The sequence below is a fragment of the Lampetra fluviatilis genome, chromosome 21 (genome assembly GCF_964198595.1).
Source record: "Lampetra fluviatilis chromosome 21, kcLamFluv1.1, whole genome shotgun sequence".
NCBI classification, from domain to species: domain Eukaryota; kingdom Metazoa; phylum Chordata; class Hyperoartia; order Petromyzontiformes; family Petromyzontidae; genus Lampetra; species Lampetra fluviatilis.
In genome coordinates, this window is record NC_136295.1 from 12,971,258 (window position 1) to 13,025,635 (window position 54,378).

General features: G+C 52.2%; 3 protein-coding genes across 5 annotated transcripts in view; 1 reads left to right on the forward strand and 2 right to left on the reverse strand.

Annotated features, from left to right (window-relative positions):
- Positions 1-2,209, reverse strand: part of LOC144938258 (receptor activity-modifying protein 1-like) — an 11,686-nt gene extending 9,477 nt beyond the window's left edge. For both annotated transcript variants that reach the window (XM_078866114.1, XM_078866113.1), the window contains exon 1: positions 972-2,209. In XM_078866114.1, the coding sequence (XP_078722240.1) occupies positions 972-1,032 (61 nt within the window). In that variant the 5' untranslated portion in view covers positions 1,033-2,209. The remainder of the gene's footprint in view (positions 1-971) is intronic.
- A 5,317-nt stretch (positions 2,210-7,526) lies between these two features.
- On the forward strand, positions 7,527-19,082 carry ANKZF1 (ankyrin repeat and zinc finger peptidyl tRNA hydrolase 1). 2 transcript variants are annotated; one of them, XM_078866115.1, is made up of 16 exons: positions 7,527-7,576; positions 8,487-8,598; positions 9,670-9,943; positions 11,061-11,157; positions 11,340-11,566; positions 11,960-12,072; positions 12,635-12,788; positions 13,116-13,338; positions 14,132-14,248; positions 14,883-15,119; positions 15,414-15,644; positions 15,989-16,400; positions 16,820-16,931; positions 17,542-17,709; positions 18,021-18,100; positions 18,436-19,082. In XM_078866115.1, the coding sequence occupies exons 2-16, from the start codon at positions 8,594-8,596 to the stop codon at positions 18,557-18,559; spliced, it is 2,574 nt and encodes an 857-aa protein (XP_078722241.1). In that variant the 5' UTR covers positions 7,527-7,576; positions 8,487-8,593; the 3' UTR covers positions 18,560-19,082. The 2 variants fall into 2 exon arrangements, with proteins under 2 accessions (XP_078722241.1, XP_078722242.1); XM_078866116.1 differs by lacking the exon at positions 7,527-7,576 and adding an exon at positions 8,207-8,277.
- Positions 19,083-19,113: 31 nt separating this feature from the next.
- On the reverse strand, positions 19,114-41,889 carry LOC144938260 (beta-galactosidase-like). Its single transcript, XM_078866117.1, has 16 exons — positions 41,745-41,889; positions 40,039-40,202; positions 38,016-38,166; positions 37,384-37,444; positions 37,119-37,213; positions 36,496-36,676; positions 35,993-36,051; positions 35,056-35,177; positions 34,589-34,629; positions 34,212-34,324; positions 33,137-33,211; positions 32,230-32,319; positions 31,624-31,737; positions 30,554-30,685; positions 29,925-30,158; positions 19,114-19,664 (listed from the first exon to the last, which is right to left on the reverse strand). The coding sequence occupies exons 1-16, from the start codon at positions 41,859-41,861 to the stop codon at positions 19,410-19,412; spliced, it is 2,004 nt and encodes a 667-aa protein (XP_078722243.1). The 5' UTR covers positions 41,862-41,889; the 3' UTR covers positions 19,114-19,409.
- Between the last annotated feature and the right edge of the window lie 12,489 nt (positions 41,890-54,378).

Sequence of the window (54,378 nt, forward strand, 5' to 3'; positions counted from 1 at the left end):
ACAATTGGTTCATCCGATAGCAATCGGACGGCCGTGGCCGAGCGAGCGAGCGACGTTCTTGCAGAAGGTCGACTGCGTACGGAGCCGAACTCGGGGACACCCCGAGTCCCAGCTGCTGCGAGAGAACCCCCCAATCACGCCACGTCATCGTGGGCCCCCCCAAGATCAGTGCGCGCAGTGTCGAGTGGCTCGGCCTCGAGTTCCACACCGCAGCTGCTGCTGCTGCTGCCGCTGCTCCGAGTCTCAGGCTGAGCACTCGCTCGGCACACACGAGCCCCAGCGTCGTCAGCGAACCGAGTGATTCGCCTGCCGCAGAGTGTGAAACAACGTAATTAAGATCCTCCCGCGTGCGTCGCCTTAACAGGCTGCTGGGGGGCGAGTGCTGTTTGCGAGCCACCACGTACAAACACACAACGTGCATCGCGTGTGTGGCACGGCAGTCTTGCGTGTGCATATACCGCATGTCCACCACGTGCGTGACCAAGTAATCGTCACGTGGCACCATGAGCCGCGCTCTATCCACTGCTGGATCAAGAGACTCCGCCACGCTGCGCGCCATCCCTCTCGGTCACGCGAAGTTATTAATTTATACACAAGAAGGTCACCCACCCCCCACACAGCGTCCACGATAAACTTGACCCCAGACCCGCCAGCGTGACCTGGCCGAAATGATTGGGGGTGGGGTGGTGGGGGGCACGTCACGGTCAATGTGAAACGAAAGGTTAAAACCGAGAAACAGAATGAGGCACGGTGCCCTCTGTGGCTAAATTTGGCTAATTTGTGTTCCAACATTTTATGAGCTGATTCTAAAAACATCGGAGTTTCATTGAGTGGGGGGAGCCCTCAGCGGGGTGGGGAGGAGAGGGGGGGGGCTGATCATCGCCCTCCAGATCCCCCCCCCCCCCCGGGACTGCTGGGACCTGATGAACCCTGACCCGTGAGGGTGCCGCTGGCCGGGGCCCAGCTCCTACCTGGGGCGGCCAGGGCCAGCAGCGCGGCGCACAGCGCCAGGGGTGCACGCCGCGAGGACATGGCCCCTGGGACCTACGACAGGCCCGGCCCTCCTCCTGCTGCTGCTGCTGGTCCTGCTGCTTGCCGGTCCTGCTGGTGCTGCTGGAGCTGTTGGTGGTGCTGCTGGTGAAGCTGTTGGTGGTGCTGCTTGCCGGTCCTGCTGGTGCTGCTGGTGAAGCTGTTGGTGGTGCTGCTGCAGGTGGTGCTGCTGCTGGTGGTGCTGGTGGTAGTGCTGCTGGTGTTGGTGGTGCTGCTTCTGGTTCTGCAGCTGGTGCTGCTGGTGCTGCTGGTGCTGCTGATGCTCTTCCTGCTGCCGGTTCCCTGACGTCGCTCCGGTCTGCCCTGCTGCTGCACCTGTACCTACTGTATGTTTGTTAAACTTCTTTCGCACGGTACGTAGCCAACCGTGCTAATCGGAGGTGCGGGGGGAGCACAACGGCGTTGCGTTACCTGCTGCTGCTGATGATGATGACTATGGTGATGGCCTTCGTCCTGTTGCTGGTGCATGCACTGCAGGAGCTCCTCTAGCTCCTGCTGCTGATGATGATGATGAGACCTGATGATGCTCCTCCTATCGCGTCTCCTTTTGTCTCCCTTCCTTCCGTTGCTCTTCCTGACGTCCCAGCTTCTGCTGCTCCTCTACCCCTGCTGCTCCCTGCTGCCCTTACCCCTGCTGCTGCTGCTGCTGCTTTTCCACTCTCTCCTCGCCTGATCCCCCCTCCTACTCCTCCTCCTCCTCGACAATGCTGATTCTGCTGTGGGTGGTGGTGATGATGACGACGACGATGATGGCAGTGTCGTCCTCTCACTCGGAGAGCGCGCGGCACAACTCCGACCAAGAATATTCTCGTAGTCTCGAACCGGACTCGCGCACAGTCACCGACAGACACACGCACAGACAAAGCTCCCCCGTGCAGCCCGCACACGATGTTGGAGCAAGTACTGTTAGCGAGCACCTTTGACCAGAGCCTACCCCGTCCGGCCGGTTCTGACGGCTAAGGCTGAGTCGACCGGGGTGCGTCAAGCCAGAGAGCGCTTGAGATCATCGCCAGCGGTGAGACCATCACCAGCGGTGAGACCATCACCAGCGGTGTTCATTCACTCCGAGACTCGGTACGCGAGCCGCCAAGTTCGTCAGCGCAGCGCGATAACCACGACACTGCCGCTCCCCGCACAGACGACTCAGACTCGCACTCACTCGCACTGGCAGCGGGTGAGCTCTGCTCGGGGTAATTATAGCGCTGAGCTGGCGGGGGGGGGGCGCCACGTGCCCTCTCTCTCACACACGCACAGACACGCACGCGCACACACGCGGACACGCACGCCCGCGCACCTCCCACGGGACCTCCCTTGGCACACACGGTCTATCCTTAGAGACCACACACGCGTACCACGGTGAGATTCACAGACCATAGCAGAACAAAACCGTGTTGCCCTTGTCTATTGTTGTTGTCTTTTGTTGTTGTTGTTTTGTCTAGTGATGCCAAGAAACAATTTCAGCCGAGGAAGCGCATTCGACGCCTCCAGTGGTGTGATGGTGGTGATGGTGATTAGTGGCGGTGGTGGGTGGCGTTAGTGAAGATGTCAGTGTTGGTGATGATTGTCGTGGTAATGATGACTGTGATGATGTTGTTGATGGTGGTGATGATGCTAATGATGATGTCGGTGATGGTGTCAGAGTATTTATGGAAATATGTTGATAATAATGGTGGTAGCGAGGGTCATAACAATGATGATGATGGTGTCTATGGTACATACGTTGATAACGATGATGCTGGTGTTGATGATGGTGGTGATGATGCTGATGGTGATGATGATGGTGATGATGATGGTGATGATGATGATGGTGTGGATGCGATGCAGGACTGGAGAGACTGTTGTGCATTTTGCGCGGTACAAAATGCAGTGAGGCTGTGTGAGGCTGTATGAGGCTGTGTGTGGCTGTGTGTGGCTGTATGAGGCTGTGTGTGGCTGTGTGAGGCTGTATGAGGCTGTGTGTGGCTGTGTGAGGCTGTATGAGGCTGTGTGTGGCTGTATGAGGCTGTGTGTGGCTGTGTGAGGCTGTATGTGGCTGTGTGTGGCTGTGTGAGGCTGTGTGTGGCTGTGTGAGGCTGTGTGAGGCTGTTTGAGGCTGTATGAGGCTGTATGAGGCTGTATGAGGCTGTATGAGGCTGTGTGAGGCTGTGTGTGGCTGTGTGTGGCTGTGTGAGGCTGTGTGTGGCTGTGTGAGGCTGTGTGAGGCTGTGTGTGGCTGTATGAGGCTGTGTGAGGCTGTGTGTGCGTGGGGAGTGGTGGTGTTGTGGTTAGTGCGCTGTGCTACGCTACGAATCCAGCGACCCGAGTTTGATTCCCGCGCAAAGGCCAACACCCAGTGATGATTATCTGAACCGGTCCTGGCCCTACCCTAGGTCGACTCAGCCTCAAATGAGTATCTGGTGCTGTGTGTAGTAAACATTGCCACTCAGGAGACAAAGGCGGCCGGGCGTGGTGCTGGCCACCCACCCCCTCGTGTGCCGTTCCGGCCTTCATAGGTGCTCGCTAACAGCACATTCTCCTCCAGTCTGTTAAGGCTACACGTGGTTAGCGCAGTGCAGTGCGCTAACCGCAGCGCCACCGCTCCCACCACATCCACGAGGCACGCAGCCACAACTCCCTCTCAAACACTGCAGCACCTCCACTCCCACCGCGTCTTAACTCCAAACGCCTCTCAACCACGCAACCGCTGCCTCGACTTGAGCGCACGCAGCGCCGTTCATGACGATCGGTTAATTGGTGATCGGTGATGCTGATCAGCGGTGACGACGGAATAGATTGTGGAGGTGATGCTGCTCATGACGATGGTGATAATGGTGACGATTGGCGGTGGTGGTAATGATGTTGAGAATGACGATCGGTGAAAAAAATTACGAGGATGACGTTAATGATGGTGATGAATGATGACGATGAACTCTGACTTCGCTGCTGCTGCTGCTGCTCCTACTGCTGCAATGTAAAATCAGTGCTGCTGCACAACAGTGAAAGTTGAAGAACCACCAAGATAGACCTGAACTCCCTACCAACCTTCCACAACAACTGCCTGAGGAAACCCTGTCGCATCTTCTGGCCAAACAAGATTTCAAACCGGGACCTGTACGTACATCGAGATCAATTCAAGATGCGTAACCCGGAACATGAGAGAGAGAAGACTTGGGGTGGCTGGGACACGTGCTGAGAATGGAACCCGAGTCCGTAGCGAAAGCTGCCCTCGGGTGGACACCGCAAGGGAAGAGACCACGGGGCAGGCCGTAGCGCTCCTGGCGACGGCACCGTTCAAAACCAACTCGAGACCACGGGGGCTGTCTTGGGGTGAAGCGGAGAAGGCTGCTCAAGACCGTCCGGCATGGCGTGGGCTTGTTGCGGCCTTGTGCTCCACATGACGCGAAGAGGAATCAGTGATTCATCTTCTTGGTTCTTTCGGTAAAGTCACGTAGAAGGGAAATAATAAAATAATAAAAATAAAATACAATTCTCACGACGTTTCGGCCACAACGCAAGCAGCCGTCCTCAGGTGAAGAACAGGTCTGTCGGAAAGACAGCGTCTGAATGAACACCACCAAGCTTGGCAGCGTATATTTAAGCTGGGTTAGAGGGAGTCAGTAAGTCAGCACTACTGATGATGATGATATGAGAGTCTGTGTAATGAGTGGCTCTCTCTTCGCTGTGTGCGGTGTCCGCTGTCTTCCCCGGGATCTCAGTCTTGACTGAGATCGGCTGCCTGAAGTCGCGCACCGATCCTTTGGGATCCACACGCTCAACCATCGACAATGCGACTTCACAATTTTGACGATGATGATGAAGTTTGGAAAGCCGAATGGAGTTCACAATAAGAAGTCACGAACAACAAACACCTCCTCCTCCTCGGTAGAGATCCGATAACGCAGAAGATCGATGGCTTTGATCTTCATCCCTGAACCTCCTGGGGCCACAACCGCTGAACCGCATCCACCGCACAGAGACCGCGGCAGAACAGATGCGGACACTCGCTGACGCTGAAATGAAACTCCGGCAGTGTATGGAGACTGCGGTCACCACCCAGAATAGAACCGCGCAACTCACAGCGACTCCATGATGCCCGATTCACAAACACGAAGGAGGTGGCATCGTCATCGTCATCATCACGGTGGCGCTGATTCACCACCCCCTGCTCACTCATCACGCAGTCGTCTGGCTCACCACCCACGATATAAAAGCACAGTTGCAGCTCTCCATCAACACGGGCACATCCACGCGAAGTGGCGGATCGCGATTAATATCAATGCGACTCCTGCTGCTGCTGCTGATGATGATGATGCGACTGATGCTACTGCTGTATTCCCTCCTGCTGCGCGTGAATCGCCTCTGACCTCTTGTGAAGTGAACGCGCAGCACCGCAGGCCGAGTCACGGGGTGGGTGTCTTTGGACAGATCTCATCCCGAATGCGGCACCTCCAAGAAATGAAAACTCATTTCTTTAGAGCTGCTTTTTGTGCTTTAGTTTGTTGACCTTCCCCCGGGACCTCCGATTAGCACGGTTGGCTACGTACGGTGCGAAAGTAGTTCAACATACAACATACATACAACATACATACAACATACATACAACATACATACAACATACATACAACATACATGTTGCCGGTCGCTTGGCGTCTTGGCCCTGTGGGCCACTGCGCTCAGCAAGCCGTGGATTCACTACAGAGTCACCGAGAATGCGCCCGATCTCGCCAGAGCTCAGAAGCTCAGCAGGTGTTGAGCCTGGATATTGATTGAATGGGTGACCACAAGTCATCACCAAACAAAGACAAAGATGCCCCGTATATCCTTGACATACTGTTGGGGCAAGGGCTGTTAGCGAGCACCTATGAAGGCCGGAACGGTACACGAGGTGGTGGGTGGCCAGCAGCACGCCCGGCCGCCTTTGTCTCCCCAGTGGCGATGTTTACACACCGCGCCAGGTACTCATTTGAGGCTGAGTCGACCTAACACACACACGCGCAGGCGCCGTGGGCTGCTGTTCGGGGTCTCATTTGTGGGCTTCAGAGGGCAGTGCCGCACGAGTCCATTGTTGTGACTGCCCTTCTCTGCTCCAGCGACTTTGCGTTCCGCCTTCACCCACCCGCGCTGACCAGCGTGGTGAAGTATGGTCAAATACCCCCCCCCCAACCACGATCCGTGCCGCGTGGGGAGCCTCTCATCCAGCAGTGGGTTGACGAGCGGCTTGCACGTGGGACGAGTGAAAGGATGAAGGCGCAGCCCTTCGACTCGCTCGCTCACCCCACCTCTGCAAGATACCCCCCTCCCTTCCCCACACCCTACCCCACCCCTGTCACGTACCCACGCATCGTGCAGCTGGGTGGATAGAGGCGGCGGGGGGGGGATTTAATGAACTCTCTCTGTGCATGTAAATTATTATTTTAAAAATAATAATCATCCCTCCTACCGTCGCTCGCTTTACAGGGCTCGTCATCCATCATCCTGGAGTCGAGCGGGGACGTTCTCTGCCCACCCCCAATGAGCACAGAGCAGCCGTGACGCGGTCGTTGCCAGCACGTGGCAGTGAGTGTCGAGGTGGAAGTTGAATTGCAAGCTGGCAGCTCGGCCCAGTCGAGGAGCCTCGGGGCTTCTTGATGGGATCTGACCGCGCGACGAAGCAGGCGAATGGAACCCACACGCGACTTGCGGAGAGACGCACCGACTTGCACGCGTGCATAGAGACCCCCTATACATGCATAGAGATCGATACACGCGCATACAGACCCCGTTAACGTATGGAAGATAAACACTCACGTAGAGACCCGTAGACTTACAGAGAGACCCAGACGCTTGCACGGAGATCCATAGACCAACACAGATACCCGCATGTAACGGAGAGTCCCTGTGGTGGAGGTGGTCTCTACAGTGGAGATGCCACTCTCGTGGCATTAGGGCCCTCTGGTGGTGCCTTGTGGTAGAGTTGGTCCCAGGGGTAGAGGTGGTCCCTGTGGTGGAGGTGGTCCCATTGGTTCTGGAAGTCCCTCTAGTGGAGATAGTCCCCCTGTGGTGGAGGTGGTCCCTGCGGTGGAGGTGATCCCTGTGGTGGAGATGGTCCCAGGGGTAGAAGTGGTCCATGTGGCGGAGGTGGACCCTTTAGTGAAGTTAGTCCCATTGGTTGTGGTAGTCCCTCTAGTGGAGATAGTCCCCCTGTGGTGGAGGTGGGCCCTGTGGTGGAGGTGGTCCCTGTGGTGGAGGTGGTCCCTGTGGTGGAGGTGGGCCCTGTGGTGGAGGTCGTCCCTGTGGTGGAGGCGGGTGCCAGGGGTTTGTATTTCGCGCAATGGCAACGCCGCCCCCTGCTGGACGAGCGGGGCGCCGTGTTGCCGATCACCACAATTCGCCACCGTCCCGGGTCCAGCCTTCGCCGACGATGACGTCATTTTTCGGGTAACGCCCCTCCGACGGTGACGTCACTTTCCTCTGGGGCGACATGACGTCACGCGGCGTGGGCGTGGCGCCGCAGTGATCCCGGAAGTGGGTGGCGAGGGCTCCGCGTGGTTTGCGTCTCGCGCTCCACGTGAGTTTCCTCGGCGGAGAAGTCGAAACGCCGCCACCGTGGGCGGCGTTCACCCGGCAAAACACGCGTCGTTCGCCCGACGTTCGCCCGACGTTGGCATGCGGTTGGAACCGTTGAACCAACGTTGAGGTTGCGGTTGGAGCCGCTGGACAAAACGTTTGGCCTAACATCCCATATTAACTGGGCAGTCGAATCACCGCCACTTTTAATTCGCTCCTCATGTCGCGTCCAACTCAGACCTCCCCCCCCTCCTCGCGCATCTCGCAGAGATGTGGGGAGTCCTTGACTCTAAACCTCTGGGGATTCTCCGCGGCGTTGCTTTACGCAGCCCGGCAGCTGGTGGCGAGGCACTCGATGCTGCTGATGGAAGGTTCCAGCCGGCCTCACGATAGTGCGCGAAGCCAAATCCCCTCTGGGTTCACAATTCGCTACTTTTTTGATGGATGGTGGTGGTGGTGTAAGTTGTGTTTGTTGGAGCTAGGGGCTCTTGGAACGTGTCCACAACATCTCTTGTTTAAACAGCGTGGTTGGCGCACGACGACATCACCCTGCGTCCCCACGGCGAACATGAGTGGCGAGTGACGATCTGAACCCGGCTCCCCCCCCCCGCCGCCTTCACACACCCCTACCGACCGGCGTGCCTGGCAGTCGGCAGTTTGTGTCGACAAAGCGGCAGTGAAGTCGAGCGAGTTGTGAACCCGGTAAACGCTGATCCCACGTGCCTCGTCGTCACGTCGCCTTCTCTGTGCTCGATGCGCTACTCCGCCAAGGATCTTGCCACGCGAGGCGTTTGCCTGCGCGTCCGTCCGTGGCTGCGCCTGCGCCGTGAGGCGAGGCCGAACATCTTCACGAATCTCCCCGCTGCTGCTGCTGCTGACAAACATCTCTCTCGCCTACCCCCCCTACCCAGGTCTCCCCGCAGAGACAGAGAGAGAGAGACATAGCGAGAGACACAGCGAGCCGGGTCCAGGAGAAGACGGGAGCAGGGGTCGAACCTTCATCATCATCCCCACGACCATGAGGTGAGAAGCGGACAGCCGCACCCTTGGGGGAGTCGTGGAGGTTGGAGAAGGTGGTAGGAGGAGGTGGTAGAATGGAAGAGGTGGTATTGTTAGGTTCCGCTACGATGGAGTAACGTCGTGGGTAGGCCCAACGTGATTCAATTCCGGGCAAAAACTGCCCCAAGCGATTCCCTTGCTCAAATGAGCATTGAGGCGGTGCTAATTTCCCGTTTACAGCCCTGAGCCATTGGTGGAAATTCCACGTTGATATGGCCAGAGCTAGCACCGGAATAACAGCATGACTTTCCCAACAACGAAAACTCCGTACGGTACGTTATAGTTCCGTGAGTTTGGGGTTAGGGTTGTGATTCCGAGTTTCTGGGAATAACTTTGATTGAACGTGAAGCACACTTTTGAATATTTGCACCTTCATGGGGCGTTGCCCTCAAATGTTGATGGTATGGCGATGTTATGGTTTTTGTAATAGTGCTATGGTGAGGGCTATGGTGATATTAGGATTATGATGATGTTAGGGTTATGGCGATGTTAGGGTTACGGCAGTGTGAGGGTTATGGCAATGTTCGGGTTATGGACGATGTTAGAGTTATGGTGATATTAGGGTTTTGGCGATAATAGGGTCATGGCAATGTTCGTGCTATGGTGATATTAGGGTTATGGTGATAATAGGGTTATGGTGATTGTAGGGTTATGGTGATTGTAGGGTTATGGTGATATTAGGGTTTTGGTGATGTAAGCGTTTTGGTGATATTAGGGTTATGGCAATGTTCGGGTTATGGACGATGTTAGGGTTATGGTGATATTAGGGTTATGGTGAGGACTGTGGTGATGTTCGGGTTACAGTAATGTTAGAGGCCGGATATTGGTGATGATGTCACCTGAAGCACACCGACTGCCCTTGGACAGATCGTATCAGAACGTTTATAGCAGAGCCAGGGAGTGATGCAACGTCGCCGTCACCGGCGTGGTCGCAGTCACCGGCGTGGTCGCAGTCACCGGCGTGGTCGCAGTCACCCGTCTCGCCACTGAACACCACCGTCTCTCCGCCTCTCGCCCCCACCCCCCTCCGCACAGCGGCAGGAGCGCCGTACTTCACCGCGTATCGGTGTTTGCGCTGCAGGACGCCGGCAGCGCCGACCTCGTGGCCGGCCTCGCGCTCGCCCGGCCGGGGACCGGGCGAGGCGCCGCCAGGCCGGGCGACGCAGAGCCGGAAGCGTCGCCGGCCCCGACGGTGCCGGCGGAGGAGGCGGCACGGGAGCGAGCGGGTGCCGGCACCGGCGGGGAGGAGGGAGGCGAGCGAGGCGGATGCTCGGCCTGCCGGTGCCAGTTTGAGAGTCGCGAGGAGCAGGTGAGCGCGCGCGCGCGACGCTTCTCGTACGGACGCGGCCACACCGTGGTCGCCCATTGCGGACGTGTTAAGTACCCGGGTCGGAAATTGAAATTTTTGACGGATATCTCGTCGTGACAATTTGTCGTCGTGGAACCGTCGGCAAATCTCGGTCGATGAAGGAATTGGTGACGGGCAAAAACCGCTGTGGCCGATCTCCGCAACGTTTCGCGACGGCTTCTCCGGCCGCGCCGCATGGCGCCTGCGGTGCGGCGCGCCATCTTCCTCTCTCAGACTCACTTCAGTGGCGTTCTCCTGCAACTCTTCTTTGTCGTCGATTTATTTGTTTTCGTCCATCATATTCTCTAGACGCTGAATTCCAGCGCTTCTCTCCCTCGGACGGTTTCTCCATTTTCAGCGTCCAAGGCTCAAATCCAAGCAGTCCCATTGGCTACATGGGGCCCTTGAGGAACAGTAGTCGAGTCTTCATTGAGCCCTCCGTCAGCCAAGCGGTTGGTACCGCCGCTCTATAGGGTGCCTTGGCCATCCCAGTTGTGGTTTCTCAACTGCGAGCGTTTGTACTCCACCCTGGTCTCGTAGGCGGTGCAGCACGGCACCAGGCACGCGGCCGTGGCACGGCGCGTTGCGCAGAGATCGGCAACCGAGTTCTGGAACGGCAGCGAGCGTTATAAATGGACGTCTAACCAAGCAGACGTGGCTTAACATCGTCGGCCCATAAATTCTACAGCTCGCCGACTCTCAGGGCCCTTACTCTCAGTCACAGCTCGGCTCCTAAATCGGCTCGGCTCCTAAATTGGCTCGGCTCCTAAATCGGCTCGGCTCTTGAGCCGCTCGGCTGCTTCTAAAAGACGCGTGAGTGAGCGGCTCAGCCGTGGCTCGGCTCAGGCTCGGCTCATGGAAAATCCTGAGCCATGGCTGGGATCATTGCTGAGAGCCGGCTCAAGTTAAAAAGCCGTGGCTTTGAGCCGTGGCTCACGTGACCCAGGGCAGAGCCTGCGCCGAACCGTGGCTAAGAGTACGGGCCTAACACGTGACCGGAAAGTCTCGTCGCCATCATCATCGTGATTGCATCATCATCGCTGTCATCATCATGCATCTCCTCCTCCGCCCGCCCCAGGTGGAGCACTACAAGCTCGACTGGCACCGCTTCAACCTCAAGCAGCGTCTCGCCGGCGCCGCCACCGTCAGCGCCGAGGAGTTTGAGGAGCGGACGGGTGAGGAGTGGGCGGCCGCCTCCCGTGACGTCATCAGCCACACCGCCCCCTACCGGCGGAGTAACGGCCACTGCACTGCGTGGCAGGCGTGGTAAACACAATAAGTGTGGGGATGGCGATGATGATGAATGGGGATGGCTTGTGGTGGCCTTCATCCAGCAGTGGATCGCGTGTGGCCGCAGGTGACATCTCAAGCATCTCCGGCTCGGAATCTGACTCCGACTCGGAGCCGTGGGACAGCGAGCCCGACCCCTCCCAACCTCGCGACCTTCAACCCCGGGGGACGCAGCACGACGGGAAGACGGAGGAGGAGGAGGGCGGCCCGGCACGGCAGTCGCTCCGCGTGCTCTTCACGAACCGAGCGCAGCAGACGCTGTCGCTGCACCGCTGCGTGCTGCACAGAAAGCAGGTGCCCGGGTCACACGGCTCCATGTGCAGTGAGACCATCGGGAATCGGCCTGATGCCAGAATCGGGAAATTGTTAAACCCCCCCCTCCCCCCGCCTTGCCCACGGTTCCACACAAAGTGAGGGTCCGTGACTCTGGGTCACGATTCGGTTCTAGAACGGATCATCTTTGGTCGCTGTGGTGGGTATAGTATTTGTAGTCGGTGGAGCGGTGGGCACAGCGGTTCGCTCACTGCACTATGAACCGTGGGTACGGTTCACATCAGATTACACTGATGTCTGCACTGGGCCCGGGCCGGGTGAGGCCTTCATCCAGCGGTGGATAAGATGTTGGCCGATGACGATTGACGATGAGACGGGGTGCGTGGCCGTGAGCGTGCGTGCGTGCGTTCACAGGAGACGGCGCAGGACGTCGATGCCGTGGGCCGCGTGCTGGCGCTGGACGCTCGCACCAAGTGGGCCGTGCTCCTGGCAGGAGGAGGCCACTTCGCCGGCGCCGTCTTCCAGGGGTGCGTGGGAGACGACCACCGATTCCGCCGAATCGAAGTTTGTGTGTCTCTCCCTGTGGTCGTGTGGATTTTTCTCCTGGTCCTCCAGTTTTTCCCTCCACATTTATAAACATGCATTTAGAGTATTTGGCTGTTATACATTTCCACGTGATAAGCCACTTCGTTAAGCTATCATTTGTGGCCAAGTCGCTTCTGAAAAAGAGCTACATAGTACATGTTTTATCGTTTAGTTTCTCCCCACTGACGGCCGAATAGAACTCGGAAACACTGCGCGTCAACTTGCCCCTTAGCGGTGTCCACCAATAATCCGTGTGTCGACCCGCTATAAAGAAGCCCTTGTGTTGTTCCAAAATACTGCCCTCCAGCACCCGATTAGTGCCCCTACGATGCTGGCAGGAACGGATAAACACTGTGCAGGCTCCGGTGGAGTGGTAGGCCTCTACTGCGCTGGTTTTCATGGTCGTACCGCGTGCCATTTGTCACGATGTGTTACGATGTCCGACGTTTCGCAACCACATGCTGGGAGCTTCTGTGAACGGAGCGGCGTTTCCCCGTCCTGCAGGGATACGGTGCTGGAGCACAAAACGTTCCACCGCTACACGGTGCGGGCCAAGCGCGGCACGGCGCAGGGGCTGCGCGACGGGCAGAGCCGCGGCAACGCGCCCAAGTCGGCCGGCGCGTCGCTGCGCCGCTACAACGAGGCGGCGCTCGCCAGGGTACGTGTCGCGATTCCGCCGCAGTGCCCAGAGCGGAGTCCCCCGTGAGGGCCTCGCTAATCTTCGAATCAAGGTTCGCTAAGAGCTCGCGGATGAAGCGTTCGGCGAGAATCGCATCTGGGAGGAGAATCGAATGGCAAATTCCTGAGTAAAAACATCGTGCACAGAGCTGAATGGAAGGAAGTTCGCGATCGATCGTTGACGTTATTTAGAAAGGCACAGAGAGAGGCGAGACAGAGAGCACGAACGCGGTGACCCGAGTTCCCGGCCGTGGCTGACAGTTTCCCGCCCGTCCGTGCCGGTGGTGGTGGTGGTGGTGGCGTGCAGGACGTGCGCGAGCTGCTGGAGAGGTGGGCGCCGCTGCTTCGCGAGGCCGACGGCGTCTTCGTGCGCGCCGCCAGCTACAGCCGGGCGCTGTTGTTCGGCGCGTGCGCACCGCTGCTGGCGCGGGACGACGCCCGCGTGCGCGCGGTGCCCTTCGCCACGCGGCGCGCCACCCACGCGGAGGTGGTGCGCGTGCACCGCGAGCTGGCCGCCGTGCTGGTCTATGGTGGGCGCCAGTGGCCGACACCCACCCCGTCGCGTCCCTACCAATTGCGCATTCGCAGCGGGCCACGGTTGTGTTTCATGTCACGTGCGTATGTATGTAGAACTATTTTTGTATCGTACGTAGCCTACTGCGCTAATCGGTTTGCTACAACTGATGTTGAAATAATGATAGTTATAATATACATGTACGTATTTACCCAGCAGAGCCACACTGAGTCAGCAGCACGCTGCTGCTGCCACTGCTACCTTGTGTTTTAGTTTTAAGAAGTCGTCGGCCGATTAATGACGAGTTGTTTGTACGCGTGGGAGGAAAATCCGAAGCGACCGAAGAAAACCCACGCATTGCGCGAGCGGGGCGACACTCCATCCCCGTAAAGATGGACTAAACGGATGGCGATGAGCCCGCTTGCTGTTACCGCCGTCTCCTGGCGAGCCAGCGCATGGCACCTGAGAGTGTCCAACGCGTCGGCTTCGCCCGTTGGCGGGGCCACGACAACTCTCGCAAGGACGATCCGATACAGCAGAGCTTTTGTAGAAAGCCGTCTCGCCGTCCGGGACTTGCCCTCCGTAGAATCCAGCCGCATTTATCACGGAGGGGGGGGTGGTTTGCCCAACACACCTAAAAGAGCGGGTACCTCGTCAGGCAAGGCGGCGATGGCGAGATTGCGTGCGACGTCACGAAGCGGGGAATGGCTAACGTGCTTATCGCTCGTCAAACCGTTCCGAGGAGGGGCGCGCGTCGTTGGAACGCGTTGGCGACGGGGTGCGTGGTGTTCCCCTCCTCGCGCTCGCAGCCAAGGGGACCGATGTGGCGGAGGTGGCGAGTCCCGGCAGGAGGGCGTGGAGGAGAGCCGGGCGCGCCCCGGAGACCGCGGGGACCGCGGCTCAACCCGCGGTGCCCTCTCACGGAGGTAACGGTGGCAACCGGCAATTTCTCACGGCGCCGTCACGGTGGCGGGGGGGGGGCACCGAGCCGCCACCGCTGAGATCCCGGGTTCCAATCCGGCTTTCAGCCGCTGCCCGTGGTCGAATCCGGGTTCTCAAGCACAGAGAGTTGATGGTCTCAGCCCCGTCGCCAGTGACTGAGCGTGAAACTTTGTTCTCCTTTTAAGGTGGCCAAATTCCACCTGAGAATGAAAGGTTTCTACTGTCGTGAGATAATCAGGGAGGGTGGGAAAGTGCTGCTTGTGAGGGGCCTCGGAGGTAGTTCCTTGATGCCAGGTTCCACGGGCCGGTCGAGACATCCGGATGGATGCTTCGTGTCGTGAAACGACCCCGAACAGCCAATCGGGATAAAATCGGGGAAAAAGATGACGAGAGAGAATGTTGATGTTTGGATGACCGAGCGATTGGAGCGAGCGCACGTCTTTACACGGCAGCTCAAGCGTGGAGCTTCACCCACGGTGAAGCGCACGGGAGAGGGACACGCACGGGGACACAGCACACGGGGGGCACACGCACGCCGCACAATCGCCACCTCCGCCGCTAACCGGACGCCTCTCCCCCCTCCGCTTTCCCCGTTGACCCCGTCGGCTCGTCCGCCAGCTGGAGGAACGGGCGACGACGCGGACGACGACGACGATGACGACGGCGACGTGACGCTGCAGACGAGCGAGGAGTGTCTGAGCACGGCGCACCTCAGCGAGTACGACCTGCAGCCGAGCCGGGCCGCGCGACGCCGGGCCGCCCGCAACAACAACAACAAGCAGAAGAAGCAGCAGCAGCAGCCGCAGCAGCAGCAGATCGACCTCTCGGAGGGGCAGGAGGAGCGCCGCCCCAAGGGTGAGGTGGACGTCGCGTGCACGCCACGCTGTCCTCGGTGGCTGTGGCGCGGTGCTGCGTAGCGGTCAGCAGGGGACAGTATGGAGGTAGACGTGGTTGTACTGTACTCCTACGCTCCCACGTCTGTGCTCTACGCCACCATCGACCCTGTGCCGAGCCGCGTGCTGAAGCGGCCCCACGGCATGGGGATGGCCTTCATCCAGCAGTGGATTGATAAAGGGCTGTGCGTGTGCACGTGCCATTATAACAGATTCTTATGCAACGGACCACCCACTGACACCGTGACCTTTGCAGGGTCAGAGGAGAGTCCTGTGCCGGCGCCCGAGGGCAGGGCGGCGGACGGGGCGGCGGATGGGGCGGACGGTTCGGAGGACACGGGGGACGTCACGGCGGGAGACGGAGTGAGTCACGGGAGCCACGAGCAGGAGGAAGAGGAGGAGGAGCAGGGGAAGCGGCGTCCAAAGCGGCGCGAGAAGAAGTCCAAACCGAGCGCCGGCGCGGCGCTGACCAACGCCCTGCACGCCGGTACCGCTCGCAACGAGACGCACTCGTGCCACGTCGCGTCTCCACTCTGGCTGCGCCGGCGGTTCGTTGTTGTCGATTGTTCCGCAACATTCTGCCCCGAGAGCTTCGACGAGTCTCGGGACTCTTTCAGGAGGTCCCTGCAAAGTTGTCGCAGTAGGGGGGACTGGGAGGTGGGGGCATGTGACTGCTGTGTTTGTCTGAGATCCCAGTTGAGTAACTGAGTGTAACTTTTCAGCATTGGTAAGTTTTGTCAATATCAATTGCGCGATTTTTATTGGCAAATCTGAATGAGTGTGTGATGTTGTGCTGCGGTGTGCTGTGGTGTGCTGCCCCCACTGGTTCAGGCGCGGCGGACCCGGGCTACTACCGAGTGCGGGACGAGCTGTACACGGCGTGCAAGGTGGGCGACGCGGGCACTCTGCGCCGCATCCTGGGACCTCTGCTGCCTCGCCCTGTTGACCCCCACCCTCACGACCTGCCACCCCCCGAGGGGTCGTCCCCTCTGCCCGTGGACTCCGCTTCAGGCTCGCCGCGCGCCCCGTCTGGCGGCCAGCCCCACGCCCCCGAGAGCACAGAGGAGAGAGGGAGGTTGGCGGAGGGGGCGGCTTTCCCAGAATGCAGTGCGGAGGCGGTGGCCGCCATGCTGGCCGAGGCGGTGGGGGCGGCCGGCTGGACGCTGCTGCACGTGGCGGCCGCCAGCGGGCAGAGGACGGCCGCACGACTGCTCATGGAAGCCGGGGCCGACCCCACCATCAGGTGTCGCAAACAACCGGCCAATTGATTTCATCTCAAATGAATGCGCGTCATCGTCATCACCGTCATCAACATCAGCATCGTCTGCTATGATCTATCCGCTGCTGGGCTGAGGCCTCCCAAAACCGTCGCCCTCTCTCACCACCCTCCCGCGATGTTGCAGTCGGTCGAGTATCGCCACACGAGTTTATTCCATCGCTCCATTTCCACGATGGACGTTCTCTTGGGTGCGCGAGTTTTGACCACAAGGGCCATCGTTCCTTCCAGCGACGATGTGTCCTGCAAAAGTGTGCTCGGTTTAATTAATTTGAAATGCAGTCTCAAACTTCAGACCACCGTCTGCAGCCACCGCCGACGGGCCGTCGTGCCGCCGCCGGCGCGGCGAGCTCACCGCGTCGCTCTCGCCGTGCGCCCGTGTGCAGGGACAGGAAGGGCCGCCCGGCGTACTGCGCGAGCGCCGACAAGGAGACACGCCACGAGTTCCGGCGCTACGCCGCACAGCGCCCGGGCAAGTACGACTACGCCAGGGCCCAGGTGGGCGCGCAACATCGACGACGCACCGGATTCTGTCGCTATATTTTCGCGACTTTTTAGGGTTCCCCAACAACGGCACGTTGTCAAAACGACAAAGCTCTGGTGACTGTCTGGACGAGTCGTATAAAGCATCCTTTATCAGTTTACCGTGTGTATAAGCTGTCTTGTGTGTCACTCGGGTGACCCTAGGTCTACTCAGTGTGGGCGCCACAGTGGCGATGTTGACTACCTCGCCTGGTATACAGGAGGCATGGGTTCGATCTCTACACTGACGCCTGTTGTATATTTGGAGTTTGCGTGTCTCCCCGTAGTCACGTGGATTTTTCTCCGGGTCTTCCGGTTTTTCCCTCCACATTTAAAACCAACACGCATTTAGAGTGTTTCGCTGCTATAAAGTTCCATACGATCAGCCACTTCGTTGAGCAATCATTTGTAATTAGTTCGCTTTTGAAAAAGAGCTACATAGCTCAGTGGGCCTTACCTGCTAAAATAAAAAGTTCATAGTTTAGTTTACTCAGCCTTAAATGGCAGCTCAGCCCTTGTGCGCCGTGCCGGCCACGCTAACAGCACTTGGGGTACACGAGGTCACCGCGCGTCTCGCCGCCCGCAGATCCCGGGCCCGCTCACTGACGAGATGGAGAGCGACCGTGCGGAGCGCAAGCGGGCGCAGCGAGCGGCGCGGCGCGTCAAGGACCGCGACCAGCGGGAGGAGCAGCGGCGCCAGGAAGCCGAGGACGCCGAGACGCGACGCTTCGCCTCGCTCAGCGACCGCGAGAAGGTGCCGTGTCGCCCCGACTCCATTCCGTGTTGTGCCTCGATCCAAACCCGCCCGAGTGACATCTCATTCTAGCGTCTCCGACGTTCATCGTTCACCTCGAGGCACGAGGACAAATCGCCGCTTGAGATACTAACGGGAGAATTGTCGAACGGGGAAGTGATGGCAGACCAAATGCGGCGTTATCTGTAACGCTGCTGCACAGACGATACACGCACGCGTTCGCGATTGCCACGGGGGCATCCCAACGGAATTGCGCTGCGCAACACCGAGTCGGTGCCGCCTGTAATACCGAGTTGGTGCCGCGTGTGCAGAGGGCGCTGGCAGCGGAGAAGCGGCTGGCGCAGCAGGGAGCAGCAACGTCGGCCGCAGCAGCGCCGCTCGGCAACATCAGGTGCCCCCAACGTGACGCGGGCACGCCAGCACCTGGGCTCACGCGAGTTCGCAAGAATCCCCCGTGTTGCCCTTGCAGGCTGTTGGGGAAAAATTGCTCTTAGTGAGCACCTATTCAGGCTGGGACAGCCACCTTTGTCTCCCCAGATATGTATTACCATCGTCACTTTTGTCTCGTGGCGTGTTTGGGTGTGAGCAGGTTTGTATAACGTTAATCGCATTACCCCCCCCCCGCCCTGCAAGCGTGCTGCCAGCTCTCTCAACCTCTCGCCGAGTCTCACCCCTTCACTGTGCTCCCCCCCCACCTCTCCCCCCCCCCCCCCCCGTGGCCCCCAGGAGGTGCTGGCAATGTGGGCAGTCCCTACAGGAGAAGACGCCCTTCGAGTACTTTGACTTCTCGTTTTGCACCATCGCCTGCCTGCAGCAGCACAAGCGCTTTGGCGCCAGCGCCAAGCCTTGAGGTGCCACTGCGTGCAGGCACGGCGCTACGGTTCACGGGGGTGGGTTAAGGACAAGCGTTTTTTAATACTTCGAGGTACAGTGGCCAGCGTGGTTGATGCTCGTGCATCGCAGTACTCGAAGGGCCTGGGTTCAATTCATGAGTCAATGTTCCTCCTGTTCTGCATGGGTTTCCTCCTAAAACAAACATGCAATGTAACCGGTACTGGCCGAAACATCCACATGCGAAGTGCACTGCAAATTACGCGATTGGGATTACACCCAGCAGCATCGCCCCCTGCTGTGACACCGGAGCAGAACACCTCCTGAAAAAGAGCCGAGCGACTGTGAGGTTCTCCTGGTTTAAACAAGCCGCCGAGTCATTACAGAGTTTGCAGTGGGGTCGGCTTAATTTCTCATTGAATATTTTGTGGATGACTAGTGGTGCCGGGTGATAACTATTTTCCATGTCGCTGCCCTGTTCACACCCGGTTCGTTGAACCCGTTCGTGAACTCATCAGTTTTGCCTTCATGTGGGCTCTTGTTGAGCAAACAAAAACACCCTGATACAATATCAACAATTCTAAATTCTTTATGAACTCAAAAAATCAAACGCTTACACCCAACGAGTCCTCTCACTGCAATATAAACATTGTGTTTAACGTTGGTTACGAAACCAATCGCACCCTGAGCGTCATTGTGAAACAAAAGCGTTTCAACTGGACAGCGCGTCGCTCCAATCGGCAAGTGTAATAAAGTCACAGGTGATTGCGTCATTAAGAATAGTGCAAAATAAATCGTGTGTGCTGGTCGTCGTCTTCATTCGTTCGGCCGGCGGGAAGTGGTGGGGATTTGCCGCACTCCTCGCAGCGTCAGTGCCAGCGGCCCAGGCCCAGCGGCCGCACCCGCGCAGGGCCCCGCACCGTGCCGTTGAGAACGGGGCGATCCACGAACCGGACGGCACAGGAGGAGGAGGAGCACGAGGCAGGCGCCGCCTCCAGCTCCAGCACACTAACATTGTTGGGGGCGGTGGTGCTGAGTGCTGTGGCAGGCACAAACAGCGTGACCTGCGGGCCTGCGGCGGGCCAGTAGCGGCCCAGGTTGAAGCCGTTGATCCACACCTGGCCCTGTGTGTGGAAAGCGGTTATTATGAACCTGCGCTATAAACCCACCAACCCGGGTTATGTACGTTGGCGGTGTGTGTGCATCTGAACCTTCTTGAGTGAACATTGGTCAAACGTGTGACACTGATGTACATCAATTTACTTCTGGATGAGATGTGCTGTATCAATAAAAATATTGACGTTCCTTTCGTGTCTTTTTTATCCAATTGGTGAAAATGTATATTCGTATTTTTAGTAAAAAATTTATTTTATATAAAGAATTGGTAGTAAATATGCTATATAAGCAATAAAAATGTGAAAATATTGACATTATTTTTCTTGCTAATAACGGCATACTAACCTGTGTCGTTTTTGGTCCAAAATCGGAGAAAATTTCTACTCGTGTTTTTTGTAAAAAAAAAAAAAGGATTTATACCAATAATTGGTAGTAAATATGTTATATAATCAATAAAAAAGTGAAAATATTGACATCGTTTTTCCTGCAAAATGGCATACTAACCTGTCGTTTTTGGTCCAAAATCGGTGAAAATTTCTACTCGTGTTTTTTGTAAAAAAAGAATTTATACCAATAATTGGTAGTATAGCTCTATATATAAAAGGGAAATTTGTTAATGTGTCTGTTTAAAATGTTTAGAGTACATCCCGACATACAACAAATTTGAAATTTGCCATGTGGGTTACTTTCTAGACTGTACACCATGCAAACATAAAAATACACTTTTTTTGGGGGGGGGGGGTCAATAATGCATATTTTTTGCACGGCAAGTGAGCTGTGACGTCACATCTGTCATGTGACCAGCGCATGCGGAAGCGTCACGCAGTGCGCCTGCTCATGTCACGCCCCCCCCCCAACCCTCCGCGGCGCGAGTAAAGTGCCATACAAATGTGTTGCAGGTCTAAGGCGTTCTTCGCGCAGCATTGCTGCTTTATTATTTCAGTCGTTTACTGCCGTACGTACCCTGAAAGTTGTGTCTGCAGCAAGCGTGTGTATGTGTACCTATGGACGCGCGCACGTGTGTGTGTGTGGGGGGGGAGCGGTAGTGTAGTGGTTAGAATGCTGCGCTACGAACCCGGCGACCCGAGTTCGAATCCCACTCACGGCCACCACTGGTGGCGATTATTTTAACCGCTCCTGGCCCTCCCCTGAAAATTGACGTAATTTTTCGTGCTAAAAACGGCATACTAACCTATGTCGTTTTTGGTCCAAAATCGGTGAAAATTTCTACCCGTATTTTCAGTTATAATATTATTTTATATCAAGAATTGGTAGTAAATATGCTATATAAGCAATAAAAATGTGAAAATATTGACATTATTTTTCTTGCTAAAAACGGCATACTAACCTATGTCGTTTTTGGTCCAAAATCGGTGAAAATTTCTACCCGTATTTTCAGTTATAATATTATTTTATATCAAGAATTGGTAGTAAATATGCTATATAAGCAATAAAAATGTAAAAATATTGACATCATTTTTCCTGCTAAAACGGCATACTAACCTATGTCGTTTTTGGTCCAAAATCGGTGAAAATTTTTATTCGTGTTTTTTGTAAAAAAAAAATATTTTATACCAATTGGTAGTAAATATGTTATATAATCAATAAAAATGTGAAAATATTGACATCGTTTTTCCTGCTAAAACGGCATACTAACCTATATCGTTTTTGGTCCAAAATCGGTGAAAATTTCTACTCGTGTTTTTTGTAAAAAAAAGAAATTATACCAATAATTGGTAGTAAATATGTTATATAATCAATAAAAATGTAAAAATATTGACATCGTTTTTCCTGCTAAAACGGCATACTAACCTATGTCGTTTTTGGTCCAAAATCGGTGAAAATTTCTACTCGTGTTTTTGGTAATAAAATGAATTTATACCAATAATTGGTAGTAAATATGTTATATAATCAATAAAAATGTGAAAATATTGACATTATTTTTCTTGCTAAAAACGGCATACTAACCTATGTCGTTTTTGGTCCAAAATCGGAGAAAATTTCTACTCGTGTTTTTTGTAAAAAAAAAAAAAGGATTTATACCAATAATTGGTAGTAAATATGTTATATAATCAATAAAAAAGTGAAAATATTGACATCGTTTTTCCTGCAAAATGGCATACTAACCTGTCGTTTTTGGTCCAAAATCGGTGAAAATTTCTACTCGTGTTTTTTGTAAAAAAAGAATTTATACCAATAATTGGTAGTATAGCTCTATATATAAAAGGGAAATTTGTTAATGTGTCTGTTTAAAATGTTTAGAGTACATCCCGACATACAACAAATTTGAAATTTGCCATGTGGGTTACTTTCTAGACTGTACACCATGCAAACATAAAAATACACTTTTTTTGGGGGGGGGGGGGGTCAATAATGCATATTTTTTGCACGGCAAGTGAGCTGTGACGTCACATCTGTCATGTGACCCGCGCATGCGAAAGCGTCACGCAGTGCGCCTGCTCATGTCACGCCCCCCCCCCCAACCCTCCGCGGCGCGAGTAAAGTGCCATACAAATGTGTTGCAGGTCTAAGGCGTTCTTCGCGCAGCATTGCTGCTTTATTATTTCAGTCGTTTACTGCCGTACGTACCCTGAAAGTTGTGTCTGCAGCAAGCGTGTGTATGTGTACCTATGGACGCGCGCACGTGTGTGGGGGGAGCGGTAGTGTAGTGGTTAGAATGCTGCGCTACGAACCCGGCGACCCGAGTTCGAATCCCACTCACGGCCACCACTGGTGGCGATTATTTTAACCGCTCCTGGGCCTCCCCTAGGTCGAATCAGCCTCAAACGAGTAACTGCTGTGGTGTGAATATCGCCACTGGGGAGACAAAGGCGGCCGGGCGTGGTTCTGGCCACCAACCAAAATTGAAAATTTTTCGTGCTAAAAACGGCATACTAACCTATGTCGTTTTTGGTCCAAAATCGGTGAAAATTTCTACTTGTATTTTTAGTTTAAAATTTATTTTATATCTAGAATTGGTAGTAAATATGCTATATAAGCAATAAAAATGTGAAAATATTGACATTATTTTTCTTGCTAAAAACGGCATACTAACCTATGTCGTTTTTGGTCCAAAATCGGTGAAAATTTCTACCCGTATTTTCAGTTATAATATTATTTTATATCAAGAATTGGTAGTAAATATGCTATATAAGCAATAAAAATGTGAAAATATTGACATTATTTTTCTTGCTAAAAACGGCATACTAACCTTTGTCGTTTTTGGTTCAAAATCAGTGAAAATTTCTACTCGTATTTTCAGTAAAAATTGCATTTTATATCAAGAATTGGTAGTAAATATGCTATATAAGCAATAAAAATGTGAAAATATTGACGTTTTTGGTTCAAAATCAGTGAAAATTTCTACTCGTATTTTTAGTAAAAAAAATATTTTATACCAAGAATTGGTAGTAAATTACTAATGAGCCAAGAATGTCTGTGTGACGTCACTCCACGTCGACCAACCTCCCCTCATCAATAATCATGAACAGGTGGGATCCTCCACATGGCCCCCCCCTCCCCCATCATTAACAATCATGAATGGGTGACGTCACTGCATGAGGGTGGAGTGGAAACAAAAATGTGTTCATGCAAATTAGCTTTCATTTTCACCTGTCTCTCTTTATGGAAAGTGAAGCAAATAAAGACATCAACGCAGCAACTATTATAACGAGCCAAAAGAGGCTGTGTGTGTGTCCCGCGTGTGACGTCACTCCACATGCTGCACCCCTCCCCAATAACCATTAGCGGGTGACGTCACTCCACATGGGGCAACCACCCCCCTCATTAGTAGTCATGAGGATGACGTGAGGCACCCTCCTCCCGCCATTAATAATCATGAGTGGTGACGTCACTCAACACGGAGCTCCCTCATCAATAATCATGAGCTCATGACGTCACTTCTGTGAACCCCACCCCCACATTAATAATCATGAGCGGGGTCATTATTTTCGATTGAATATTTCAGATTAACTGCAATACACCCGTCCTTGGACGGGCTATAGGCGAGTATGTTATATAATCAATAAATATGTGAAAATATTCACATTATTGTTCTTGCTAAAAACGTTATTGGTTCAAAATCAGTGCAAATTTCTACTCGTATTTTCAGTTAAAATGTTATTTTATATCAAGAATTGGTAGTAAATATTCCATATAAGCAATAAAAATGTGAAAATATTGACATTATTTTTCTTGCTAAAAACGGCATACTAACCTGTGTCGTTTTTGGTTCAAAATCGGTGAAAATTTCTACTCGTATTTTCAGTTATAATATTATTTTATATCAAGAATTGGTAGTAAATATGCTATATAAGCAATAAAAATGTGAAAATATTGACGTTTTTGGTTCAAAATCAGTGAAAATTTCTACTCGTATTTTTAGTAAAAAAATATTTTATACCAAGAATTGGTAGTAAATTACTAATGAGCCAAGAATGTCTGTGTGACGTCACTCCACGTCGACCAGCCCCCCCTCATCAATAATCATGAACAGGTGGGATCCTCCACATGGCCCCCCCCTCCCCCATCATTAACAATCATGAATGGGTGACGTCACTGCATGAGGGTGGAGTGGAAACAAAAATGTGTTCATGCAAATTAGCTTTCATTTTCACCTGTCTTTCTTTATGGAAAGTGAAGCTAATAAAGACATCAACGCAGCAACTATTATAACGAGCCAAAAGAGGCTGTGTGTGTGTCCCGCGTGTGACGTCACTCCACATGCTGCACCCCTCCCCAATAACCATTAGCGGGAGACGTCACTCCACATGGGGCAACCACCCCCCTCATTAGTCATGAGGATGACGTGAGGCACCCTCCCGCCATTAATAATCATGAGTGGTGACGTCACTCAACACGGAGCTCCCTCATCAATAATCATGAGCTCATGACGTCACTCCTGTGAACCCCACCCCCACATAAATAATCATGAGCGGGGTCATTATTTTCGATTGAATATTTCAGATTAACTGCAATACACGAGTCCTTGGACGGGCTATAGGCTAGTATGTTATATAAACAATAAATATGTGAAAATATTGACATTATTTTTCTTGCTAAAAACGGAAAAATTTCTACTCGTATTTTCAGTTTTAATTTTATTTTATATCTAGAATTGGTAGTAAATCTGCTATATAAGCAATAAAAATGTGAAAATATTGACATTATTTTTCTTGCTAAAACGGCATACTAACCTATGTCGTTTTTGGTTCAAAATCTGTGAAAATTTCTACTCGTATTTTCAGTTATAATATTATTTTATATCAAGAATTGGTAGTAAAAATGCTATATAAGCAATAAAAATGTGAAAATATTGACATAATTTTTCTTGCTAAAAACGGCATACTAACCTATGTCGTTTTTGGTCCAAAATCGGTGAAAATTTCTACTCGTGTTTTTTGTAAAAAAAAAAAAAGAATTTATACCAATAATTGGTAGTAAATATGTTATATAATCAATAAAAATGTGAAAATATTGACATCGTTTTTCCTGCTAAAATGGCATACTAACCTGTCGTTTTTGGTCCAAAATCGGTGAAAATTTCTACTCGTGTTTTTGGTAATAAAATGAATTTATACCAATAATTGGTAGTAAATATGTTATATAATCAATAAAAATGTGAAAATATTGACATTATTTTTCTTGCTAAAAACGGCATACTAACCTATGTCGTTTTTGGTCCAAAATCGGTGAAAATTTCTACTCGTGTTTTTTGTAAAAAAAAAAAAAGAATTTATACCAATAATTGGTAGTAAATATGTTATATAATCAATAAAAATGTGAAAATATTGACATTATTTTTCTTGCTAAAAACGGCATACTAACCTATGTCGTTTTTGGTCCAAAATCGGTGAAAATTTCTACTCGTGTTTTTTGTAAAAAAAAAAAAAGAATTTATACCAATAATTGGTAGTAAATATGTTATATAATCAATAAAAATGTGAAAATATTGACATCGTTTTTCCTGCTAAAATGGCATACTAACCTATGTCGTTTTTGGTCCAAAATCGGTGAAAATTTCTACTCGTGTTTTTTGTAAAAAAAAAAAAGAATTTATACCAATAATTGGTAGTAAATATGTTATATAATCAATAAAAATGTGAAAATATTGACATCGTTTTTCCTGCTAAAACGGCATACTAACCTATATCGTTTTTGGTCCAAAATCGGTGAAAATTTCTACTCGTGTTTTTTGTAAAAAAAAGAAATTATACCAATAATTGGTAGTAAATATGTTATATAATCAATAAAAATGTAAAAATATTGACATCGTTTTTCCTGCTAAAACGGCATACTAACCTATGTCGTTTTTGGTCCAAAATCGGTGAAAATTTTTATTCGTGTTTTTTGTAAAAAAAAATTATTTTATACCAATTGGTAGTAAATATGTTATATAATCAATAAAAATGTGAAAATATTGACATCATTTTTCCTGCTAAAACGGCATACTAACCTATGTCGTTTTTGGTCCAAAATCGGTGAAAATTTCTACTCGTGTTTTTTGTAAAAAAAAAAGAATTTATACCAATAATTGGTAGTAAATATGTTATATAATCAATAAAAATGTGAAAATATTGACATCGTTTTTCCTGCTAAAATGGCATACTAACCTATGTCGTTTTTGGTCCAAAATCGGTGAAAATTTCTACTCGTGTTTTTTGTAAAAAAAAAAAGAATTTATACCAATAATTGGTAGTAAATATGTTATATAATCAATAAAAATGTAAAAATATTGACATCGTTTTTCCTGCTAAAACGGCATACTAACCTATGTCGTTTTTGGTCCAAAATCGGTGAAAATTTTTATTCGTGTTTTTTGTAAAAAAAAATTATTTTATACCAATTGGTAGTAAATATGTTATATAATCAATAAAAATGTGAAAATATTGACATCATTTTTCCTGCTAAAACGGCAGACTAACCTATATCGTTTTTGGTCCAAAATCGGTGAAAATTTCTACTCGTGTTTTTTGTAAAAAAAAGAATTTATACCAATAATTGGTAGTAAATATGTTATATAATCAATAAAAATGTAAAAATATTGACATCGTTTTTCCTGCTAAAACGGCATACTAACCTACGTCGTTTTTGGTCCAAAATCGGTGAAAAATTTTATTCGTGTTTTTTGTAAAAAAAAATTATTTTATACCAATTGGTAGTAAATATGTTATATAATCAATAAAAATGTGAAAATATTGACATCATTTTTCCTGCTAAAACGGCATACTAACCTATGTCGTTTTTGGTCCAAAATCGGTGAAAATTTCTACTCGTGTTTTTTGTAAAAAAAAAAAAAGAATTTATACCAATAATTGGTAGTAAATATGTTATATAATCAATAAAAATGTGAAAATATTGACATCGTTTTTCCTGCTAAAACGGCATACTAACCTATATCGTTTTTGGTCCAAAATCGGTGAAAATTTCTACTCGTGTTTTTTGTAAAAAAAAGAATTTATACCAATAATTGGTAGTAAATATGTTATATAATCAATAAAAATGTAAAAATATTGACATCGTTTTTCCTGCTAAAACGGCATACTAACCTGTCGTTTTTGGTCCAAAATCGGTGAAAATTTCTACTCGTGTTTTTTGTAAAAAAAAAAAAAGAATTTATACCAATAATTGGTAGTAAATATGTTATATAATCAATAAAAATGTGAAAATATTGACATCGTTTTTCCTGCTAAAACGGCATACTAACCTGTCGTTTTTGGACCAAAATCGGTGAAAATTTTTACTCGTGTTTTTTGTAAAAAAAATGATTTTATACCAATTGGTAGTAAATATGTTATATAATCAATAAAAATGTGAAAATATTGACATCATTTTTCCTGCTAAAACGGCAGACTAACCTATGTCGTTTTTGGTCCAAAATCGGTGAAAATTTCTACTCGTGTTTTTTGTAAAAAAAAAAAAGAATTTATACCAATAATTGGTAGTAAATATGTTATATAATCAATAAAAATGTGAAAATATTGACATCGTTTTTCCTGCTAAAATGGCATACTAACCTATGTCGTTTTTGGTCCAAAATCGGTGAAAATTTCTACTCGTATTTTTAGTTTAAAAAATATTTTATACCAAGAATTGGTAGTATAGCTCTATATATAAAAGTGAAATTTGTTAATGTGTCTGTTTAAAATGTTTAGAGTACATCCCGACATGCAACAAATTTGAAATTTGCCATGTGGGTTACTTTCCAGACTGTACACCATGCAAACATAAAAATACACTTTTTTTTTGGGGGGGGGGGGGTTAATAATGCATATTTTTTGCACGGCAAGTGAGCTGTGACGTCACATCTGTCATGTGACCCGCGCATGCGGAAGCGTCACGCAGTGTGCCTGCTCATGTCACGCCCCCCCCCCAACCCTCCGCGGCGCGAGTAAAGTGCCATACAAATGTGTTGCAGGTCTAAGGCGTTCTTCGCGCAGCATTGCTGCTTTATTATTTCAGTCGTTTACTGCCGTACGTACCCTGAAAGTTGTGTCTGCAGCAAGCGCGTGTATGTGTACCTATGGACGCGCGCACGTGTGTGTGTGTGGGGGGAGCGGTAGTGTAGTGGTTAGAATGCTGCGCTACGAACCCGGCGACCCGAGTTCGATTCCCGCTCACGGCCACCACTGGTGACGATTATTTTAACCGCTCCTCGGCCTCCCCTAGGTCGAATCAGCCTCAAACGAGTAACTGCTGTGGTGTGAATATCGCCACTGGGGAGACAAAGGCGGCCGGGCGTGGTTCTGGCCACCAACCAAAATCGGTGAAAATTTCTACTTGTATTTTTAGTTTAAAATTTATTTTATATCTAGAATTGGTAGTAAATATGCTATATAAGCAATAAAAATGTAAAAATATTGACATTATTTTTCTTGCTAAAAACGGCAAACCTGTGTCGTTTTTGGTTCAAAATCAGTGAAAATTTCTACTCGTATTTTCAGTAAAAATTGCATTTTATATCAAGAATTGGTAGTAAATATGCTATATAAGCAATAAAAATGTGAAAATATTGACGTTTTTGGTTCAAAATCAGTGAAAATTTCTACTCGTATTTTTAGTAAAAAAAATATTTTATACCAAGAATTGGTAGTAAATTACTAATGAGCCAAGAATGTCTGTGTGACGTCACTCCACGTCGACCAACCTCCCCTCATCAATAATCATGAACAGGTGGGATCCTCCACATGGCCCCCCCCTCCCCCATCATTAACAATCATGAATGGGTGACGTCACTGCATGAGGGTGGAGTGGAAACAAAAATGTGTTCATGCAAATTAGCTTTCATTTTCACCTGTCTCTCTTTATGGAAAGTGAAGCAAATAAAGACATCAACGCAGCAACTATTATAACGAGCCAAAAGAGGCTGTGTGTGTGTCCCGCGTGTGACGTCACTCCACATGCTGCACCCCTCCCCAATAACCATTAGCGGGTGACGTCACTCCACATGGGGCAACCACCCCCCTCATTAGTAGTCATGAGGATGACGTGAGGCACCCTCCTCCCGCCATTAATAATCATGAGTGGTGACGTCACTCAACACGGAGCTCCCTCATCAATAATCATGAGCTCATGACGTCACTCCTGTGAACCCCACCCCCACATTAATAATCATGAGCGGGGTCATTATTTTCGATTGAATATTTCAGATTAACTGCAATACACCCGTCCTTGGACGGGCTATAGGCGAGTATGTTATATAATCAATAAATATGTGAAAATATTGACATTAATTTTTCTTGCTAAAAACGGCATACTAACATGTGTCGTTTTTGGTCCAAAATCGGTGAAAATTTTTACTCGTGTTTTTTGTAAAAAAAAAAGAATTTATACCAATAATTGGTAGAAAATATGTTATATAATCAATAAAAATTTGAAAATATTGACATAATTTTTCCTGCTAAAACGGCATACTAACCTATGTCGTTTTTGGTCCAAAATCGGTGAAAATTTCTACTCGTGTTTTTGGTAAAAAAAAATGAATTTATACCAATAATTGGTAGTAAATATGTTATATAATCAATAAAATGTGAAAATATTGACGTCATTTTTCCTGCTAAGACGGCATACTAACCTATGTCGTTTTTGGTCCAAAATCGCTGAAAATTTCTACTCGTATTTTGTGTAAAAAAATGAATTTATACCAATAATTGGTAGTAAATATGCTATATAATCAATAAAAATGGTAAAATATTGACATTTTTCCTGCTAAAAACGTAATTTTTGGTCGACAATCGGTAACAAAAAATATATTTTAAAAAAGCCCTTACTTTAGTCCATCCGGGGAGCTCAAGGTAAGTGTCCATGGGCAGGTCGGGCAGGCCGGACGGGATGCTGAAAGTGCCCGTGTAGAAAGCGGGCCCACAGGAAGGGCCTCCTGCAGCGTCGCTACGGGCACCGCGAGGCTGCACGGCCCCGCTAGCCACCGCACCGTCAACGTCCAGGGAGTAGATGGTCCAGTTGACAATCGGTGTGAGGCCCAGCGTCAGATTGTCCGTGAGGCCCTGCAGTAGCGGCAGAAGTAGCGGCGGCAGCAGAAGCACACTCGTCATGTTTAGAAAAATGGTCAGTTTTTAAATGGTCACGGTCACACCGGCCAGAACCAAATGGCTTTATTAAAGTTTGCAATGGATCCAAGTCAATGTGTACCTTCAATCGAAGGTTAAAGAACTTGAGAAAAGAGACAAAGAGAGGTAATTCCACATTGTAAAATTACAAAAGCAGAAAGAAAATTGCTTTGACAATCAAAATATTTATACTTTAGTGGAAGCACAAATAATCCTTACACTTGTATCTCTTTGTGTGCATGCATCCACCTTGCGTGCGCAAGTGCTACGTGCGTGTGTGACCGAGTGCACGCATGCGTGAACGTTTCAAGTGCTGAGAGGAAAGAAATTGCCTTGAAGTCATTGATATGGCGCCCATAGTTGATCCGGCCCATGTTTTCCACAAGGATGTCGAGCCGCGACCCGGCCTTGCCGGTCACATTGACGCCGCTCGCATTGTTGCGCTGCAGGACGCCCAGCAGCACCTGCGTGGCACACGGCAGAACGAACATCACGTTGGCACACGGCAGAACTAACATCACGTTGGCACACGGCAGAACTAACATCACGTTGGCACACGGCAGAACTAACATCACGTTGGCACACGGCAGAACTAACATCGCGTTGGCACACGGCAGAACTAACATCACGTTGGCACACGGCAGAACAAACATCACGTTGGCACACGGCAGAACTAACATCGCGTTGGCACACGGCAGAACAAACATCACGTTGGCACACGGCAGAACTAACATCACGTTGGCACACGGCAGAACGAACATCACGTTGGCACACGGCAGAACTAACATCACGTTGGCACACGGCAGAACTAACATCACGTTGGCACACGGCAGAACGAACATCACGTTGGCACACGGCAGAACTAACATCACGTTGGCACACGACAGAACGAACATCACGTTGGCACACGGCAGAACTAACATCACGTTGACACACGACAGAACGAACATCACGTTGGCACACAGCAGAACTAACATCACGTTGACACACGACAGAACGAACATCACGTTGGCACACGGCAGAACTAACATCACGTTGGCACACGGCAGAACTAACATCACGTTGGCACACGACAGAACGAACATCACGTTGGCACACGGCAGAACTAACATCACGTTGACACACGACAGAACGAACATCACGTTGGCACACGGCAGAACTAACATCAAGTTAGCACACGGCAGAACTAACATCACGTTGCCAGTATTTAAGGTTCATAAGCAGTGAGGTTTATTGATAAAAAAAACATGACCTTGAAATTACTTCCTTAATTCTCCCTTGTCAAGCTAAACAAATAATTTATACGTGAATGGCACAGCCCCTACTTTGTTGACGTACTGTGCGTGTCCACGCATTCAGACAGGAGCGTGAGCGAGCGAGCGAGCGAGGTGCGAGCGCTCACCCCGTCCAGCGTTACATATCCGCGGTCGTGCACGCCATTGAGCCAGGAAAGCAGCGGCGTCGGAGTTGGGCAGTCCACCGGCAGCGCCGTGCGGTACAGCATGAAGCCAAAACTCTAGAGAGCGACCAGTGCACACACAAAGTGGTACTTATTTTTACTTATTTGATCAGCCCCATCCAAACTCTCTAGTTCTTTCGGTAAAGTCATGTAGATAGAAAAAATAATAAAAGAAAACACGACGTTTCGTCGCAACACAAGCATCCATCTTCAGGTGAGAAAATTATCTGCTGTTGTGGCTTTTTCTAGGCACGGGAGGGGGGGGGAAGTAGTTTTGTCGAGTCGTGGCTGTAGGAGTTCACGGGGGAGGGGGGGGTAGGGTTTGTGGCGTGCAGGGAACGGTGGGGGCTGGAGAAATTAGCAAGTAAAGGAGCTCGAATCTATAAGCTGAGTTGTGTCTGCGACAGCAATTAACTGACCTGATGGACTGAGCGTCCCACTGCTTGTGTGAACACAAGGCCTAACCAACAACAACGGGCGCGCACGCAACTAACGCGCCATGTGTAGACGGCGACAAACGTCCACGGCCGTCAGAGATGACGCTCTCACCTGCTTCATCTGCTCAAACGTGAGAGGGAACATGCTCTTCACGGGCGGAGAGGTGGCCAGCCTTCCCAAGAAGTCGGTCACCGTGCCCGCCTTTTTCAGCACACACACAGTGCGTACACAAAGCACAGGCTTAGCACCGCACGCTGCAGTCGCCCCACAACTCCACGGCATCCGCATGCTGCACCTAGACAAGCACGGCGAGTGTAAACGATTTATTCATGAAAGTGAATGATGCAAAGCTTTGTAAGACCCAAAGTGAAACTCTTACGTCCCCAACGGCAGTACTCGTGCACAGAATGGGGAGGTGACGCAAGCAGCAGAGGCACAATCAGGACAGGCGGGGAGGGGGGCGGCCTGGGGGGGAACAATCAGGGCAGTTGCACCCCCTCCCCCCCCCCCCAAATATTTATTATACAGCCACTACATGTCATGCATGTCTAGATCATTTTTGAGACTTTTCATGATTATAAAATTTAGAATCGTGCAATCCATTCATGTACTCGTCACAAATTGGTATGTTTATGTGATAAACCTTACAAATTGGTGGTGCAATATAACCCAAAAAAACCTCTATTATGGATAATATTTATTTGGGAAAGCCTACGTGTTAATCTGAGAAACTTATTTCCGACTTGTATTCTTGGTAGGAAAACAATTTCCCACCTCTGAAAACAAGATTAGCCATCGGCGCGACTGTCAAGCGTCTTTCCCACTGCGACCCCGTCGCGCACGCCACGAGCCGCGATGACATTTTACAAAATGAACCGTGTCATTTCAGCGCATCAATGAGTCGCTGCTGCGGCGGCAGAAGGACTTTCGGACTTGCACGAGAGAATAAAATGTCGACATTTAATCCGCAGAGACGCCAGCAATACAGTGAATGCGTGCGTACACGGGCTCACGTTACCATGTTGAGCGCCACCGCTCCGTAGGCGTACTTGGGCGTGGGAGGTGGAATGGGTCCCTCCGGAATCCGGTTGTACTGGGGCCGGGGTGATGACAGGTGACAGGAGTTACAATAATAGCATTTATTTATCCAAGAAAGCCTCACTAAGTCCGAGTAATTATTTTTTAAAGCGAGTTATCGCTCGTACCATCAACCATGCGTCCTGCACGCGACACAGCGTTCGGATGAATTGTGATGATTTGGGGGTCAGGAGTTGATTCAACAATCCATTAGCTTTTTGTTTTGTTTTGTGCTGTCTGGTTTGTATTGTCCGTCTCGTGTGTCCTGTCTTGTTATAGTCTGACAGAAGGGAACTCGATCGTGCATGTCATTTTCATTTAATTTGCCTAAACCATAGAAAGTGTATTCTGGCATGCGCGATTGTAAGAATTTATTTAAATCTATAAAAGGATTGCTTCCCGTCTCTCAATAACTACACGTCTACTCACACGCTTACTTTTCTCTCTGCCATTTAAAAGCCGTGATAGGCAACAAAAATGCCATTCCAACTATTTCACACAAAAAATATTGGGGAGGGGAGGGGAGGCAGTGGGTTATAGCACACTGCCCTATGAACCTCCGATTAGCACGGTTGGCTATGTACGGTGCAAAAGAAGTTCAACATACATACATACATACAACCGAGCAACCTGAGTTTGATTCCTAACTATGGCTAACATCAGTGACAAGTCGTATCTGAACCGGTCCTGAGTCTCCCGTTACCAAGCTGCACTAACCAGCGTGGTAAGGCACGGTCAAACAACCTTCAAGCTCAACACAGCATGGACAGGCCTCCATCCAGCAGTGGATGCACAAAGTGTTTTACATTATTACATGAAGAGGAGGCTAAAATACTACTTATAAAGCCCCACATCTGTCGCCTCTCAATATTCTACGATGCTAAGCATGACCAATTCCAGTTGCTCCTGGTGCAAATTCTTCATGCCAAATTCGGAGGCAACCATTCTGGGCCCCGACCCTCTAGATCAAGGAGATGAGTTCGCCTCCACGTGAGGCAGCGGTGGAGGAGCGGCACCTTGCTCACGACGCTGCGGATGAGGAAGTACTTGTCCGTGGGGTCGCCAGCCTCCGTGAGCGGAGCGTCGTAGTCGTAGCTCGTGGGCTGCGGCGAGTAAGGCTCGTTCGCGCCTGGGGACATCCACGGATGCGGCACACTCGTGACGCAGCCGGTCTTCCGCTAGCTCACCAGCACCATCGTCATCATCGCAATCCGCTCTGATGAACCCACGACTGCACGATGAAGGCCTTCCCAGGTCGTCACCATTGGTAAATAATAATAAATTATTATTTTCAGTGCAAGTCAACTCTGTAAGATTATATTTCGACCGATCATAACCACAATGGCTGAGCTGTACGTGTGAGTATATGCGACGGGTTGTCTCGATGGCTCACCATTCCAGTAGGCAAAGTTGGTGCCTCCTTCAAACATGTACCTGGAAAACACCACCACCCACACAGACGCACACACAGACACGCCCGCGTTAAGTCCCTGCGTCACACCGGTAGTAAGGCATTCACAGCGAGGTCTGTTCGCGTCGTGACCCAGAAATATTTATGCATCTGGCAGACCACATCCAGTATTACTTTTGCGATGGCTGCGACTACACGTCACGTGCCACCTACTTCGGTCTATTCCAGTGATGGGCAAACCCAGACGAGTCGGTGGGCCACAAGAGCGGCCATCCTTCACCTCAGTGGGCCGCAAGCCTGACATCGTGCTCACACACTCACCACGACCCCACGCATCGCCCCGAGACACACTGAGGCCAGGCCACCGCGAGGGGCTCCAGGGGATGCAGGATGACGACCCCTGCTCCGCTCCCCGGCTCCTACTCGGGGTGGGGCACGAAGGCACTCACATGTTGACGTTGGCGTTCATGGCCAGCATCTCATCTAGCGTCTTGGCCACGGCCTCCTTGGAGACGGTGGCGTGGGGGTGTCTCCAGTTGTCCAACCAGCCCGTGTAGAACTCCGAGTTCACCTTGCGTTCACAGGACCGCGCGGACGCAATTAGAACTGCGATCGTCGTGAACGCGAAGCCACGAGGGGATCTCACGGGGAACGGGGGGCATGGACAAAACACCCCGGAAGCGCCCGGCCCGGTCGGGGTGGGGGGGTCAGCGGTGGGCAGTTGTGGGCAGGGAAGCAAAACCCCATTGTACTGCCCTTCTTAGCTCTCACATCTACGTTTCTGGCCTTCAACGACCCGTAGGAACCCACGTGGTAAAATATGATCCAATAGCACCCATGACCCGCGAGACATGGGGAGGTCCTCGGCCAGCAGCGAGTGGACTGACGGAAGGTTTGTGTGTGTACCATGAACCCAGCGACCCGAGTTAAATTCCTGGTCGTGGCTAATATCGCTGGTGAGTAAAATCCCAAGTATCCCACCACCCTTCATGAACATGAAGTTTGGTTAAACATCTGTGAGGGACAACACAACGTATGGGAGCCTTCAGCCAGTAGTGGAATGACGAGTTGAGAATTACCATTAACACATTCCTGCGGAGGGAGCTGGTAGGAACGTTGGGTTGCTCGGTCAATGGCCAGGGTCAACGGTGGCGTGGTGTATTCCGCAAATATGGCCGACTGTGAGGGCGGGCACAAGCCGGCGTGAGTAGGTTAAACAATAATCCCCTGTGGGCTGGTGGAACCAGGTGGTTCCTACCAGTAAGATTTTATATTGACAGCAGCATAGAAGCTCAGATAAGAGCACAAGTGTCCTCATGACTCGACCAGGCCATGCCGTGCTGACTTAGCAGCAAGACGTGGAGGCCGACAGTGCCAGGCAATTACCAGGGGTCCCGTCTTCTCGCACGTCCTCTGGGCCCCAAAAGCCTCCGTCAGGTTCGCTCCTGTCACCACCACGAAACACACAAATCATCAGCAAGGCACTTCACCCTCCACCACGTGGAGTTCAACGCAGAGCGGTCGGGTCGACTGGCGACGCAGGCAGTCAGTCACCTCCTTATCTCTGGTCTATCGCTACTACTTCCACGGTTACACTGCTCCAACACAAAGAGACGCACTGCGCTGAGAGAACTCTAATGAAGATTACCTCTCTAGACAAGACACTGACAGCACTATCGGGATTAAACGAATATAAACAACGTTTACTAAAAGTAGAGATTCAGCAAAACTCATCCTCTATGATTTGGTAAACCGTCACCAAGTTTTGGAGTTTGATCCCAGGAGCTCAGCGCTCCGACCTCTCATCCCCACAGCGGTCACCTCTACCCGCCCCCTACGTAGTGGCCGAGAAGGCGGTGGCCCCCAGAGTTGTCGAGGCCTCGCGTTACCGGGGCCGAAGTCGACGGTGGCGTAGATGTTCTGCAGGGTCCCGCACTTGAGATAGGAGGTCCCGGCGCCGTCCGTGGTGAAGAGCACCGTCTCCTCGCCCAGGTGGCCCGAGAACAGCGCCGCCAGCGAGCGGAGGTAGTTGTAGTCGCACGCGAAGTAGCTACCGTACTCGTTCTCCACCTACGCGCGGACGCAGACGTAGCTCATCGCGCCGGGCGTAGGCACACTGGGGACGGAGTGGCGGCCGAGGGAGAGACAACGCGTCCATGGGGGACGACTGCCGTGGAGATGGAGCAATGAGATCACGTGGTTGTGCAGGGAGTGAGACACATGGAAGCGACATTTTGACCCTGAGGGATGGTATGCGGCCTTCACCCAGCAGTGGATAGACAATGGCTCGTGATGATGGGTGTGATGATGGGTGTGATGGGTAGCCTATGTCCAAATCGCCGGGAAGACGCTCGATTTTGTCAGATCTCAGATGCTAAGCAGGCTTGAGCCAAGACAATGCTTGGATGGGCGACCACCATTCAGAAAACTCGTGGCCAGGTCTGCGGGGCCACGTGGTGGTCAGCAGGAGGCACACAAGGCAACTGGCACGAGTCCCGAGGATGAGGTTTACCTGCACGGTGATGATCGGCCCGCCGTTCTGGTACAGGAAGGGTTTTAGTTTGGGAAGGAGAACGCCCATCCACCGCTCCACCGCTAGCATGTAGTCTGCGAAGCCACACGGCACAATCATGGGTCCCCTGACAGCACCAGCAAACACAACGAGCACGGGCTTTGTAGCGTCTGCAGGCAAACGTGAAAACTGTCAGCCGTCAAAAGACAAACAAATGCTCAGGGGGGGTAACCGCATCCCGTGCTGGTGTTGAGAGAACGCTCACCGGGATCGGAGGTCCGCAGAGCGATCGTCGGTTTCTGAAGCAGCCACGAAGGCAGCCCACCCTGGAGAGACACCACGCACGCCTCCGTGTGTGTGTGTCTGGCGTGCGCTCCAGGACAGGGGTCCTCCAACTCCAGTCCTTGCAACCCACCATGGTCTGTCTACGTTTACCGGTCGCTTCTGTTCGGTCGTTACGAGCAGCACACGCCTGATGATTGCGAAATAGCCCCACGAGACGCAGAGAGCGCCTAACCAAATTAGACAACCTGTGTCTGATTGTACGTGTGTGTCCCACGTGTGTTTATGGGGCGCGGTAGTGCAGTGGTTATCGGACTGCGCCACAAACAACTGTTCATGTACAAAGACAAAAATCCCCCATACAGCCTGTTGGGGCAAGTGCTATTAGCGAGCACCGATGAAGGCCGACACGGCACTCAAGCAGGTGGGTGGCCAGCACCACGCGCCCGAGTGGCGATGTTTACACATCGCAGCAGATACTAATTTGAGACTGAGTCGACCTAGGGGAGGCCTAAAACCGGTTCGGATAATCGTCACCAGTATTGGTGGCCGTGAGCGAAAATCGAACTCGGGTCGCCGCTCCCCATGCACACACACACACACGCATCTCCGTACCATCTCCCACTCTCCGCAGACGTAGGGTCCTGGGCGCAGCACCACCAGGAGTCCCGTGTCGTTCGCCAGCTGCAGGAACCGGAAGACGTCGCGGTCGTGGGAGAAGTCGTACACCCCCGGAGCCGCCTCGTGGAAGTTCCAGGGAATGTAGCTGCGGCACACAAGAGACAAAGATCCACCGTGTAACCTCCAACAGATTGTTGGTAAAGTGCTATTAGCGAACACCTATTGAGGACGACACGGCGCATCAGCGGGTGGTGTCGGCCAGAAGCACGCCCGGCCGCCTGTCTCCCCAGAGCTGATGGTTAAACGTGCTAAATTTAAGGCCGAGTCGACCGAGAGGAGACCCAAAGCATGTTCTGATATCACTTGCCACCGATGTTAAATCGTGACCAGGAATCGAACCCAGGTAGCTAGTTGGCTTCGGAGCACAGACACACTCCACTTGATGATGGCCTTGATGTCAAAACAAAACACATTCCATCACGAGAAGACAAATGTTAAGTTGATCAAAAACAGTACCCCTAGCCTTATTGTGGCGTGGTGTCCGGTACGTTGCAGACTCGTCGGCATGCCGGAGGGAGGGGGAAGTGGTGGAGCGGTGGTTAGCGCACTGCGCCACGAACCCCACGATCTGAGTTCAATTCCCGGGAAGAGTTGAACCCGTCGAGGCCCCCCTCTCACCACCCCACCTCCCCCATGATCGACCCACACTGACCAGCGTGGTGAAGTATGGTCAAACAACACCCATGACCGACACAGCATGGTGTGGGGGGGGGGAAACCTCATCCAGCAGTGGATTGACAAAGGGCTGCGTGCATTCTTAAATCACGTGGAAACAGTAATCACAGATTAACCATTTCACACGGTCTACGTTGGTGTATCTTTACATTCGAGACAAATTGCAGGAATGAACGAATGAATGCATGATCATAATATTTTACAATTCTGAATACAACTCGAACCTGAATACAACTCCGATATTTGGAAGCCACTGGAGCTATGCAATTTAAAATCTCGATTTAAAACTCATTTCTTCAGTACTGATTTTTGTGTTTAGTTTCTTGTCTTTCCGCCGCACCTCCGATGAGCACGGCTGGCTACGTACGGTGCGAAAGAAGTTCAACGAACATACTCCAACCTGCGTAAAAAGTTAACGTGTATTAAATATTTCAATATATGGCCGACTGCAAATCATGTATCCGTCAAGTCACAAGATAAAAAATAATAAACGCGCCCACTGTTGCGCAAGTCCCGGTGGCGACTCTCAACCACAAACGGGCGCCAACACGCAAGATGCGGTCACATGATGGACTCGAAGAGCCCGACGTTGAGAGGACTCGTCGTTGAAAGGACTCGCCGAAAGCAGAACTAAATGTGTCACCTATTCCGAAGTGTAAACACCTTTGCTGCCACAGTTAAACAACTTGCACGTGATGTGCAGTTAGCGTAACCGGTTTTGTGATTATTTATAACAAGCAGTCCGGTCTTTCCTTCCCACCTTCGAAACAGTGTGTAGATATGCCTAAAGAAGAAAGAGTTTAACCAGTGTGCATCTCACCTGCTACGACATACTGGTCAGAAAGGTGGACACTGACAAAGGAGACTGCAATGAGAGATGAAAAGTGCACAAGCAGCATGGAGAGACGACTGCTTACAGTTACAGCGACGCTACGATGTGCATCCTCGCGAGAAGACCATCTTGAACGTTCTTGTTTTTAACGAGAATTAAATACTTCTGAGGACAAATGCACGTCACAAAATCCACGCATTGGGAGGCATCATCGTCGTCGTGTTTTAACAATGTTGCGAGTAAGTGTGGGCCACAACGCCAGCACACGTGGCCTACACTGTCCCCCCCTGTGAATCAGAGGGCAGGTGCGTGTCTACGATGGTAAATAAACCCGCAGCGTTAACCAGGATGGCCGCCGGGCGTGAACCCCTGCTAGGCCATGTCGTCGCGTGGTTTTCCTTCCCCGTGAGGACGCGCCGCTAGAGAGGGGTCGGTGGGGCCTGTACTCACGTCTGCACCGCGTTCAGCCCTGCCATGTACATCTTGAGGAGGCGGTCCTTCCAGTAGGCGGGCGGCACGCGGGAGTAGTGGACGCTGCCCGAGATGTAGCGGAAGGGCTCTCCGTCCAGCAGGAACGTGTCGCGCTCCCGGTCTATGGAGAACGAGCGGCTGCCCTGCGGGATCAGGATCAGACATGTCCGGCTAGAGTCCTCAAACCGCCGGGGCTGATGGGACGGGCGATGCCTCGTTTGCCCACGCTGTCGTCTGCCGGAGGAGCCGGGCACGGCTGGCGATTTAATCTCTGACTGTGCGAGGGACTGTGCCCACAAACGGTCATCACTGCTCAGACGCTCGTACGTATGTTGAACTTCTTTCGGTCCGCACGTAGCCAATCGTGCCAATCGGAGGTGGTTTGTTGGACACGAATTGATGACGTGCTGGCTAGTTTCTAGTTGGGGTGCCCCCAGGTTATCGATTTTTCTTGATCATCTACTCTTACAAACCACCACCACTACCAACCACTACCCACTACAACTACCACTACCAACCATCACTACCCAACACAACCACTACCACCAACCTCCACCACCATCAACCACCACTACCAACCACCACTACCAACCACCACGACCAACCACCACCAGTAGCAGCTGTTCCCTTGCAGGGGTCACGTCAGACTTCTAAACAAAAAAGCACGGAGAGATGTGTGGAATTACTGCCCATAGCTGCCTATGTGTGTCTCTCTTTGTGTGTCTCTCTCTCTGTGTGCCTATGTGTGTGTCTCTCTCTGCTTGTGTCTCTGCTTGTGTCTCTGTGTGTCTCTGTGTGTCTCTCTCTGTGTGTGTCTCTCTGTGTGCCTATGTGTGTGTCTCTCTCTGCTTGTGTCTCTGCTTGTGTCTCTGTGTGTCTCTGTGTGTCTCTCTCTGTGTGTGTCTCTCTGTGTGCCTATGTGTGTGTCTCTCTCTGCTTGTGTCTCTGCTTGTGTCTCTGTGTGTCTCTGTGTGTCTCTCTCTGTGTGTGTCTCTCTGTGTGTCTCTCTCTGCTTGTGTGTCTGTGTGTCTCCGTGTCTATGTTTTGTCTCTCTCTAAAATGTATCAATCTTTGGAAGAACGTATTCAACCAGGTGGGGTGTTGACTGTTGTGTTGGCCGACTCTCTGTGTTGTATTGCATTATATTTCCAAGTTTACCCTGTTTGTTTTCTCATTCATTTGTATCTGATGATGGTTGCTTGTGTTGCAATCGAAACGTCGTATTCTATTATTATTTTATTTATTTTATTTCTACGTGACTTTACCGAAAGAACCAAAGAGTAATAGTTCTGCTGTACAGCACTTCTATGCTCCCACATTCACCAACCCGCACTGACCAGCGTGGTGAAGTATGGTCAGATAACCACCCCACGTCCCACGTGACTTACTTCTGCAAGGAGTTAGTGGTTGTGACGAGTACATGGCGCAACTTCTTCCTTACCAGGACATGTGCAAGGGGGTGGGGGTTGACCATACTTCACCACGCTGGTCACTGCCAGTTGGTGAAGGAGAGTGATGACCCCGGCCCGGTTCAGATGTCACCGTGAGCGGGAATCGAACTCGGGTTGTGGCCGGTTTGCTCCGCAGCTGTAGCGCGCTAACCACTGCGCCACCGCTCCTCCCGTCACAACAACAACGACAACAAACAACAACAACTCAACGCGAGGCGTCGCCACGGCATTTACCGCAGCGGCGGGAGCGCAGACGGCGAGGGCCGAGACGGCGAGGAGGAGGAGGAGGGTGGAGACCCCGCGGGACCGCCGCGACCTCCGGGCGGGACACGGAGCAGCCGGCGCCTCCATCGCTAATGCCGAGACCGCGCGCACCCCCCCCCCCCGCGATTCTTCGAATCCACGCTCATCAGTCGATTCTCCGCATCGATTCTCGCGTGCAGCTTAACAATTAACTTCGGATTTTTGTTGTTTCTAGACAGATACAGTTGTCGTTTCCAGTTGGGTTCCACGAGATGTCGACTGCGTCGCGTTAAAGCTGTCGAGACGCTGTAAGATCGTGCAATGGACGTGCGGCGCAATGGTAAAATATAGTAATCGAGTCGATTGCAATCGATTTTTTGCAATTGTGAGAAATCGATTAGTTGTCACGTGACTCCTTCCTCCGCTTTGTCCGGGTTCCCGCGAAGTAACGTGACCGCCGCCACGTGATCCGCGTGAGAGCCGGTGACGTAATCGTTCTGAGGCCCCGCCTACCCGCAAGCGAGCCCCGCCCATCTGGGCGGGAGCTCCGCCCCCCTTCGCTACCAAGCCCCGCCCACTTACGCGTAAGCCACCGCCCACTCTGCCACGTGCTTCGCCCCTGGCCGGCTTGCCCATGTAAACATTGCGGTGCCCCGATCCACTGCTGGATTGAGGGCTTTCCGAACGCCGTGGAGATTCATTGACCATACTTCACCACGTTGGTCAGCGCGGCTTGGTGAAGGCGGGGAGCATAGACGTGTGAGAGCACAGAAGTTCCAGTTTCAAGTTTATTTTGGTTTATTTGAACGAATGATCTGGGTCACCAAAATGACAACAGCGAAAGAAAGTACAACAGCACTGAAGCAAACACAGTCGTAGAGCAATGCATTCTGCTGCACTGCCTCCTCCTGCTGCTGCCCACAACGGAGGCAGTAGCCTATTGCACCTGTTATGCATGGCGATAGTCCAATCGAGCACTATCCGGGCGAGATGTTAACTACTTCGCCTGGTATGCAAGAGGTCACGTGTTCGATCCTGACCCTGACGCTTCTATATTTGGAGTTTGCGTGTCTCTCTCCCCGTGGTCGCGTGGGTTTTTATCAGGGTCCTCCGGGTTTCCCCTCCACATTTAGAACCAACGTCACGCGTTCAGAGTATTTGGCTGCTATAAATGTCCACGTGATAAGCCCACTTCGTCGAGCTATCATTTGTGACCAGGTCGCCTCTGAAAAAGAGCTACGTAGCTCAGTGGGCTTTAGCTGGTAAAATAAAATAAAGTTTAGTACCAGCTGAGCTTCCGAGATGTGACGAGATCGGGCGCATCCGTGTGATTTTGTCAAAGACAGGTCTTAATCATTCTCAATAGATCCGTGCGTATAATTTGTCGGCAAGTCCAATCAACTCCACATAATCCTGTACTACATCAGCCCATCGCCTCTCCAGCCCGTGCCGCGCCCGTTTAGCCCCCTCTATCCGGCCAAACAGAAGCTGCTTGGGCATGCGGGCTACATGACCCAGCCAACTCAGCCTCGCCTGCCGGAGGAGCTCACTGATGATGGGACCGTGAGCTCCTTATACAATCCAGTCCGGTTAAACCCAGGATGCATCGTAGGCAGGCCAGCCTGAATGTTTCTAAACCGCGCAGATGTCGCTTCAGAAGGGTCCACGTTTCGCAAGAATAGAGAAGGGAGGGCATAACTGTAGCCCAGAAGACCCGAAGCTTCGTGTGGAGCGACAGACCAAGTAGCGTCCACAAAGCTGCCAACATCACACATACATACACACATATACACACCCCACAAATACACAAACACATACCACATAGATCCATACATACCACATACAAAGAAGACATACACACACCTAACACGTCCCACATTAGCAACACACAATCACATACACACACTTGCACAACACACCCACACGCGTACACCACATACACGCACTTCACCGTGCGAAAGTAGTGACGGGAGGTATGTGTTGTGACGTTGAGCCCCCCAAGGCAGCCAGAGATTTGGGGGGTTGTAGGGAGGGGAGGGGAGGGTGCGGTGGGAGGGGGTGATTGGGGGAACAGTCGTGGGAACTCGATTCCTGGCAGCCGGGGCATTTAAACTGAAGTGCCTCGTTGATGCCTTCAAGATGAATGTAGAGATATCGCCTCCGTCAATCGACGTCACTTGCCCAGAGTTAGAACCTTCTCGCAAGTCATCAATCAACGTGGTTTCTGGTCGGGCGTCAGGGTGCCACGGCGGACCGCTCTGGTTGGCGCAACAGGCCTGCGTCACCTCGCCTTCTTCGTGATGGATTTATGGGGAAATCATTTTCTTTACAAAAACATCTCGCCCCTAATACCCCCCCCCCCCACCAACAACATCGTAGAGCGTTCCGAGCCACGTTTAGACGTTTCATAAATCCACGATGCATTGTACTGTCGTGACCACACCTTCACCGTGGCTTGATATGCCACTGGTCTGAAGGCCTGGCGAGCCCAGGTGACATTCATTGTGTTCTATTTCGCTCACGTGGCCAGGTGTGGAGGCTGATAGCCTCCCTCTCCTCTGGCGCAAACGCACTACCTTTTGCTTTGAATGGGGTTTTCATAGTTGACACGAAGCGGTCTTGGCAAATAACATCTGTTAATCCTAGAGTATTTATTCAATACGGCTGACTGCTGATGAGCCCCGGAAGGTTCGAAACTGGTCCAGAGGTTTCTTCGATAACATCGTTCCGGAAAGCCGGAGGGATCGTCACGCGCCCTCGTGATCTCCTTTACGCCAAAATGAATCGCGCAAATACCGAACGCGTGCAACGATGTCCGACACGGCGCGGTGGTGGCGGCGCGACGCGACGTGGAGATGACTCCAGTCACGACGCTTCACTCGCTTCGCTTTATACGGGGTCGTTCGGAACAACCGCGCGCTTCGTTTGGGCAGACTTACACACGACAGCCGAAGAGGGCCGGCTTGAGGAAGTTTCCCAAACCGTGCGGTTGAATGGGAAAACCGCCACAGCGTTCCGTGTTGATGGCGTGTGGAGGTCACGGTCAGTGGTTCGCGATCGTGCGGGCAATGTCCTAGTCGCGGGGTTCATCGTGTCGTCCGTTTTGCTAAATATTGTGGGTTTTTGTTATCGTGATTATCACTGCCCAGCACAAACATCACACACCTCCTACCTTCAATATTCATCGAAGCCACCCGTGGTGCAACCAGCAACCGCTTCAGGCCACCAACAGCAGACCGGTGCTGCACCGCGTCTCCTTCATTAATGGCAAACAAAATAAAGCCACGGTAGTGCCTGCGTGGCCGTGCAACCTCCACCACGGACCGCTCAGTGAACCACTGTGGTCTGCGCACCTTCAACGGAGGAGGAGCAGGAACCTCGCCACTGCACGAACTCTCTCTGCCGAAACAAACCTCGACATTGGCATCGAGCTTCTGAACAGATTGCTGCCATCATACGCAGGAATAGTACGTTTAGAACCACCACTGCTCACTTCATTCATATATTAAACAATGTCACTGGTGGACACTGGTGCCCCCCACAGCAAGCAGTACCTGGGTTCGATTCCCGACATGGGCGTCTCACCGTGTGGAGTTTATGTTTTACCTCCTCCTGTCCTACATGAGGTTTATCTGGTTCTCCGATTTCCTCATATTGCAAAAAAACCCGTACTATATAGCTGGTATTGGCCAAACATCCCAAATCCTTTTTAAAATGCCTCTAAATTACCCCAATTGGGATCACACGCAGCAGCAGCACCAACGCCTCCCCTACTGCGAAAACTTGGCAAGACCCTCTTGAAAAGAGTGTTGAGACTCGGTGAGGCTTTCCTGAATGAACAAGCGTAATCCTAATAATCCATCCATGGTCGATGAAACGAGTATCACTTTGTGGGAATTAAAAAAGTAATTTTGCACATGGACACATTGAGGCTTATTTCCGGATAAGCAATTGGCATTATTATAATAATTACAATAATAAGAATAATTATTGTTGCTGTGCGGCAGTGGTGGTGTGATGCGTGGGGCCGCGTGGCCTGTGCTGGGTCCAGGCGGGCCCGGGCATGCCCCGTGACCACGCCGGAGGCTCTCCACGGCAGCAGCAGCAGCAGCTGCTCCTCCTGCTGCTCCTCCTGCTGGAGACCATCCCCGCCCTCCATCGCACCCTGCGGTGCGTGTGAGTGAGCCTGTGGAGCGGCGCGTGTGAGTGAGCCTGTGGAGCGGTGCGTGTGAGTGAGCCTGTGGAGCGGTGCGTGTGAGTGAGCCTGTGGAGCGGTGCGTGTGAGTGAGCCTGTGGAGCGGTGCGTGTGAGTGAGCCTGTGGAGCGGTGCGTGTGAGTGAGCCTGTGGAGCGGTGCGTGTGAGTGAGCCTGTGGAGCGGCGCGTGTGAGTGAGCCTGTGGAGCGGCGCGTGTGAGTGAGCCTGTGGAGCGGCGCGTGTGAGTGAGCCTGTGGAGCGGCGCGTGTGAGTGAGCCTGTGGAGCGGCGCGTGTGAGTGAGCCTGTGGAGCGGTGCGTGTGAGTGAGCCTGTGGAGCGGTGCGTGTGAGTGAGCCTGTGGAGCGGCGCGTGTGAGTGAGCCTGTGGAGCGGCGCGTGTGAGTGAGCCTGTGGAGCGGTGCGTGTGAGTGAGCCTGTGGAGCGGTGCGTGTGAGTGAGCCTGTGGAGCGGTGCGTGTGAGTGAGCCTGTGGAGCGGTGCGTGTGAGTGAGCCTGTGGAGCGGTGCGTGTGAGTGAGCCTGTGGAGCGGTGCGTGTGAGTGAGCCTGTGGAGCGGTGCGTGTGAGTGAGCCTGTGGAGCGGTGCGCGTGAGTGAGCCTGTGGAGCGGTGCGTGTGAGTGAGCCTGTGGAGCGGCGCGTGTGAGTGAGCCTGTGGAGCGGTGCGTGTGAGTGAGCCTGTGGAGCGGTGGCGCAGTGCTCGGCGCACTCAGGGACCCGAGTTAAATTCCTGGCCACGGCGAACATCATGTGCATGCGTGTGTGTTGAACTTAATTTCGCACCGTACGTAGCCAAGCGTGCTAATCGGAGGTGCGGGGGAAGGACAGCAAACCGTATATGTATACATATATCATCAACATCGTCATTAGCCACCCTCGTTCCATCCACTGCTGGACGACAACCTCCCCACGCCGTCGCCGTTCCTAACAGTCCAGTGTTGCTACCCATTAACCACCTCGCATCTGGCGCCTGATCCGATTTCAATGCTCCATCTCCACGCGGTGGTGTCACAGCCGTGAAGGCGTTCTTTCCATTGCCCGGCGTCACTGGTGTTTTCTCTATTCCTGAAGTGAAGTTCACGAAGTTCGCTCTGATATACGTCGCCAATTAGAGTCAAATATCGCTTGAGATAGTGGACGCAAGGAACCCACCACGTGTTTCAGCGGTAGGAAGGTCGCGAGGTCAAATCGTCGTTTGGATGTTGACTCAGACCATCATTCGTCCCTCCGGGTGGATAACAACGAGTTTCACTTTTGTGGGGAAGTCCATTCTCCCCCGTCACAGGAATGTGGAATTTCCACCACTGGCTCAGGGCTGTACACCGAAGAGCACCGCGTGAGTTGCTCATTTGAAACCATTTCGAGCCCGTGGGCTCCTCCACCAGCCCACATGAAGTATGGACAAACAACTCCGTGACCCACACTCTGGCTGGGGGAGGGGGGAGGCCTTCATCCAGCAGTGGATTGAGTGGTTGACAAAGATAAATTTTTTTGCACGTCATTCATCCATTCATCGCTGCATTGTTGTTGTTGGATGAGTGGCAGCTTTGGCACGCGACATGATGGCCGCTCGCTGAGCCCACTCTCCTGGCGCCACTGTATTGCCTTACGTAACTCGTGAGCACAATTGGCCTCTTTCCCACGTGTATTAAGTACTTACCTGCCACGGGTATTTTAAAAAAGAACAGAAAAAGTATTTACAAAAAAGAAATCCATGTATTGGGTCACAGATACTGACTGTAATGTGAATGTCGATGCAATTGTTCGGCGTGCGTGTGGGTGCATACCGTGCCGGCATGTATAGGTGCTCGCTAGCACTTGCCCCAACAGTCTGTTAAGGCTATATGGGGGATCGTTATCTTTGTCTCGTGCATTACAAATCATCCAGGCTACGGTTCAATTCCGGACCACGGCTCAAAACAATAGTGAGTTATATCTGAGCCAGTCTGGTTTCTATTCTGGCATGGAAGTTGGTGCGTGCGTGTACTTGTGTGTGTGTATGTGTGCCTATGTGTGTGTGTGTATATGGGGAACAGTGGTGCAGTGGATCGTGCACTACCATACAACATCTGCAACCTGATTTCGATTCCCATTAATCAGTGGTGATTCTTCACTCGTTTCTGGGCACGTCCTAGGTCGACTCAGCCATACATGAGTACGTGGTGCGGTGTGTAAACAATAGCACTGGGGAAACAAAGGCGGTCGGGCATGGTTCTGGCCACACCACGACTTCGTGCCTTAACAGGTGCTCGCTAAAAGAATTTGCCCCAACAGTCCGATGCAGACTCGTACATTTGTCTTTGTTGGTCCAGAGACGCAAAGTTTCCTGAACAAAGAACCCCTGCGACGGTTCCCCATTGATCAGTAAATGGTTTGCGTGCGCGCTCCATGCCGCCACGGGTACAGTTGTTGACTGGCTGGTCTCGGATGGAAGAACACAAATTGCTGGGCACCACTCTCCCAAGCCTTCGCTTCGAACGCGCCCTGCCAGACCCCCAGCACGGCACCCCTCGCCCTGATCACCACTCCGTGGGGTGGACGGAAAAGCCAACGGAGGCCGTGTGGAGTGGCCAAGGGGGTCCTTCTGGAGTGGCCAACGGGGTTCGTGTGGAGTGGCCAGATAGCCACACAGTCACCCACTCATTTACCCAGTCAGCCACTCGCCAATACACTCACCCACACTCACCCACCCATACACTCATCCACACAATCACCCACACACTCACCCACACACTCATCCAATCCACACACTCATACACTCACTCACCCATTCACTCACCCACACACTTACCCACACACTCACCCACATACTCACTCACACACTCACACACACACTCACCCACTCACCCACACACTCACTCACTCACCCACACACTCACTCACCCACTCACTCACCCACACACTTACTCACCCACTCACCCACCCACACACTCACTCACCCACACACCCACACACTCACCCACACACTCACCCACTCACACACCCACACATCCACACACTCACTCACACACTCACCCTCATTCGCATACGAAAGTCAGAGTGGCTTCCTGCTGCGATGAGCACTGAGACAGCCCTGGGCCAGTTGTTCAGCCAGATGTAGAAATGCGACATTCCTATGGCGAGGGCAGGCCTATTTCGATGACAAATTATGACTTTCCCACGAAGTTGTACTTGTTTTATTTCTTTCTTTTATCCACCCCGGAGGGATTTCGATTTTTTTGTATTTCAGCAGGAAAAGCTTCCTGCAACGGTAGCGACGGTGCCGATGTTGCGCAACACAGGGGCGACAGGCTGAGTCAACCCCACCACCAGGATTGGTACTGGCAACTTCCGATTGAGAGCAACTCGATCTATCGTTGGCCGGACGCCCACAACTCTCACTGTTAGCGGGCAGCACCGATGAAGGCCGGCACGGCACACGAGGGGGTGGGTGGCCGTCTTTGTCTCCCTCGTGGCGATGTTTACACATTACACCAGGTACTCATTTGAGGCTGAGTCGACCTAGGGGAGGTCCAGATAATTATTAGTGGTGTTGACCGTGAGCGGGAATCGATCTCGGGGTCGCCGGGGTGATGTTGCAGCACGCACACGCGCACGAGCATAAAGAGGTCCTTCATGAGAGGCGAGACACCCACACCACTCAAGACATCCCGGACCTGTCCGACTCGCTCAGCCTGCACCGCGTCACGCACGCACGCGCGCGCATACACACACGCACACACACAAAAACAGACACACACGCAAACACACACACACACAAAGACAGACACACACGCAAACACACACACAAAGACAGACACACACGCAAACACACACACACACGCACACACAAAGACAGACACACACGCAAACACACACACAAACACACACAAAAACAGACACACACGCAAACACACACACACACAAAGACAGACACACACGCAAACACACACAAAGACAGACACACACGCAAACACACACACAAACACACACAAAAACAGACACACACGCAAACACACACACACAAAGACAGACACACACACAAACACACACAAAGACAGACACACACAAAGACAGACACACACGCAAACACACACACACGCACACAAAGACAGACACACACAAAGACAGGCACACACGCAAGCACACGCACACACACAAAGACAGGCACACACGCAAACACACACGCACACGCGCGCGCACGCACGCTCAAGTGTCAACATTGACCGAGGCGAGCCGGCAGGATTGAGAGCCCGTAACAAACACTTGGTTGTTTTTGTTCCCAATTGGCGGTCATTCTCTCGGGTTCAAGTCGAACGACAATCATCGCCACCACCACCACCAGCAGCGCGCCCCCCTCCCCCCCCCACGAGAGTCGGCGGGGCCCGCGCGCGCTGCCGGGCACAGCGACGGGGCTGTACGTGCGCGTGTAGGTTGTTGGTGTGTAAGTTGAACTTCTTTCGCACCGTGCGTAGCCAACCGTGCTCATCGGAGGTGTGGGGTGGGGGAAGGACAACAAACTAAAAAACAAAAAGCAGTTTTAAAGAAATGAGCTTTCAACCTGAATGGTAATTTAAAAGTGCATAGCGCCACTGGCTTCCAAACATCGTAGGGAAGAGCGTTCCAGACGGCCGCAGAAGCGCATCTGAGAGCGCCGCGCGATGCGGTGACCACCGCCGTCTTTGTTCGATGTCAGCAACCAGAAGCGGCTGCTGCTGCTGCTGCCAGGATGACCGGGGTATGCGTGACGGGTGATGTCCCTTGACGGTCGTGCTGTTTGTTGCTGGCAAGGCAGCCTGCTGATGCGATTCAGAAAGCCGAAACCGGCCCAGAGTTTGTTGTTGTTGTTGTTTTTGAAACACGATTGGCGAGCACGCCGAAAACATTCGAGCGTCCAGCAACAAACAGCACTGTTGTATTGTCAACGATTGTATTTGGTGAGAGTTCACGCGCTTCTTGACGACTTGGGAGAGGCTTTGGGAGAAGAGACGTGGGTTGGCAGGAGGGGAATTCCTCGGCGGAGCAGTGCGAGGGAAGATGCAGAACGACTCCGTGCTTAAACAACTTCTTCAGGATCATATTTGGGTCTCGAAGTCCAATAGGCCGGTGGGCTAACTGGGGGGGGGGGGGGGGGGCTGTTCTGAGTGTGGTGGGGGCACCAGGGCCGTCAATAGGGGGGTGCGGGGTACGGGGCACCCCACCCCGTGTGGGACTCTGGACGCCTTCAAACTAAACAAGGAAGTATTACACCTGACACCGTGACATTGAAGCGCTTCCCCCCCCTCCGTCCCCCCAAAGCGCGGGGCCCGGGGCTGTCGCCCCGATTCGCCGTACGCCTAGCGACGGCTCTGGGTGGCACAGAGCACGCGCTTTAACCAGACGTCGCCCTATCGTGGGTAGGCGAGCTCGCTTCACATCGCCATTGAACCCGCAGGGCCGTTAGGGGGCACTCACGATTAAGGACGTGCGAGGTGACAACGACGATGACGACGATGCTGCTGCTGCCAAACTCGCCCAGAGCGCAACGAGTTCGCGACTCATCGCGCGGGGCCGAGGGCGAGCAGCGGGCAGCAGCTGAGGGCACTAACGGGAGCAGCGTGGAGAAGAGCCAAGGTCCCGTGCAGGGGTACATCTGCAGCCCTCGGTCAACCCACGGCTGGATGAGGACCTGCCCACGCCGTGTGTGTCCTGTTTGACCATTCTTGAGCGTGTGGGACAGTGTGGGGTGGTGAGTGCGCACGGATTAGAGTCAAACCAGTGGCCGGAACTGCACCAGACTATTGTTGCCCGCAGTGCCCGTAGCACCCGGTTATGCATGGTGGTGGTTCCCCCATCCGAGCACTGTCCAGGCTCAACTCCTGCTTAGCATCTGAGATGGGATTGGGCGCATCCCGGGGCGATTGTGGTGACGGGCGAGCGAGTCGAGAGGAACGTGGAATTGCGACGTCGATGACGATGACGACGACGACGAGAGGCAGTCCCGTTGTGCCCGCGGGGCAGCAACCGGCGTCTGCCGCCCGCACAGAACGCCCCCCTCCCCCCTCCCCCTCCTCCTCTCGCTGTCGCTGCGTGCAGCTTGTGGGCAGCGTGAGTCGCGCGCTGCCCGCTCCGCCGGGCTCCTGCAGCGACTCACGCGGCAGACGGCGGTGGCGCCTCTGCGACACGTGGACGCCGTGACGTCACAGGCCCAATTAGGACCGTGACGTCATCGCCAGCAGCGACCGTGCTCTATCCACTGCTGTGCATACCCCGTGCCACACGATGTGTTTTTTTTTGGTTTGGAACATTTCGTCGTCGAGACGTGAACCTGGCAACAAATGACCACTTCACCATCGGCATTGGGCCGAACGTCAGAGCAGCGATGTCACACGTCAATCAATCAATCATCCATACATCACAAACTCACCCCCCCCCCCTCCTCCTCATCATCATCTACGTACTGCCGCTGGTGGTGTTGGGAATGCGCGCGGGCCGACTGCGAGCCCCACGCCACCCACACAGCGGCAGCAGCAGCGGCCCATCCCTTGGGTGGCGAGCGACGCAGAACGTCCGTGGCCTCCGGGTGGCTCGGTGTGGGTGAGGGATGCGAGCGAGCGAGTCTTGTGGGTTCAAGCCCGTCCTGCCCTCCACCCCCTCCTCCCGGAGCCGCACCTTGCCCCTGCCTCTCTGCTCTGTCACTTGAATCTCCCCTGCCCGGGTGAGGGTGGAGCGTGCCGTGTGTGCGTCTGTGTCGTCTGTGTCGTGTGCGGGCGGGCGGTCCCACTGCCTCGCTCACGCACGCCACAGGCACCGCTCAGGGCCAGCCCACCGACATCTCCCGCCTCGCTCGCTCGCTCGCTCTCCCGGCTGCTCTCGCGATCGCCGATCTCACGACCGCCGACTCCGTCGATGCCTTCGTGGTCACCTGCAGTCGCTCCCCACCGGCCCAGGTACGCGGCGTTCGAGGTCCACGCCCGTGTCGTGCCATCCTCGTGGTGGTTTGTTCGTTTTGGTTTTTGTCCACTGCCTATGCGTGCCGCACCGTGTTCGATGAGCCAGTGTCTCGAATGTTCGGATTAAAGTGTCCTCGTTTCTATGTCAAACGCAATCTACAGTAGCAGGCAGAGAGGTGTGTTGTGTTTATCTGTCATAGACACGTACATATACACTCGGGGGTTAATTTATCACTGAATATTTTCTGAAGCGTTCAGAAAATGTGGTGTTCTGTCTGGAGGTGTACTGGATGTGGTGTTCTGGCTGGAGGTGTACTGGATGTGGTGTTCTGGCTCGGTGAGCAAATGTTTTCCGGGTCACGGAACCGGACAAACTTGGATCTAATTTGTTGTGTGTGCGTGTTTACCAGGTGTGCGTGTGTCTGGAGCTTGGCGAGTGTTTGTATGCGAGAGCCCCTGATGGCCACAGCAGACAGACAGACAGATGCTGTAGACTTGCTCCGCTTTGCGAGACGCTCACGACATCGCGGTGCACAGCAACGGATTTGAGTGCCACCGCTCCGCGGAGCGTGCGGGGCGGGTTCCCCCCGGCCTCTCCGCTTTCCCCTCCCGCGTCCCGACCCTCCCACGATGAGTGCGGGGCCCTGGGCGAACAGCGTGGCCCCCACGTGCCCGTGCAGCCGGGGGTCGTCAGACTCGGCGCAGCCGCGCTGGGTAAATGAAGGGGCGATGTTTGTATTGGTCTCTGGCAGTCGCTGTGTGTCAGTGTGCTGTGAGGACGCCACTGCTCCGTGTTGACACGAGGCACGCGTTGTCTCTATGCCCCGAAGTGATTTAAGTGGCTTCAGTGAACCGAGATGACCCATTCATCTGCGCCGCAGAAACCCACCCGGGGCAGCGAGTCCAGTGATCGGAGATAGCCGCCCCGCCTGTGGGCTCCCATGGGGCCCCTCGTGTGTGTTGTAGTAAGTCGTCTAGTGGCCTCAGTGACAGCCCACGTGTGTGTTGTAGTAAGTCGTCTAGTGGCCTCAGTGACAGCCCACGTGTGTGTTGTAGTACGTCGTCTTGTGGGCTGAGTGACAGCCCACGTGTGTGTTGTAGTAAGTCGTCTTGTGGGCTGAGTGACAGCCCACGTGTGTGTTGTGGTAAGTCGTCTAGTGAGCTGAGTGACAGCCCACGTGTGTGTTGTAGTAAGTCGTCTAGTAGCCTCAGTGACAGCCCACGTGTGTGTTGTAGTAAGTCGTCTAGTGAGCTGAGTGACAGCCCACGTGTGTGTTGTAGTAAGTCGTCTAGTAGCCTCAGTGACAGCCCACGTGTGTGTTGTAGTAAGTCGTCTAGTAGCCTCAGTGACAGCCCACGTGTGTGTTGTAGTAAGTCGTCTAGTGGCCTCAGTGACAGCCCACGTGTGTGTTGTAGTACGTCGTCTTGTGGGCTGAGTGACAGCCCACGTGTGTGTTGTAGTAAGTCGTCTAGTGAGCTGAGTGACAGCCCACGTGTGTGTTGT

Coding starts and splice junctions, on each gene's coding strand:
- ANKZF1 (XM_078866115.1), top strand. Junction 11,567..11,959: donor GCGTGCTGCACAGAAAGCAG/GTGCCCGGGTCA, acceptor GTGCGTTCACAG/GAGACGGCGCAGGACGTCGA. Junction 18,101..18,435: donor GCGCCGCTCGGCAACATCAG/GTGCCCCCAACG, acceptor CGTGGCCCCCAG/GAGGTGCTGGCAATGTGGGC.
- LOC144938260 (XM_078866117.1), bottom strand. CDS start 41,861: ATGGAGGCGCCGGCTGCTCCGTGTCCCGCCCGGAGGTCGCGGCGGTCC. Junction 40,203..41,744: donor TCTGCGCTCCCGCCGCTGCG/GTAAATGCCGTG, acceptor CTGATCCCGCAG/GGCAGCCGCTCGTTCTCCAT. Junction 35,178..35,992: donor GCGAGAAGACGGGACCCCTG/GTAATTGCCTGG, acceptor TGTGAACGCAAG/GTGAACTCGGAGTTCTACAC.